This window comes from Miscanthus floridulus, chromosome 8 (genome assembly GCF_019320115.1).
Source record: "Miscanthus floridulus cultivar M001 chromosome 8, ASM1932011v1, whole genome shotgun sequence".
Lineage (NCBI taxonomy): Eukaryota > Viridiplantae > Streptophyta > Magnoliopsida > Poales > Poaceae > Miscanthus > Miscanthus floridulus.
Genome location: NC_089587.1, coordinates 2154444 through 2224259, shown reverse-complemented (window position 1 = coordinate 2224259; position 69816 = coordinate 2154444). Strand labels below are relative to the sequence as shown.

Sequence of the window (69816 nt, the reverse complement as noted above, 5' to 3'; positions counted from 1 at the left end):
CCTAGTATTGCAGTTTGACTTATGCGCCTCGCCTTACTTTCTCTATCCGTTCCCTGGTCCTTACCGAGCGGGCGTCCCCTGTTGGTTAGTCCCAATTGGCTCTAAATGCGCTAGTTAGAAAAGAGCAGTGAGTAGGGGTTTGGTGCATCCCCAGTTGGAGACATTGGTTGGAGTCGGAAGTAGTGCTTTGGCTAGGCCTTCCGATCAGAGAGGCCGTTTGGAGGCGGGCTAGAGACCGAAGCAGGCGCTCTGATCGGAGAGGTGGGCTAGAGTCGGAAAACGGGGGTCGTTCCTCCTCGGCCAGACCTTTCGGTCAATGATTGGATCGCCCTTCTAGCCTATCATTTAGGTAATTAGGCTGGCCCATGAGTTGCGTGTTTGTTTGCAACATTGCCTGCTGGGCTGAGCCTTTGTTGGGAAGCCGGTCTATGAGGGACCCCAGGTTTATGAACCCGATGGGAGCCCTCGAGCCCCTGGGCGATTCGGCTAGAATCATCTGGGGGATTTTTGTCTTGATGGCGGGTGCGCGCGAGCGCACCCGCGGGTGTAGCCCCCGAGCCCCTGGTCGATTCGGGCAGAATCATCTGGGGTTTTTTGTGTTGCCAGTGGGGAAATTTTGTTTCATTAGCGGGTGCATGTGAGCGCACCCATGGGTGTAGCCCCTGAGTCCCTGGGCAATTCGGGCTAAATTGTCTATGGAGTTTTTGTTAGCGGGCGTGCGTGCGTGTTTTTCAGTCGAGACGGAGTCATTTAACCAAGGCATCGGTGCGCGCCGTGGGATCAGACGAGTTTAGAGTCGTGGATCCTGGTGTCGGTGCACACCGTGGGATCGAGGCAGTTAGTTTAGGGATCGGGCGAGATAAAGCTCGCATATCCCGGCGTCCGTGCGCACCATGGGATCATGCGAGTCAGAGTCGGGGATCCTAGTCTCGGTGCAGCCTGCGTAGCTGAGGCAGTTAGTTTTAGGGATCTGACAAGATGGAGCTTGCGGATCCTGGCGTCGGTGCACACCGTGGGATCGAGTGAGTTAGAGTCGAGGATCCTGGTCTCAGTGTAGCCCGCGTAGCCGAGGTAGTTAGTTTTAGGGATCAGATGAGACGGAGCTCGTGGATCCTGGCGTCGGTGCGCGCCATGGGATTGTGCTAGTTGGAGTCATGGATCCTAGACTCGGTGCAGCCCGCATAGCTAAGGTAGTTAGTTTAGTTAGTTTAGTTATCTGACGAGACAGAGCTCATGGGTCCTGGTGTCGATGCGCGCCGTGTAATTGGGTGAGTTGGAGTCATGGATCCTGGCCTCGGTGTAGCCCATGCGGCCGAGGAATGGGAGAGTTCGGAGTCGTAGACCCGTGTTTTGGTGTGCAGGTGTAGCCGAGGAATGGGGCGAGTTCGGGGTTGTAGACTTGTGTGTTTTTTGGTGTCTTGAGCCCCCGAGCCCCGTTGGGCCTGGTAGGGGTCGGTTTTGAGTTTTGTGCGTTACACAATCCTCGATTTCTCACAACTGGAGGGGCTAAGTTTTATCGCTTGCCTCGATCGCTCGGGCTTGAGTGATGCACTCGGTGAGCTCACTAACGGGTGTGATCGAGTGGAATCTGGGTCCGTCGTTCATGATGGGGTTAGCATAGCTCTCTTGTGACATTCCATTGCTCCTTTACTTGCAACCCGATAGATGCCTGGGTTGTTCTAGAGACCGACCCAGGTGGCCTGCTGGCCTCCCCTCGATGGAGATTCTGTGGGTTTAGCGAGAGGTTTAGGATCGAATGAGAAGGTTGAGATGACCCTGTCTGCTTTTGGGTAGACTAGGCGAGGGCTGCACGGGGCTCATCTGCATTTTCTCCCCTGGCTCTGTTTGACGTGGGGCAGCCTCGAGCCCTTCATGGGCCAGCCTTCGAACCTCGGTCGGTCATTGCTCATGTTGAATGGGCAACTACCGCTTTGTGACGCAATTTCACTGCACGTGCGATGGCTTAGTTCCTGAGCCCCCGGGCAATTCAGGGCCCAAATCGTCTAGGGGGCATGGGCGTATGGAATGAATGCGCATAGGAATGTATGAATGATTATATAAAGAAATAGCTAGGGTCGGTAGTGTTACCTTGGTGACTCGAGTGACAGGGTTTGAAGATCTCCAATCAGAATTGTCCGACCAGGACCTGTCCTCGTCGTTCATGACGGAGTTGGTATGGCCAACATGGGGTGTCCCTTTGCTCCTTACCTGTCTATCGGTGTGTTTTACCTAGTCGTTCGATCGAATTAGGAAGCCCGATGGTCTCTCCTAGCGGAGATCCTGTTGTTTTGGTTTTTTCCAAGTCCCGCCTGGGGAGGTAGAGAGCCACCTACGTGTGGTGATGCTTTGGTTATCGCGCCTAACATGTAGTAGTGGTGGGCCATACCTAGGCCATGTCCTGTTTGATCAGGTGCCATTCCATTGGGCAGGGCGCGTCTCATCAGTCAGGGCGTGTCGCATCGTATCCCATCTGCATTAAATGGGGAAGGGAGAGGGTTTTTTGCTCTGTCATTTTGACTTTCCCGATCGGCGTGCCTTCCCCAACTGTTGCGCCCTTTTCCTTAAGTAGGAGAGGGGAGAAGGTTTTCACCCTGTTCCTTTGCCTATTGTTCATCTGCCGCCTCCTCTCATTTTCCTTCTTACCGAGAGTGTCTTTGAGAGCTGCAACGGTTCCTAGGAAAGAAAAGGGAGAGAAAAAACTCACAAATCCTTTTGTGAACCCAGAGCGAGATGTCGGGCTAGAGGTCATCCACTATGATTGAGTCAATGCTGAAGGCCTTCGTCATGAAGGGGTTTCTGTTGCCGAAGGAGGTGGCGCATAGAGGGCTCCTAGGAGGGAGGAGTTCCCACAACCTCGGCCCAATGAGATGGTTTCCTTTCTCACCTTCCATGAGCGCGAGTTAGGATACCCCACACACTGGTTCCTATGCGGGCTCCTCAATGAGTGGGGTCTCGAGCTGCAACACCTCAATCCAACGGGGGTGCTGCATATCACTGGCTTCATCAGCGTCTGCGAGGCCTTCCTCAGGATGGAGCCGCACGTGGATTTCTTCCAACGACTGTTCTCTGGGCGAGCTTTACCGGTGGGGAATCTGCCCGAGGGCGCGTTGGTGGGAGGCTTCGCCCTGCAAAGAAAACCGAGCATGGGGGGCTCGTATCCCGCGTACATCCCTATGACTCCAACCGGGGGTGGCACGGGGAGTGGTTTTATATCAGGAACCTAGAGGAGGCACCGTTCCCAGCGTTCACCAGCGGGAGGCCGGAGGGCAGGATAGTTGGTCATGGGGCCCTTCCCATCGGGAGAAGAAGAAGGTGGAGATCATCAAGGAGGAGCTCTAGAAGCTTGTGCGGCGTGACCTTGACAGGGTGCGGGTGTTCCATACCCTTTACTATCGCCGGGTTGCTCCATTAGCGGAGAGGGCGTGCCCGATGTGGAGGTATGGTGGCCTATCGGACCTCGAGCGCGCGTCGCCGAAGGAGCTGTTGGATGATGAGGTCTGGAGTCACCTTGACCAGGTGCTGCAGCTAAAGCCCAAAGAGAAGGTCGATGGAAAGCCCGAACCTCTCAACGCCTCGGTGGTGTCCAAACTGGTATGCTCCCTTCTCCTTACTTCATGTTCTTTTCCTCTTTGCTTTCCTACTTTTTTTGAGTCACCTATTTTGTAGGGACTTGATACTTATAAGTCCCGGACACACCTCCCGAAGGGGCCAAAGGGCGCGGCTCGGTAGGCCGCCCAGAAGGAGGCGGCGGATGCCAAGAAGAAGAAGAAAGCCGAGGTGGCTCGATGGAAGTATGAGAAGGAGAAGGAGATCGCCCAGTGTGTGAAGGCCGGGGAAAATAAGAGCAACATCGAGTCAGAGCTCGAGTCAGAGGATCCCACAGAGGTGGACGACATGATTTTCTCTGAGGAGGAGGAAAGCCGGGAGGTCGTTGTGACCTCGGCGGAGCATCGTGACCTTGTGGTGACGTCTACTGGCAATGAGCAGGAGGCGGAGAGGTGCGCCGTGGTTCTCGTGCCGAGGAAGCGTGCGCCGAGCAGGAGGCGAAGTGGACACGGTCACCGCGCCCTTCGGTGGCGTCGCCGGTTTCATCCCCACCTACCGCAGACATGGCCGAGCAAGCCAGGTTGTCCGAGGAGCAGGCTTGCACCCATGCGTTGCTGGGACTAGCGCCAGCGTGGGACTCACAACGGGAGGATGCCCCGCCTGCTGCTCCATTCAGCGTGTCCCGAGCCGAAGGTCGTGGTGACCCACAGGCCAGGCAGGAGGCGGTTGGGATGGTTTTGCCCCTAGCTGAAGGGGGGCATGGGTCATAGCCCGGGAGCGGTCCTCGCCCTACGGACCCATCGACGTCGGGTCTTGGTTTCAGAGTCGTGCCGCTTACCTCCTAATATGTCTTTTTTGTTTCTTTTTGATCTTATTGTTGAGTCTTTTTGGAGTATGACTGACCTATGCTTTTTCACAGCGATCGGACATTGATGGGGTTGAGCATCGCCCTAACTCCCATGTAGGAGGTTTGGAGGCCCACCCTGTAGTGTGCCATGGTGAGTGGCGGGGAGAGCAGGGTGGTGGCGGTGAACCCTTCCCTTCTGGGGGTGGTGCTCCTCGGGTTGGTTGCTAGTACGGCGGCAGCGGCGGCGGCAGCGTTGGCGACGATCCCGATGGTGACAGTAGAGGTCGCGTCGGAGGTAACCCTTGCAGCCCCTCCTCCACCGGCTACGGTGGAAGAGGAGAGGGATACTGGGTTCGCTGCCTCACTCGGCGAAGGGCTACATGGCTCACCCTCTCGGTCAGCGCCAAAGATGCTGGGAGACGTGGCCGGGTCAGAACCAAAACATCTACTAGTGGCCCGTGAAGACAAGGTGGTGGAGATCCCCTCTGACGACGAGGCGGATGAGGTGGTGGAGCTACCGGCGCCAACGTGGGAGCTGGCGGTGGTCCAATCAGAGGCTGGACCCTCTAGCGGGCCAAAGGAGACTGACCTGGTGTGGCCCTATTCCGAGGACTCGACGAAGGTCTAGTTCATTCTTCGGGATTCGTAGGAGTACCAGCTCTAGGACATCCTCGTGTGGAGAGGACTCGCCAGGGAGTCCAATCTTGCCAAGCTGTCGGTGAAGCTTGAGGACACCCAGGAGTAGGTTAAGTCTGTCTAGCAGTTGGTCAAGGTTGACCTGAACCGTGCCGTGGAGGTGAGTTTCCCGCGCTTGTCTTTGGTCTCTTGTTGGTTGCCTCAACATGCTTGCTTCTTGTTTTTTTTGCAGGGTCTGCATGAGATATCGTGCCGCAAGTCCCACTTCCTCTGGATGGAGACGCTCGAATGGCTAAGCTTGAGCGTCAGCTAGAGTCTGCCCAACCTTGTGTTAAATTTTCACAGCCATAGGACTTAGGGTTTTTGAGTTCTAGCTGTTACAAGTTTGCTGTCCAAAAGGTTTACTTTCTGGATAGATTTGATTGAATGATTTGTTTGCCCTACATAACTCTTGAATCACAGTGAGAATATTAAAAGAAAGTTGTAGATAATTTTATAAGCTTTTCAGAAAGTCCAAGATCACCACATTTAGATAAGTAGAACTTTAGTTATGAGTAAAACAAGTAGCTACTATTTTATGGTATAGTAAATGCATTGTTGAAGTAGTTGATTAAATAATCAAGAAGAGATATGCACATATTCAGTAAAATGTGATGCACTTGTTATTTCTTTAACACCATGCTGTTAAGAATGCTTGTAAGAATCCATTCATCATGTATCATCATACTATACTTATCAACATGAAGGCATTCGTAATATCTTATGTCATACTCATGCATCTAGGATCGACGGAGGAGATAACGTTGCTGGAGTTCAATGAAGGAGAGGAAGGGGACCAACAGGAGATTCCTCAAGCCGTAGCTCCCAAAGGCGAGAAGTAGACCCCAGAAGAGCTTTCGGAGTGCCCTGACCACCGCCCCACTTCCTTTCTGAAAGGCAAGCCCCGAAGCATTCTAAGTCTCCCAATATTTTACAAAATATTACTCAAGTCCTTATGATTGATGCATTAGGTTATAAGAGTTGATTGGAACCACTTGATGCATATGATTTCCTTGTCCAGAAATACTACCTTTAACCCTATATAGGTCCAAGATCAAATTTATGCTTAGCCATGCTTAGACTGGTAGAAGTCGGGTGATTTCCTATCACCTGTGAGATATAGGTGGATACCGTCTGTGCCGATTAAGGACCATACCGTTGTTGGCACTTCTGACAAGATTGAATGCATGCCTATCACTTAGCTGGTCGAATAACTCGTTCCGACCGTGAAGCCGAGTAGCTCAACTCAGGCTAGGCCCTGCTCTGTAAGAGTGCACACTCTGGATGGTAGTAAGGATGTGCGGGGAGCCAGACTAAGCCCAGGGGTAGGCTGGGCCTAAACGTCCTGGCATTTGGTTGTCCCTGATTGTGCGGCGCTGGGCGAACCCGCGAAATGTGTACTTGAGTTGTACCAAAGATGACCTAAGGTGACTGTTGATCTAATCTGTTTGGGTTTATGTTAGGAATAAATTCCCAACTAGTTGAAATCGATTCGAATAGCCGTCTCTCCTGGATAGTGAGAAACTTGGCTAGCCCCAACATCGTAGTAATTGTACTATGTAATATGATGGTTCGGATAAACATGGAATTACAATACCACTATGGTTACTATTGTATGCTGTTAAAATGATATACCACATGTTTGGCACAGGATAATTGCTAATTTAGAGATGAATAGTCATAATTAACTTGATAATAGAATTATAATTGTATAACTAAGTTAATCACTTTTTATGCAAAATGTTGTCAAGCTATATCCACTTATATAGCCTTGCATGATCCTTGGAGTCATTCTATTTCTGGTTTATGATGGGTAAGTCTAGCTGAGTACCTTCTCGTACTCAGGATTTATTTCCCATTGTTGCAGATGGCACTGTTTATCATGGTTATTGCAAAAGTTGCTTCTATCCCGCTGTGGATGAGGAGTAAACCTTGGGCAGGCTTCTTGTTTAATTCTTCTACATGCTTTTATGGATGATGATCATATGTTGGCACTGTATCAAACTATGTTGGCAAATGCTACTTTCAAACTTATTTTGCTTCCGCTTTTATCTATCAAACTTGGTTTGTAATAACTTTGTTTCATACTCTGATGATGGAAATATATCTGTGAACTTTATGTAATATGTGACATGTATGTTGAATCATGTACGATCTTGGTTGTTGTAAATCGTTTATCGAGACCCATCGTGGTACTCGATGGACTACCGGGTTTATATGGGTTCAAGTATGACAGTGCGACCGCTTGTGGGTTGCCATTGTACTTGTACTCTTATAAATTAGCTGGTTCTGCGATAGGCAGGGGTGATCGGCACAGAATCAATCTACACCGGCCTGAGGAGCTCTTTGACTCCGTCAGCGTTGATGATCCATGAGATCGATCCGACCGTGAAGATCTGGCCAGGCTACGGGAGGGACGAAGAGCCTATGGAAAAAGCTATCTTGTTCGATAAGGAAACAATATGCAAATCCTTATCTGGCGCGCCAACTGTCGATAGAATATCATCGGCAGTCCTCTGAGGGGTATCCCACGAAGGTAGATTGATCGGCAAAGAAGCGTGAGATCAAGAACAAGAAGGCAACAGAGACACACGAGTTAGACAGGTTCAGGCCGTTAGTATGACGTAATATCCTACTCCGGTGGTCTATTGGTTTGTATTAGCTATTGTATGATATTGAGTGTGTTTGGAGGGGGTCCTTGCCCGCCTTATATAGTCCGGGGAGCAGGGTTACAAGTCAGTTAGATCTGAGAGATAATTAGAAAGTAATAACTGATTACAGGAATCTTAGGATCACACGTATCCTAACAGATTTAGTAATATCTTCAAGATATCTTCTCGGTGTCTTGTGAGAGGCACCGAGCAGAGTCGTGCCCCGCAAGACTTCATCTTGTGGGCTAGGCCACCCCTAGGGGTGCAGCCTATGTGGTCTGCCATGGGTATTCAGGGTCGTACCCCCCACACAACCCCTGTGTGTCTGGTCACCCTTTGTCACCTGCGTCCGATCACGAAGCCACACACCTTCGCTACTGGAACAGCTGACTGGACGTGGTGCCCGCGTCAGATTGCAGCTTCTGGTCGCACAAAGGCCTTCTCGGGCAGGCTACGCCACATACTAAAAATGACCGGACGCGCCCAGGGTGAGTCCGGTCACCCCAGCGCCAGAGTCCGGTCGCGCACCTTCGCCTCTTTTCTTTTTCTAAGTCCACAACCACTTCACCTTTGCTTCCAAGTTGCTAACCACAAAGTGTAGAACTTATGTGCACGTGTGTTAGCATTTTTTCAAAGCATTTTACAAGGGTCAAAGTTAGCACACTAGGTTCCTAAATGCATATGCAAGAATCATGTCACCTAGTGGTACTCAATAACCACTTAGCCAAACATTTCCCCTCTTTATAGTATGGCTATCGATCCTAAATCACTCACACCCTCTATAGTGTCTTGAGTGCAAACCAAAAATAGCTCCTATCATTATACCTTTGCCTTGAGCCTATTTTTGTTTTTCTCTTTCTTCTTTTCCAAATGTGAAGCACTTGATCCTCTCATTTGTGGCCATCACCTTCACCATGACCATCATCTAGCTTCACCACTTGGATTGGACTACCTTATCTAAATCACACACTTAGATCAAAGGTTACTCCTAAGTTTTATCAATTATCCAAAACTAAACTAGGGCTTTCAAAGGTGCCGTGCTCCTCGAGGATATGTCTATTGTATTGATCATGCTTTATATGGTCTTAAACACAGGCTCCTCATGCATGGTTTTAGAAGTTTATCATTGTGATAAAGGCTGCTGGTTTTTTACCTAGTCCTCATGATCCAGCTTTGCCTATTCATCTTTCTCCACATGGACGTGCCTTGCTGCTTTTATATGTTGATGATATGTTGATTACCTTAAAGATAGATTTAGAAAGGCTATGCCTATTAAAATATATTACCCACATTTTGTTATGCCCTTACCCAAAATTTCTCCTCCTTTTCATGCCATAATTACTTCAAGTAGTAATAAGCTTCATGCATCTATGAATAATCATTTCTAATGTTCCATAGAATCCAATCATACTTCTAGTGTTCATTGGTTGTGATATGAAATTCACATATCTAGTATACTATTCAGTGTACAACAATAGATTCAGGGTAGAACATAAACTTCTAATTTTTGGACTGAAGTGAAGTATTAAATATTTAGTTTATGGATTATACTATTTCTTGGTTACATTGCTCCTTCTGAGATCAATTCATATGCTAGTATACTTCAATTATTCATGTGCTTTCAGGAAATTCAATTTCCCTTCTACCTATATAGTAGTAGTGCACAAAGAACTATATCCTTCATGGTTAATGGAGGCTTTTTTGTGGATAAAATTATTAAAAAACTTATTTAAATCGGTAAAAATAGGCAATTGTTTATATGTGAAACATATAAATCTTATTTATTCCATGCTAATTTAACACGTATTACTGTAAGTAAGAATTGCAACTATAAGAATATTAAATGCTTCATATTAGTCTTTAAGCTAATAAATTAACCATTAACTCTTCTATGAGTATATGACAACCACTTAATTCAACGGGAATCAAAACTTAATGCACCACTGCTACTACTAGTAATTATGAAGACAATATAAGTCTGTAAACACATGATTTAAGTCCTTCAAGAAAACTTTTAAATATTCTAATTCTTATCCAATCTTACATGTCTTAGCTTCTATACTTGGCATTTAGCAGCTTCATGCATGCTCTATTTCCTAGTTGTGATTTGTAATTATGATCCTTCCAAGAGTACAACATATGCAAGTCATATATCTTGATTCATAATGATGTCTAAAAATTCTAACTCAATTCTACTTGATATTGAGTAATTCTAGACGATAAATTTGAATACTTCTAGTACTCAATGCCCTCGGTCTTCTATTTCAAGAAATATTTCATCTGAAATTAGACAAAGTCTTATTTATCATCTAGTCTTCTATAGAGCATCCCATATGTTCATATAGCTTGAAAATTCAATTTTCAATATTTCTAATGCCATGCAATCACATATAGGATATCTTCTAGAATTTCTCATGCAGTGAGTCCCATAAGACCTTTAGGATTTAATTTGGTCACGTACTCATTCTTTAAGAGTAATATCAATCATTACAATGCGTAAGATCTACTCCACTTCGAATATTCTGCTAGGATTTAACAATGACCATGATATATAATTCTACCATTCAGATGACCATGATATGCCAAAGGTCCTCTAGCCTAACTGTTTAGATGGCTCCGGTGACACCTCTCAGGTTCTGAGTTTGATTCCCCGTGAGGACGAATTTCATGCTTGAGGGTAAAAAAATCACCTCGTCTGTCCCACACCAAAGTACAGGTCTGTGGCCGTCTCGTCTCACGGGGATACATGTGCCGCTGTAAATGGATGGGGCCAGGGTTCGGAGATTTTCTAGAGCTGCGTGAGAAGTTCTTCTTCTTAGTGAAACATCGTGGGGACGTCTCTCCCCCGTGGCTCTAGTTTTTTTTTCAACCATGGTATATAATTCTGCCATACAGGGCAAGTCCAGGACATTTCTTCTTCATAAAGGTATGTATTTATTATTATAAATGGAATCATCATGTGCATGCATATGGGTTTACTATACATGTAAACAAGTAGCAAGGTGCAAAAAAGGCGGTGGACGGTTATTCAAAATATTCCTAGAAGTATCCTAGCATTATTTTAGGATTTAATCATGGCACGTCCTAATTTTCAGAATTAATACCAACCATTCATTCATCCTAAAAATTCATTGTGCTAGGAAAACAAATATGAACCTGTTAAGGATGATAAGTCTACGGTCTATTGGATTTAGAGAGCACATATACCTTAGCTTTATTTCATGTTTTCTTCTAGTATAACCATTCAAGATTTTATTCTTGCAATTACATGGTATGTAATTCATAATGCGTGATAAATAAATGCATTCAAAAGAGAATAACACTATCAACAAATGGTAACTATACAGTAATAGACAATAAATACTGTAAATGTATCCAAACAACTGTTAAATTGACAACACACACAATTGTGCAGGAATTTCTATTTAAATACTTAGAACAAGCCATAGTATTCGATTTTCCCAAAGGGACTTTGTTCAAAAACACCCCAAATCTGGAATTTCCAAAAAAATATAGGACCTATTCTTCAAGAATACAAGACATACATAAAATCCGCAGGATTCAGAGGTCTAATGCAAAATTTTAAATTAATATAGACCTTTTTATTTCTTTTAGATGTTTCAGATTTTCTTTATAAAAAAACTCAATTCGACCGCTTCTCTCGGAGACCTATGATGGCCTGTTCAACCTGTTTCCGAGCGGCTGTGGCGTGCGGGCCGTGGAGGTGGGTGGCGGCTACGAGCCGTGTAGATACGAGCAAAGACATCTACAATCTCGGCAGTAGGTGTCCGACGATGCGGGTGGAGGCTATTCAGTAGCCGGCCATAGGGCAAACACGATCTTCTGGATGTAACTAACCTGCATTGTATCCACATATATATAGGGAGAGACTATTCAGTAGCTGGCTATAAAAATAAGTTATTTTATAGCCACCTCTATTTACGATAATTTTATATACTAATTTACGATAATATCAATACATATTTACGATAGTTGGGTTACTATAACACATGAGAATATTTACCATAATGTTATAGTAAACCACTTAGTAAGGACTTACTATAATCTCATAAATTAACATAGTAATTATCGTAACTCAAAGTAACTACAAAATAAGTTATTTTATAGTCAGCTACAGAATATATATATATATATATATATATATATATATATATATATATATATATATATATATATATATACACACACACGTGTGCAAGCATATGGGTGTACATGTTATCGCTCATACACGAGCATGCATACGTACTTCTTGTACATATATCTACTACTATGCGCCCGTGTAGAAAAAATTAGCCCAACTCCCTCAAAAAAAAAAGCCCGACTCAATAGTCATCTACAAGGCAAACACGATCTCCTGGATGCAATTCTATCATGCCTTGTAAAGTATATGTCGATCAATTTAATCTATCTCACGTACCACGTAGAACAGTGGTTAGTAGATATATACTGTTTAGGACGTTTAACATTATCGTACAACAGGCTACTTGACGGAAACGATATATGTCGATGCAATGCAGGTTAGTTGCATGTAGAGGTAGCATATCCGCTCCGCTAACAACGTCGGATAAAAGTAGAACATAGTAGATAAAGTAGAACACATAGACATAGAAGAGCTAAGGAGACTATTCTTTATTCCTTTTATTAATCTGGGTGATTACAACATAGAACTCCCACATATATATAGGGCATGTTTGGCATGGCTCCACTCCAGAACTCCAGCAAAAAATCCAGTCAAACACCTCAGCTCCAAAACTCCATAGAGCTGCCAACTCCATGGAGCTATAGTGCAAATGGGGGTGGAGTTTTGGAGCATCTCTTTTGCTGCTCCAGAACCCTCTCTTTTGAACCTCCTCGTGGAGTTGGTGGGTAATTACCCACCAATGCCACTGATTATAGAAAAACGGTTCGATTCTATTTTTCCGAGCCCCCCGCGCCGTGACTCCCTCCCCGTCCGACTGGATTCGCGAAGGTCTTCAAGCATCTCCGTCGCCCGCTCGCCTAGCTCCGGCCCCTGTTCCCGCCCAACTCCGGCCGCCGTGCCCGCCCAGATCCGCCCGCCGCGCCCGCTCCTAAACACCGTCGCGCATCCTGGCCTCGGGCGAGCGCTCCATGGGTGCCGCCGCGTGTTTCCCACGGCGCTTCTCCATGGTCTCCGCGAGTTCCCTACAAGATCCTCCGCTTCTCTATGGGCGCTTCTTCAGGGACGGGAAAGAGCTCTCCACGGGCACAAGCTCGGTAGAGGGCCGCCGCGGGCTGGAGCTCTGCCGCGGGCGCGAGGGCCTGGTCTGGCGACGCGAGATCTGAGCCGCCATTGATGGGTTTTCTTTCGAGCATTGGTTGCGAATGTTTTCATCGGCTCCTCGCCGCCGCCGTCAACAGCGCCCCACCCCCGTCAACAGCCGCTCGCCCGCCGCTCCTGTGGCACATCTTGTCGAGGGCGCGTGTGCCGTGCGGTCCAGGCTGCCCGCCAGGAGCAGCGCGATGGCGAGGCGTTGCTGTCCCTGAGAAAGAAAAGAGGAGAATAAGAGGATGACAGATGGGACCATGAGTTGGGGGCAAGAATGACAATTCACCTTCAAACTCCTCTTTTCTGGAGCTGGGGACATCCTTCCAGCCTAAGGATGGCAACGGGTATATACCCGTCGGGTATCGCCGGAACGTTCTCTTCCCCGCTATGGAGAATTCATTCCGTCCCCATCCCCATTAACTGTCTCGGGTATAGATTCTTGCCCATCCCCGTACCCGTCGGGTATCGGTCGGGTAACAGATACCCGACGGGTACTGCATACCCGATAAACAATGACACTTGGGGTCGCAGCTTTGCAATCGGAGACGTTTCTTCTTCACCCGGGTATAAGTGTCGGAGTCTCGGAGATGCCGAGGAGAAGGAGCGAGGTTGCGAGGAGGACGAGCAAAGGTGGCGGAGAGACCGAACTGAGGAAGCGAGGGGCACGAGCGCTCATGAGACAGGCGTGCTTGTGCTGCTGGCGGAGATGGTGAGGAAAAATTGAACGAGGGTTCCTAGAACACACAAATTATATATATGACTGTTCAGATTTGGACCAAAATATCTATGTTGAGCTTCTTTGGGCCTAATACTCGCATGACAGCTCAAATAGTCGGGTTCCCCAACGGCTAACGGGGACGGGTAAACAGGGAACGTTCCCGTACCCGCTATACCCGTCGGGTATGGATTCTTGTCCATTTAGATGCCCGCGGGTAAAGATATGATCTCATCCCCATTCCCTAATGGATCAAATACCCGTCGGGTATCGGGTATCGGGTCCCCGTTGCCATCCTTATAATCCAGTCAAACACCTCAATCAGACAGCTCCAACTCCACCTAGAGCTGGCTCCACCTGGAGTTCTGGAGTGGAGCAGCTCCACTCAGAGTTGGAGCCATGCCAAACAAGACCATAGTCTTGCCAAGGTCTAAGAGTTTAGTAAGATTTCATATATAAACATAATAGGATTATTAAGATTCCTCGTTCTCCTTTTCTTGTACGTTTGAACACCATGCACCCAGGCAAGACCGACTGCTTTCTCTAGATAGGACAAACAATCTGCTAGATGGAAATTCAAATCCTGTGGAAACAATAAACATTCGGCCAAACTCTTTTTGGTTTAATATTACGAGTAAGATAAGATTTTGCCTAATTTCGACTTAAACTTTTTTCTATTTGGGCTAGAATTCCTATTCAGTTTACTCAGGATTAAGAGATCTATTTGGATAGAATTAGAATTCCTTAGGAGAGTCGTAGAGGGACGAACAGAGACATTTTCTATTTCTATATATAAACAGAGAGAGTTTCACATTCAGGGAGGCCATACCCAAAAAAATGGGAGGAATTTTGGCTCTTTATATTATTATATATAAGTGTAAATATATAGATGTAGATATAGATATAAATATAAATATAGACGTAGATATAGATATAGATTTTTTTGAGGGAAATATAGATAGGTGTAGAATATAGATATATATATAGATATAGAAGTGGGATGATGTTTGGAGTCGGGTGGGCCTGAAAGTCCAAGAAGCAGAGAATCGGTCCGGCCCAGGGCCAATGATCCCAGCCCAGCCCAACCAAAGCATACCTGAGTTGTAGGCGGAGGGAGCAGAGAAACCCCTCAACCAAAGCAAACCCTCGCCGCGCCGCCGCCTTTCCCCTCGTCCACTGCCTCGACGATTCCGACTCCTGCCCGCTGCTGCTCCCAGCCTCCGACGACAGGGTAAGGGCTTCTTCCAGCCGCGTGCGAGCCCGACCATCCAGTTAGAGGATGAGCCGCAGCCTCGGGATCCCGGTGAAGCTGCTGCACGAGGCGGCGGGCCACGTCGTCACGGTCGAGCTCAAGACCGGCGAGGTCTACCGCGGCTCCATGGTCGAGTGCGAGGACAACTGGAACTGCCAGCTCGAAAACATCACCTTCACGGCAAAGGTTCGTTTCGTTTCGTTTGGTTTGCCTCGTCTCTCAATAAATCTCTGTTGAATAATGTTCAAGCAATGGATGGATTCCAGGACGGCAAGGTGTCGCAGCTGGAGCACGTCTTCATCAGAGGGAGCAGGGTCAGGTTCATGATCATACCCGACATGCTCAAGAACGCCCCAATGTTCAAGCGCCTCGAGGCCAGGATTAGGGTCATCACTCTTACACCTGCTCCTCCCTCTTTTGTTCATACCACCTTTATTTATGATGCCACTGTTGCAATTTCTTCCTCATCTTGGCATATACCACACTAAATAAATACTAGCACATGCTTAATTGCTAACCATCGCTCATCTTCCTGCAGGGTAAAGGCTCAGCTGTTGGTGTCGGCCGAGGCCGCGCGGTTGCCATGCGTGCTAGGGTAATCACATCGTGCTTTCTCTCCACAAGCATCACTTGTTAATCTGGAAGGATTTGATTCATTCAATAACTCCATAAATTTTGAATTTTACAAGATTCTTAGCTCCTGTGAATAAATCTTCAACTGCTGTCTAGATGTAGTTCATGATGCTGAACGCAGTCCAACACATGCAACATTATCCAAATAGCTATAAGCACAGAACATCATACAGCAGTCCTCCATATCTAGTAATCTAGACACGCCTTTGACAGCATTGCCCAATCCCCATTCTTTGCCATGCTGCAATTCTCACACGTCACTCTTTGCATGATCATTTGAACCAAGGCAAGCAGCTTGAGATATGTTTTAGCTAGACTAGCGTGGGAGAGGCAATGCAATTCTTACTATTGATCATGAGCCTCACCTGGCTTATTGCTCCTGCACATTAGAACGTCTTTCTCCTGTAGTTGCTCTCATGTTAAATCTAAGATGTTAGTCGCTGAATTCTCACTCTTGGTAGTAGGAGAATTCTTACTCTCATCGAGAGAGGATGACACTAGGAGTTGGGGCAATTTTCTTGTCTATTTCTCACACAAACTCACACAAATGCCATGCCAACCTGAGGGGTTGGGGTTACATATTTATAGGCTGCTAGCCAGTCAAGCATATGCCAAGATGCTAGTCTAAGATGCTAAGATGCTAGTCTAAGATGCTAAGGTGCTGTCCTCTAAGATGCTGTCCTCTAATATGCTGTCCTAGATGCTAACAGCCACTGTCCTAGATGCTAACAGCCAACAGCCCCACAAAGACTAGATGTTGTCCTTGTGCAACAGCCTCCAACAGCCCCACAATAGACCAGCCAGACTTATCCATCATTCTCCCCCTAAGTCTTGTGCGTCGTCTTGTGGGAAAGTTGAACCATCCCGGTCCTGGAGCAGAGCTCAAGGAACTTGATCCTCCCAAGGGGCTTGGTGAGCAGGTCCGCAAGCTGGTCCTTGGTGTTGATGTAGCTCGCCTTGATGCTCCCTTCCTCCAAACAGCCTCGGATGAAGTGGTACCTCACCCGGATGTGCTTGCTGCGTTCGTGGAACACGGGGTTCTTTGCCGCTAGAGCGGACTTGCTGTCCACCCTGAGCTCCACCGCTCTAGTGTCTCTGCCGAGGAGATCACCAAGCAGTCGAGCGAGCCAGAGCGCCTGAGTCGAAGCGGTGGAGGCCGCTATGTACTCGGCCTCGCAGCTGGACAGGGCCACCACCTGCTGCTTGACCGACTGCCAGCTAACGAGGCACTTGCCGAGGAAGAAGAGGATCCCGCTCATGCTCTTGCTGGTGTCGATGTCGCCGACGTGGTCGCTGTCGCTGTACCCGACGAAGTGTGCCGCCCCAGGGCACCTCGGGTAGTAGAGGCCGTGGTCGAGAGTCCCCGCAACGTAGCGGATGATCCTCTTCACAGCCTGCTGGTGCTCCGTCGTCGGTCGCTGCATGAACCGACTAACGTAGTCGACGGAGAACGCCAAGTCCGGCCGTGTGTGGGCGAGGTAGCGAAGGCTCCCCACAAGACGCCGGTACTACGTAGCGTCCACCTCCTCTGTCGTGCTGTCGCGGCTCAGCTTCAGCCTCTCCTCCATCGGAGTGAGAGCTGGGTTGCAGTCGGTGAGCCCAGCTTGCTCAACGACGCGCTTGGCGTAGGCGGTCTGTCGAAGCGTGATCCCAGAGTCATCTTGGTGCACCTCGATTCCCAGGTAGGAGAGAGGCCCCAGGTCACTCATCTGGAAGGTGGCCTTCATCTCTTCCTTGAATGCTGCCACCTCCGCATCCTTGGTGCCGGTGATCACCAAGTCGTTGACGTAGACACCCACCAGCAGGGCATTTCCTCCATTGCCCCGTCGGTAGATGGCCGCCTCGTGCGGGCTTTGCTCGAAGCCCATCCCCTTTAGCGTGGAATCCAACTTGGCATTCCACGCCCTCGGTGCCTGCCGCAAGCCATAGAGGGCCTTGCGCAGGCGGAGTACCTTGCCCTCCTTGCTGGGGATCGCAAATCCCGGCGGCTGGTGCACGTAGACCTCCTCCTTCAAGTCGCCGTTAAGGAACGCCGACTTGACGTCCATGTTATGAACACGCCAGCCCTCTAGGGCAGCTAGCGCAAGGAGGAGTCGCACGGACTCCATCCGTGCCACGGGAGCAAAGGCGTCGTCGAAGTCGACCTCCTCCTGCTGCACGAAACCTCGTGCCACCAAGCGAGCCTTGTGCTTGACGATGGCACCGGCTTCATCCCTCTTCAGCTTGTACACCCACTTAAGGGTGATCGCGCGATGACCACGAGGAAGGTCAGCAAGCTCCCAGGTGCGGTTCTTCTCAACCGCATCCATCTCCAACTGCATCGCGGCGCGCCATGCCGCGTGTCTCTCGGCCTCTGCAAACGACCGAGGCTCGCCGTCGTCACATGCAAGGTGCAACTGCGCCTCCAGGTCGTGAGGCACCGGTCCCGGCACCGGCTGGTCGCCGAGAAGGTTCTCCATCGTACGGTACCGCAACGGCTCGCCGTCGTGGTACGCGTCGACGCGCTCCTCGTCGTGAGAGAGCGGAGTAGCGAGCTCAACCGGGCCGTGCTCGACACGAGCTGGTGGTGGAGTAGACGTGCCCGGAGTGGTGCCTGTCGGTGCTGGAGTGCGTGGCGTTGCAGGCTGTGATGGAGCCGGCGAAGAACTCATCGCAGCCGAGGTCCTGGCTGGAGAGCGTGGTGCTGTCGGAGTAGCAGGCGCCGGGGTCGGTGGAGGCTCGGGGACTGGGGTAGACGCGCTCGCCGAAGAAGAGCCGCCTACTCCCCCAGCTCCCTCGAAGTGGACGTACTCGACAGAGAAGTCGTCGTACGTCGGAGCCGAGCCGTCGTCCACCGCCTTGTCCCATGCCCATCCTCGCCCTTCGTCGAACACAACGACGCGCGCCGTGCGCACACGCTGTGTCTTCGGGTCGAGGATGCGGTAGGCCTTCGAGCCCTCCGCGTAGCCGATGAACACTCCCGGAGTGTTCCTGTCGTCGAGCTTGCTGATGTGGCCAAGCTCCTTGGCGAACGCGAGGCAGCCGAAGACCCGCAAGTGGGAGACCGCCGGCTTGCGCCCATGCCAAGCCTCGTACGGCGTCCTGCCGTCGAGCGCCTTGGTAGGCGAGCGGTTGAGGATGTAGACGGCCGTCACCACCGCCTCTCCCCAGAAGATAGCCGGCATCCCCCTCTGCTTGAGGAGGGCCCAAGCCATCCCCACAACCGTCTGGTTGCGCCGCTCGACGACGCCGTTCTGCTGCGGGCTGTACGGCGCGGAGTAGTGGCGCTGAATGCCCTCGTCAGCGCAGTACGACGCGAATTCAGCCGCCGTGAATTCACCGCCGTTGTCGGTGCGCAGCACGCGCAGCTTGCGGCCGCACTCCGCCTCCGCAGCAGCCTGCGTGCGCCTGATGGCGTCCGCAGCCTCTCTCTTGCTGCCGAGGACCATCACCCACATGTAGCGAGAGAGGTCGTCGACGAGGAGCAGGAAGTAGCGTCGCCCTCCCGGTGTGGCTGGTGTCACCGGGCCACACAAGTCCCCGTGCACAAGCTCGAGCCTCTCCTTGGCTCGAAAGCTCGCCCGATGGGGAAAGGGGAGTTGCCTCTGCTTCGTCAACACGCAGACGTCGCAGAGCTGCTCCACATGGTCGAGGCACGGCAGGCCTCGCACCATCTCCGTGGCACTGAGCCGCTTCAGGGCCTCAAAGTGAAGGTGCCCGAAACGCTCGTGCCACTGCCACGCCTCGTCGTCCCGACGAGCAGCGAGACAGAGGAGTTGTGCCACCTGCACGTTAAGGACGTAGAGTCGATTTGCGCTTCTGGATACCTTGGCAAGAAGGCGACGACGACGATCCCAAATCCTCATGACTCCGTCCTCAACCACCACGCGCGAACCGTTCTCATCCAGCTGTCCCAAGCTGATGATGGAGTTCCTCAACGCGGGGATGTAGTAGACTCCGGTGAGCAGCCTGTGCTCACCAGACACGGTGGTGAAGATGACGGAGCCGACGCCCTTGATCTCCACGCCGGAGGCATCCCCAAACTTGACGGAGCCTCGGACGCTAGAGTCAAGCTCGGTGAAGAACTCCCGTCGACCGGTCATGTGATGGGTGGCGCCGGTGTCGAGGCACCACCCGTCAGTCTTGTCGTTGCCGGAGCTGTCGCCGAGGAGGGCGTGTGCTTTTGGCTCGTCGAGGTGGAGGAGAGCCGCTGCGGCCGGTGCCGTTGGAGGTAGCTCGATGCTGGCATGTGCCATGAACAGAGCCGGCTCCTCCTCCTCCGCCTGTGCGACGTGGGCCTGGCCGCGTCGTGGCTGTCGACAGTCCTTGGCCCAATGGCCAAGCTGGCCGCAGTTGCGGCAGGTGTCGTCTCGTGCCGGTTTGTGCCTGCCGGCGGCGCCGCCCTGGGCGCCTCCGCGGGCATCACCCTCGGCACGTCCTCGCGCCCCGGCCTGGGCGTCTCTGCGCGCCTTGCGCGGCTTGCCACGCTTGCGGCCGCCTGTCGCGGAAGAAGGCTCCCCCTTCCTCCGGTCACCCTGGCTGGCAAGCCACTGCTCCCGAGTGAGAAGGAGCTTCCCGCCAATGGTGATGGGCCCCGAGAGGGACTGTGGCTCATCACTGTCGACGACCTTGAGGCGACCTATCGCCTCCTCGATCGACATCGTGGAGAGATCCAGCAGCGACTCGATCGAGCGAGCCATCTGCTTGTACTTCTCGGGGACGCAGCGGAAGAGCTTTTCGACAGCTCTCTCCTCGCCGTAGGTGTCGTCGCCGAACTGCACCATCTTCTGCAACAGAGTGTTGAGACGGAGAGCAAAGTCATCAACGTCCTCACCTGGCTTGAAGGCCAGGTTCTCCCACTCCTTGCGAAGTGCCTGCAGTGTGGACTTGCGGGCGCGGTCGCTGCCGATGCGTGCCGCAGCGATGGCATCCCAAGCCTCCTTGGCAGTCCGCTTGCTGGTAAGCGAGAACTGCATCTCGGGCGGGACTGCAGCGATGAGAGCATCCAGCGCCCGTCGATCTAGGTCGTAGTCGACGTCGCCGTACCGGACTGCCTCCCACATGTGCCGCACCTAGAGCTTTACCCTCATCACCGCAGCCCACTCGACGTAGTTGGTCTTGGTGAGGGTGGGCCACCCACCGCCGGGACCGACGTCCCTGACAACAGCCTGGAGCCCGTGGTAACCACGGTACCGATCCGGGGAGAGAGAGCCACGCTGCCTGTGAAGGCCGCGCTCTCCATCGACCCGTCGGTACCGATCCGGGGAGAGAGAGCCACGCTGCCTGTGAAGGCCGCGCTCTCCATCGACCCGTTCGCCACCGTTACCGTGCGCGCCTCCTCCAGGAGCGCCGTCGCCGTGCGCGCCTCCTCCAGGAGCGCCACCGGCGCGTTTGCGCCTGTCTGGGCTGCCGCCGCGCTCGTGGGCGTGCGCGGCTGCCCCAGGAGCGCCACCGCCGTGCGCGCCTCCTCCAGAAGCGCCGCCAGCGCGTCCGCGCCTGTCTGGGCTGCCGCCACGCTCGTGGACGTGCGCGGCTGCCCACTGCGCCGCCCGCGCTCGCGCTGCCTCCCTCTCTAGCAGCTCGAGGTCTGCGTCGGTGGTGTTGTCAGCGGAAATGGAGCTGCCGATGCTGCCGCGCAGAGCCTCGACCTCCGCCGCCGCCGCACGCGCTGCATTCGCCGCCGCCGCTGCTTCCGCCTCCGCTCTGGCTGCTGCTAGCTCCGCCGCTGCTAGCCTCGACGCCCTTGCTGCCGCCGCAGCGGTCTCTGCCGCCGCTCGCTCGCGTTCCTCTGCCGCGGCAAGTTCGGCCTCCTGTCGACGCCGCGTGCTCGAGGCGACCGAGCGCTGAGACTGCCCTACGGACATGACGCGCTACCGCGGGGCTGCTTCGTGGGGAGAGGGCTGCTTCAGACGAGCTGGGAGAAGAGTGAACAGGAGCGGCCGGAGGAGCTGCTGCTGCCAACAGCTGGGACTGTTGTGGGGCTGGGAGAGAAGATGAGCAAGAGATGCTCAGGCTACAGGATAATACGGCTCCGATACCACTTGTTAGTCGCTGAATTCTCACTCTTGGTAGTAGGAGAATTCTTACTCTCATCGAGAGAGGATGACACTAGGAGTTGGGGCAATTTTCTTGTCTATTTCTCACACAAACTCACACAAATGCCATGCCAACCTGAGGGGTTGGGGTTACATATTTATAGGCTGCTAGCCAGCCAAGCATATGCCAAAATGCTAGTCTAAGATGCTTGTCTAAGATGCTAAGGTGCTGTCCTCTAAGATGCTGTCCTCTAATATGCTGTCCTAGATGCTAACAGCCACTGTCCTAGATGCTAACAGCCAACAGCCCCACAAAGACTAGATGCTGTCCTTGTGCAACAGCCTCCAACAGCCCCACAATAGACCAGCCAAACTTATCCATCATAAGACACGATGTTTCCATGTTTCATCTCAAGTTGCTATTGAATGTCCTTGCTAGTTGCACTATCACCTTCTCTTCAAGATGGGTAATAGTCTTGATTTTACTTTCTCCCGAGCCTGTGGATTTATACTAAGAAAAGAGTATTTTGTGTTTGAAGTCACCCTTTTCTTTTCAACCGTTTGATCTTGAAATCTTCCTACCCAGAACTAAAATGTGAGAGTACACCATGAAGTTTAGAACAAATGTATTTACACAATCTAGCTTAATTTGCGTAAGAAAGCATGAAGAATATGAACTGTTCTGACTTTGATCACAACAAGTCATGTATCACATTTCCTATGTTTTTGCCTACCAATCAGCAGTCAGCACCCACTTATAAGGGAATTTGAATTTTGAATTTGAAGCATCTTGGGAGTGTTCGCATGTGAACTTTAAAATGTGCAACCATCTGCATTGAAATCATCTTTGTATTTACACGACTTCCATGAATCTGATGGATAAGTCTCTGTGTAGGTCTTTGTGGGGCTGCAGCAGCATGGTGGTCTTGCTGCCCATCTAGGACATCATCTTAGACTAGCATCTTGGTATATGCTTGGCTGGCTAGCAGCCTATAAATATGTATCCCCAACCCCTCAGGTTGGCATGGCATTTGTGTGAGAAATGAACCAGAAAATTGCCCCAACTCCTAGTGTCATCATCTCTCGATGAGAGTAAGAATTCTGCTACTACCAAGAGTAAGAATTCTGCGATTAACAACTGGTATAAGAATCGTACTATCCTGTAGCCTGAGCATCTCCTGCTCATCTCCTTTCCCAGCCTCGCAACTGCCCCAGCCGGGAGCAGCAGCAGCTCCGGCCGCTCCTGCTCACTCCTCTCCCTCTACCTCGTCTGAAGCAGCCCTCTCTCCACGTAGCAGCCCCCGGTAGCGCGTCATGTCCGCAGGGCAGTCTCAGCGCTCGGTCGCCTCGAGCACGCGGCGTCGGCAGGAGGCCGAACTTACCGCGGCAGAGGAACGCGAGCGAGCGGCGGCAGAGACTGCTGCGGCGGCGGCAAGGGCGTTGAGGCTGGCAGCGGCGGAGCTGGCAACAGCCGGAGCGGAAGCGGCGGCGGCGGTGGATGCAGCGCGTGCGGCGGCAGCCGAGGTCGAGGCTCTGCGCGGCAGCATCAGCAGCTCCGTTTCTGCTGACGACAGCGCCGACGTGGACCTCAAGCTGCTGGAAAGAGAGGCAGCGCGAGCACGGGCGGCGCAGTGGGCAGCCGCACACGCCCACGAGCGCGACGGCAGCCCAGACAGGCGCGGACGCGCCGACGGCGCTCCTGGAGGAGGCGCGCACGGCAACGGTGGCAGACGGGTCGATGGAGAGCGCGGCTTTCACAGGCAGCGTGGCTCTCTCTCCCCGGATCGGTACCGTGGTTACCACGGGCTCTAGGCTGTTGTCAGGGACGTCGGCCCTGGTGGTGGGTGGCCTACCCTCACTAAGACCAACTACGTCGAGTGGGTTGCGGTGATGAGGGTAAAGCTCCAGGTGCGGCACATGTGGGAGGCAGTCCGGTACGGCGACGTCGATTACGACCAGGATCGACGGGCGCTGGATGCCCTCATCGCTGCAGTCCCGCCCGAGATGCAGTTCTCGCTTACCAACAAGCGGACTGGCAAGAAGGCTTGGGACGCCATCGCTGCGGCACGCATCGGCAGCGACCGCGTCCGCAAGTCCACACTGCAGGCACTTCGCAAGGAGTGGGAGAACCTGGCCTTCAAGCCAGGTGAGGACGTTGATGATTTTGCTCTCCGTCTCAACACTCTGTTGCAGAAGATGGTGTAGTTCGGCGATGACACCTACGGCGAGGAGAGAGCTGTTGAAAAGTTCTTCCGCTGCGTCCCCGAGAAGTACAAGCAGATGGCTCGCTCGATCGAGTCCCTGTTGGATCTCTCCACGATGTCGATCGAGGAGGCGATAGGTCGCCTCAAGGTCATCGACAGCGATGAGCCACGGTCACTCTCGGGGCCCATCACCACTGGCGGGAAGCTCATTCTCACTCGGGAGCAGTGGGCTGCCTGTCAAGGTGATCGGAAGAAGGGGGAGCCTTTTTCCACGACAGGCGACCGCAAGCGTGGCAAGCCGCGCAAGGCGCGTAGAGACGCCTAGGCCGGGGTGCGAGGACGTGCCGAGGGTGATGCCCGCGGAGGCGCCTAGGGCAGCGCCGCCGGCAAGCACAAGCCGGCACGAGACGACACCTGCCGCAACTGCGGCCAGCTTGGCCATTGGGCCAAGGATTGTCGACAGCCACGACGCGGCCAGGCCCACGTCGCACAGGCGGAGGAGGAGGAGCCGGTTCTGTTCATGGCACATGCAAGCATCGAGCTACCTCCAGCGGCATCGGCCGCAGCGGCTCTCCTCCACCTTGATGAGCCAAAAGCACACGTCCTCCTCGGCAATGGCTCCGGCAACGACAAGACTGACGGGTGGTGCCTCGACACCGGCGCCACCCATCACATGACCGGTCGATGGGAGTTCTTCACCGAGCTTGAATCTAGCGTCCGAGGCTCCGTCAAGTTTGGGGATGCCTCCGGCGTGGAGATCAAGGGCGCCGGCTCCGTCATCTTCACCGCTGTGTCTGGTGAGCACAGGCTGCTCACCGGAGTCTACTACATCCCCGCGTTGAGGAACTCCATCATCAGCTTGGGGCAGCTGGATGAGAACGACTCACGCGTGGTGGTTGAGGATGGAGTCATGAGGATTTGGGATCGCCGTCGCCGCCTTCTTGCCAAGGTATCCAGAAGCGCAAATTGACTCTACGTCCTTAACGTGCAGGTGGCACAACCCCTCTGTCTCGCTGCTCGTCGGGATGACGAGGCATGGTAGTGGCACGAGCGCTTCGGGCACCTTCACTTCGAGGCCCTGAAGCGGCTCAGTGCCACGGAGATGGTGCGAGGCCTGCCGTGCCTCGACCATGTGGAGCAGCTCTGCGACGTCTGCGTGTTGACGAAGCAGAGGCGACTCCCCTTTCCCCAGCGGGCGAGCTTTCGAGCCAAGGAGAGGCTCGAGCTTGTGCACGGGGACTTGTGTGGCCCGGTGACACCGGCCACACCGGGAGGACGACGCTACTTCCTGCTGCTCGTCGACGACTTCTCCCGCTACATGTGGGTGATGGTCCTCGGCAGCAAGGGAGAGGCTGCGGACGCCATCAGGCGCACGCAGGCTGCTGCGGAGGCGGAGTGCGGCCGCAAGCTGCGCGTGCTGCGCACCGACAACGGCGGTGAATTCACGGTGGCTGAATTCGCGTCGTACTGCGCTGATGAGGGCATTCAGCGCCACTACTCCGCGCCGTACAGCCCGCAGCAGAACGGTGTCGTCGAGCGGCGCAACCAGACGGTTGTGGGGATGGCTCGGGCCCTTCTCAAGCAGAGGGGGATGCCGGCTGTCTTCTGGGGAGAGGCGGTGGTGTCGGTCGTCTACATCCTCAACCGCTCGCCTACCAAGGCGCTCGACGGCAGGATGCCGTACGAGGCTTGGCATGGGCGCAAGCCGGCGGTCTCCCACTTGCGGGTCTTCGACTGCCTCGCGTTCGCCAAGGAGCTTGGCCACATCAGCAAGCTCGACGACAGGAGCACTCCGGGAGTGTTCATCGGCTACGCGGAGGGTTCGAAGGCCTACTGCATCCTCGACCCGAAGACAGCGTGTGTGCACGTCGTGCGACGTTGTGTTCAACGAAGGGCGAGGATGGGCGTGGGACAAGGCGGTGGACGACGGCTCGGCTCCGACGTACGACGACTTCACTGTTGAGTACGTCCACTTCAAGGGAGCTGGGGGAGTAGGCAGCTCTTCTTCAACGAGCGCGTCTACCCCAGTCCCCGAGCCTCCATCCACTTCAAGGGATGCAGTTGGAGATGGATGCGGTTGAGAAGAACCGCACCTGGGAGCTTGCTGACCTTCCTCGTGGTCACCGCGCGATCACCCTTAAGTGGGTGTACAAGCTGAAGAGGGATGAAGCCGGCACCATCGTCAAGCACAAGGCTCGCTTGGTGGCACGAGGTTTCGTGCAGCAGGAGGGGGTCGACTTCGACGACGCCTTTGCTCCCGTGGCACGGATGGAGTCCGTGCGACTCCTCTTTGCGCTAGCTGCCCAGGAGGGCTGGCGTGTTCATCACATGGACGTCAAGTCGGCGTTCCTTAACGACGACTTGAAGGAGGAGGTCTACGTGCACCAGCCGCCGGGATTTGCGATCCCCGGCAAGGAGGGCAAGGTGCTCCGCCTGCGCAAGGCCCTCTATGGCTTGCGGCAGGCACCGAGGGCGTGGAATGCCAAGTTGGATTCCACGCTAAAGGGGATGGGCTTCGAGCAAAGCCCGCACGAGGCAGCCATCTATCGACGGGACAGTGGAGGAAATGCTCTGCTGGTGAGTGTATACGTCGACGACTTGGTGATCACCGGCACTAAGGATGCGGAGGTGGCGGCATTCAAGGAAGAGATGAAGGCCACCTTACAGATGAGTGACATGGGGCCTCTCTCCATCTATCTAGGAATCGAGGTGCACTAGGATGACTCCGGGATCACGTTTCGACAGACCGCCTACGCCAAGCGCGTCGTTGAGCTAGCTGGGCTCACCGACTGCAACCCAGCTCTCACTCCGATGGAGGAGAGGCTGAAGCTGAGCCACGACAGCACGACGGAGGAGGTGGACGCTACGCAGTACCGGCGTCTTGTGGGGAGTCTTCGCTACCTCGCCCACACACGGCCGGACTTGGCATTCTCCGTCGGCTACGTTAGTCGGTTCATGCAGCGACCGACGACGGAGCACCAACAGGCTGTGAAGAGGATCATCCGCTACGTTGCGGGGACTCTCGACCACGGCCTCTATTACCCTAGGTGCCCTGGGGCGGCACACTTCGTCGGGTACAGCGACAGTGACCACGCCGGCGACATCGACACCAGCAAGAGCACGAGCTGGATCCTCTTCCTCCTCGGCAAGTGCCTCGTTAGCTGGCAGTCGGTCAAGCAGCAGGTGGTGGCCCTGTCCAGCTGCGAGGCCGAGTACATAGCGGCCTCCACCGCTTCGACTCAGGCGCTCTGGCTCGCTTGACTGCTCGGTGATCTCCTCGGTAGAGACACTAGAGCGGTGGAGCTCAGGATGGACAGCAAGTCCGCTCTGGCCTTGGCAAAGAACCCCGTTTTCCATGAACGGAGTAAGCACATCCGGGTGAGGTACCACTTCATCCGAGGCTGTTTGAAGGAAGGGAGCATCAAGGCGAGCTACATCAACACCAAGGACCAGCTTGCGGACCTGCTTACCAAGCCTCTTGGGAGGATCAAGTTCCTTGAGCTCTGCTCCAGGATGGGGATGGTTCAACTTTCCCACAAGACAACGCACAAGACTTAGGGGGAGAATGATGGATAAGTCTCTGTGTAGGTCTTTGTGGGGCTGCAGCAGCATGGTGGTCTTGCTGCCCATCAATGACAGTATCCTTGACTGGTTATGACAGCATCTTAGCATCTAGGACAGCATCTTGGCATATGCTTGGCTGGTTAGCAGCCTATAAATATGTATCCCCAATCCCTCAGGTTGGCATGGTATTTGTGTGAGAAATAAACCAGAAAATTACCCCAACTTCTAGTGTCATCCTCTCTCGATGAGAGTTAGAATTCTGCTATTACCGAGCGTAAGAATTCAGCGACTAACAGAATCTGATATATGCCTGCACACATTCAGATCCTTTTATTTGTGTGCATACTTTTGTGTTATACATATGTTCTAACCTTTTGCCTGCCACTTGATGTAGGCTGCTGCTGGTCGTGGCGGTGGTCCTGTTGGACGAGGTGGTGCACCCCCTGTGAGGAGGTAGATCTGTCTAAAGGATCGCGCACGCTTTTATCAGGCAAACCAAGCTTTTGCCCTAGTTGCTAAATCTTTGCTTGGGCAGCCATGCTTGTAAGGTAGCTTATCTGCAGTAGTTTGTGTTCACGGAATGGATGCAAAACTTATGTAACTTTGCCCCACAGTGTATTGCTCAAGTGTGGTGTTAGCTTTAAGCACGAGAAGAAAGTTTCAACGATGCTATGTTGCTATTGAGGGTGCGATTTGGTTATTGACTGCTGCTTGTACTGGTCAGAAAATGTGCTCTTTCTTCACGTTCCCTAGCTTTGCTGTTGAGGTAGCTTCATGATTATGGTGATAGTTGTGAGTACTGGTGCCCTTGGTACTTGTTGCTGCTTTAGGAGCGGCATAATTAGCTTTGCTAGTGAATTGCTAGTGAAGACCTTTGGGGGTACCCAGATCAAGCTCAGGTGTTTTAGAATGTAAGAGTGAATACCAATACATATGCATATCATCATGAATTAGTAAGTACTCCTGGAGGACAAGCCGGTCGATGCCGTGCATGAGAATTGCCCATGATAATCCGGCAAATGTCTTTCGAAGCAAGCATTTAACTGATCAGTGTCTTTCTGAACAGTTACAAATGTGCCTCTCCTTGCCTATACCCGACTCGTCTGCTAAGCTTTGTTATTTGGCCTGGGAACATTTGCTTCCCAAGCTCACTGAAGACCAATTTCCGTTTACCTCATCTTAGTCCACAAGCAGGTAAACGGAAATTTCAATCAGCTGTGTATCAAATTATTGATGAATTAACTGAGAATTACATGCACAAATAGTTTTGTCTTGGAAACAAATTCCTTGGAATTTCACAGGAATCCTGTAGGAAATCCACAGGAATTAGCTCCTCATAGGAAAAATGCATTTGGAAAAAAAAAAATCCCACATTCCAAAGGGGATCCAAATACAAAGGCAGTTCCACGACTCGGGTTCGACATGTCACTTATCGAGTAGTATGCTGCTGCTGCTTCACCAGCTTCGCCCTTCCACAGCAAAAGCAACCACAGCGCGCAAGGAACTTATCCAAGGATTACTGTGGCAGAATGAATGCTACATAGAATGTTTCCACTCAGATGTTAAAATCTGAACAACAAAATTACATGTTTGGTAACATACAACAATCATTCGAAGTAGCAGATTACAGGTAAAGTGCAATTACACCCAGCTGAGTACCCGTATGGTATCATCTAACATTCACTCATAGTAGATTAGAGGTACCATCCAACAATTATTCAAAGTCAAAGATGACAGCTCCATCATCCAGACATCAAGCAAATGTACTCAATGGTGATGCGCACACAACTCACCATATGACCTGACATAACTTCTCCATCTTTCTCAAACTGCATCATATCTCGGTGCACCTGCTGCTTTTGCTCTAGTTATCCGAGCTCAATGAAGTCTCGCCAGGCGAATCACTTTCGTCTTGCATGCGCTTCATCTCATATGCCCATTCTAACCCAGAGCAGTAATGGAGGGGGGGATTGAACCTATGGTCATTCATCTCAGGAGGAAGGAATGCTCCATTCTCAATCAGGAACCTCACAGCCTTCTTGTTCCTTTCTTTGGCAGCAATGTGTAGAGGAGTCCCTGTGTTCAACCAAGAAAAGGGCCAATCAGACTCCCAGGATAAAAGAACAGGTCTACTCATATCATTATTCTGTATAAACATGTTACAATAAATTTCCACACTATTGCTAGAGAAGTAGAAGCATATATGATTTAATCATGAAGTGGTTTCTTCCATACAAAATTGCCACATATGTCCTTACGCATGAACTGAAACCATGTTACATCATTCCGATACAACTTCGGTTTAAATGCAACCAAAAAAAAAAACTTCGGTTTAAACTGAATGAATTTGAGGCCCAGAATAACCAGGAAGGCATCACTACTGCATACTTATGCAAACACATGTAATATCCAGGTCTCAGAGGAGGGGGAGTGCAACTCTGCATAGTGGTTACATAGCAAGGCAGTCAACATAAGCTGGAAAGATATGTTCATGAAGCAGCATCAACTCCATCATGAAACATGATTAATGACACTGCAAATTGTGCATAGTCAACAACTTTACTCTCTAACAGTGCAGGCAAGAGGAAGTGTGAACTTACAGCCACAGGCCCCTTTGGTTCGAGCATCAATATTGGCACCACGCTCCAGTAGTTCATCCATGATTTTAACATGCCCACCCTGAGCAGCCAGATGGAGTGGGGTAGCACCAGGACATTTTGGTCCCCATGCAGGTGCATTGACGCCCATCCCATCATCCAGGAGACGTCGGACCTAGGCAGAAAGAGAACCATATTTTGTTATCTAATAAGATAGGTGAATAAACAAAAACATTTAGCACTAGGCACTGTCGCACCGACAGGCAACAAGAGAAATAAAAAGAGAACATTATTAATAAAGGTTAATATAGGATGAATATCATTCTGAAGGTAAAAACAGTGGTATTTCTTCCCAAATGTGTCTATAACAATTGCCAAATGAGTCAACGCAGTATATTTATTGCTAGTTGAAGCACATGAAAACAAGGAATAAGAAAAAGGGAAATAGTTATGTACAGCCAGTCACAGATGAAGATTGGCAAAATACTTGATGAGGAACTAAAATTGAGAATCAGATAATTCAGAACGAATTGAGAGAGTAGAATTTTGAACATGGTCATATGGGCTTAAGATGGGCACAGAATTTTGATATAATTATAAAGGTGATGGCCAACAAAACTAGTTTTACATCTAGAAGCAGTTGTTTGTTTGGATTCATCTATTGAGACTTGTTGTATTGCTCTGCTTAGCTTCAGGGTGGTGACAAAAAAGAATTACTGAAATACTGGTTACCTTGACCTGAGTGCACTTTTATACAAGGTTCGAAAAAACGCAATTACACGTGATTAATCTCGATTAAACGCTAAACAGAGGCCCAACGTTTCGTTTAGGGCCTAGGCGCCCAATTAAGCGCTGGTCGTGCCTAGACACTGCGTCTACGCGCTAGGCGGCACGGACGCGTGAAAAATCGGCGCTAGGCGTCGCTGGACGGGCGGGCGGCAGCCGCGCGCGTGCAGAAAGCACGAGCGGGAGAGTGCGCGCTCGCGCAGGAAAATGCACGGGCAAGCGCAGGCTGCGTGCGAAAACAGAGCGGGCGGGAGGGATTAGATAGATACGGCGAAATTACTCTGCTCCTTTTCTTTCCTCAGACACGCAAGGCCGTGACCTGCCGCCGCTCTTGCCGCTAGTTGCGAGCGGAGCCCCTGATCAAGAAATCACACAGCCTGGAGGGGATCGAGGGAGCTGCTCAAGAAATCGGCACATCCTGGAGGGGAATCACTGCAGGAGCAGCTGGTACAGGCCGCGGTGTTCTCCTGCAGTCCGGCCCCTTGCGTTGTCGCCGGCTATTGCAATTGCAAGTTTGATGTTTGCTAGTGCTAGTTGCCTAGTTGGTCAATGAATTGGATCAGTCTGCTAGCCTTTATGTGCGCTACCTCTTTAGTCCTTATGGGGTCGATGAATTGGATTGGGGTCTGCAGTCTGCTAGTCTTTATGCGTGCTACCTCTTTAGTCTTTATGGGGTCGATGAATTGGATTCAGTAGGCTAGCGCCTGCCTAGCGCCTAGCGTTTTCTTGAACCTTGCTTTTTATGTATTTGGTGTTTATTTGTGTGTGATGTGTGCACACAATTCATGCGAACCATCACGTGCTGCAATCTGTATATGGTATTCTGCCAATATGGATATAACATGTTACAGTCTATTTCCATTCTTTACTACACCTAATAAGTTGACATTTGCTGACCATTGGGAATAATTTATATACCATCAATCAAAATACAATAGCAGGCTCCTTTTCCCCTCTTCCAAAGTTTTGGTAATAGTATGGGTTCATTCACAGTCTAATCCAGTTTCGTATAGCCTGCAATGTATCACCAATCAATCAAGAGAAATAAAACGGGAGAGAGGGTATGTATGAATGATGGTTACCTCCTTGAGGTCTCCCTTGCGAGCAGCAACATGGAGCGGGTTCCAGCCACGGTCGTCAGCGTCGTGGCAGCTACGGGGGCGGCTCATGCTGAGCGACCTGCGCACCAGCACCATGGTATCCTTGGCGGCACCTCGGGCAGCAGGACGGGGGAGGATCTCCAGCTTCAGATCCAAAGCCACGGAGCAATGAAGCGAACGGGCAGAAAGTAGCGGGAATCGGTTCCGATGGAGGAAGCAGCCGGGGTGGTGGCGGAAGCACTCAGAGATTGGAATCGGAGAAGAGGGATCGGAGGAGACGACTAGCGGGAGTAGTTGCCCATGCCGAAGGGAGCAAAGGGATTCAAGCCGGGTCCGAGCGCGCGGAGGTTCTTGTGGAGCATCGGCGAGGAAGACGGCAGCATCGATGAGCGGCACGGGGCGTAAACCATAGTATGGAGGCGCGTGCTGTCTGGTGGAGATTTGTTCCCTTCTCGCTCCCTACTCCAATCGATCGGAATTCGACCGCCAAGCAGATCAGAGGAAGACGGAATTGGGGATCATAGCTAGCCTATCCCGCCGCCGATCCAGCGTCTGCGTCTGCGTCTGCCTGGTGGTGGTGGAGCTGGAGGGAGCGAGAGGGAAGAGGCGGATGAGCAAGCAAACCCTAGAAACAACAAATCGGAATCCAATTCCCGTCCGCTTCCTCCTCCTCTTTCTTGTTTTCTGAGACAAATTTTTCTTTGTCGATGGATGGACGGAATTGCCCCCCGAGCGGCCGAAACGGACACGACACGGCACGGCACGGCCAGGGTTGTGTCGGGTGCCCCCCGATGGGAAGGGCGCGACCAGGCGAGAGGTAGCCCATGGGCTAAATTTAGTATGTAAGTAAATGGAGGCCCATGAAGGGCCCGCCTAGATTTCTTTTTTTTTGGAACAGGCCCACCTAGATTTCATTCCGCTACGGTTGCGACGATTCCCCATTGAGGCTTTTACACGTATGCCATTAAAAAAGTTTGTAATTACACACAAGCCATTAAAAAAATTGACCGCACACGAGTGTCATCGTTCTGAACTTCTTTGCTCTCCAAGCCATTCCGTCGGAGTTCTGTTCGTTTTTCACCGTTTAAAGTCCTGACAAGTGGGTCCAGTCAGTCAAAACGTCCATAATACCCCACTCATCCCTATCCTCTCTCTCTCTCAATCTCTCTCTCTCTCTCTCATCCGCGTCTCCCACCTTCGACAACAAATCGCACAAAACCAAAAATTCGGCCGAAGCGAGCCAACTGATTCGAACAAACGAGCGCCGAGAAAACAGGAGGAGATAAGCAGAGGAGCGCCATGGCAACAGCAGCAGTCATCAGCGGTCGGTGGACGCGTGTCTGCACGCTCGGCCGCGGCGCGTCGGGCGCAGTGGTGTCGCTCGCCGCCGACGAAGCCTCGGGCACGCTCTTCGCGGTCAAGTCCGCACGCGCGGGGACGGCGGCGGCAGAGCACCTGCGGCGCGAGGGAGGCATCCTGTCCGCGCTCTGGTCCTTGCACGTCGTCCCCTGCCTGGGCATCTGCGCCGCGCCCCGACGGGGGCTGCCAGCTGCTCCTCGAGTTCGCGCCGGGGGGCTCGCTCGCGGACGTGGTGGCTCGGAGCAGCGGAGGCGGGCGCCTCGGCGACGACGAGCGCGCGGTGGCCGCGTACGCCGCGGACGTGGTGTGGGGCCTGGCGTACCTCCACGCGCGGTCACTCGTGCACAGGGACGTCAAGGCGCAGAACGTCGTGGTCGGCGCCGACGGCCGCGCCAAGCTCGCGGACTTCAGGTGCGCCAGGGCGGTGGGCAGCTCCGGCTCCGGGTCCGCCTCCGCGCGCCCCACCATCATCGGCGGCACGCCGACGTTCATGGCGCCTGAGGTGGCTCGCGGGGAGGAGCAGGGCCCCGCCTCAACATCTAGCGCTGGGCTGCACCGTCGTCGAGATGGCCACGGGCCGCGCGCCATGGAGCGACGTGGTGGACAGCCTCCCCGCAGCCGTGCACCGGATCGGGTACACCGACGCCGTGCCGGAGGTGCCCGTGTGGATGTCCGCCGAGGCTAAGGACTTACTGGCCTGCTGCTGCTTCGCGAGGAACCCGCGCGACCGGTGCACGGCGGCGCAGCTCTTGGAGCACCCGTTCCTGCTGGCGTCAGCAGCCGGCTGCGGCGGCGTCAAGGCGGAGGGGGCGGCTGCTGCGGCGGAATGGCGGGTGTCTCCCAAGAGCACGCTGGACGCCGCGGCCAAGAAGAACGAGAAGAGAGAGAGTTTGAGAGAGATGATATGGATGAGAGGGGTATTATTGACGTTTTGACTGAGCGGACCCACTTATCAGGACTTCAAACAGTGAAAAACGAATGGAACTCCGATGAAATGGTTTGGAGAGAAAAAAGTTCAGAACGATAGCACTCGTGTACGGTTAATTTTTTAATAGTTTACGTATAATTATAAATTTTTTTTAATGACATGCATAAAAGCCTCTTCCCCATTTTGCGTGCAGTGCAAAATCCCACGCGCTGGCAAAACCCTCTTCCCCTTCTCTCCGCCGCCGCCATGGCCGCCGCCGCCGCACGCTCCCGCGCCGCCGCGGCGTGGGCCCGCCTCCTCTCCCTGCGGCCGCATAGCCTCGCGGAATCCACCGCACTCCCCGGCCACCGACATCATCTAGGCTCGCGGATCACGCCGCCGCGCCGCCACCTGGCATTCTCCGCCTCCGCCGGGGGCGCCAGGCCCAACCAGAAGATCCAGAGCGAGCGGGTCGTGCACGAGCTGCTCGCTCAGGTCGAGCGCGAGCGCCAGCGGGAGCGACAGGACCGCCGCGCAAAGGACGGCAAGGACCAGGAGGAAGAGCCAGAGGAGGAGGAGGACTACATGGGCGTCAAGCCGCTCATAGAGAAGCTCGAGCGACGCAAGGCCAAGGAGGCGGCCGCAGACGAAGGCTTCTGGGAGCCCACCGACTCCGACAGCGACGAAGACGACGAGCGCTACACGCCCGACGCCATCAAGCGACGCGTCGACGAGTTCGAGCGCAAGTGCAAGCGCCATGGGGAGTACCTGCAATCATTCGCAGAGGCCGGTAATAAACCTAGCAGCCTCTCATCATCCCGTCCTCCATCCATTTCCACTACATTTAGTTACTTTTGTCCCCTTCAATTCAACAATTCTCTGTCCTCTGCCATCGACAAATGTGACAGACACCCTGGACGAGGCTCACAAATGGATGACCAAAATCAACAAGTTCGAGGAGCGCCATCTCAAACTGCCACTGGAGTACAGGGTCATTGGCGACATGATGAACCTTCTCAAGGATGCCACGGGGAAAGAGCGCTTCGTTCTCCTTCAGAAGCTCAACCGAGCCGTCAGGATCATGGAAATCAAGGAGGCCTACGACCCCAGTAACCCTGCAAACTTTGGGCTCATCCAGCACCAGCAGGTTGGTTCTCCAGAGGATGTCATGCTCAATGCTGGCTTTGATAAGGAGAAGCAGATGATCCAAGGGGCAGAACTTGAGGGTGATGAGGAGGAATTCAATGAGGCAAAGGAGAGGGATGATATGCTCATAGAGAAACTCAATGCTATTGAAAAGAAGATTGAGGAGAAGCTAGAACTGTTGGATCATACCTTCGGTAAGAAAGGCAGAGTTTTGGAGGAGGAAATCAAGGATTTGGTGGAGGAGCGTAATTCCCTGTCTGAGAAGAAGAGGAGACCTATGTACAGAAAAGTAAGTAGAATCATCAATTGAAAATGGTCCGATCGGCCTAGCAAACTTTTGCCTGGATCTATCTTCCATTGATGCCTTTCATGTTGCATTATGTGCTAACACGGATATCGCCATGACACACCTTACAGGGTTTTGATGTGAAAGTTATTGACGTTAACAGGACATGCAAAGTCACAAAGGTTAGTGTTCTTTGTTTGAGTGACTTCAACTGCTAATTATAGCCTTTTCACCAACTCTGTTGCCTAATTTTACATCGTGCTTATCAGGGAGGACAAATAGCAAAATTCACAGCGCTATTGGCCACTGGAAATTACAATGGTGTTGTTGGCTTCGCGAAAGCTAAAGGCCCAACAGCCAAGATTGCAATACAGAGGGTATGGATGATTTACCTTTCCAAACAAATTACTAAACTTGTTCCTGGTGCCAGTTAAGGCAGTAGCATTGAGTTGTGGACTCCTAATAATAGATAAGACAACTAAACCTTTGTGGGTTGGGATATTTACAGAAGTAGTATATATATAATAATAGAGAATCCTTGACCTCGAAAATATCTTATTAGTTACCTGGGAATCTCTATCGTATGCTTGATGGTTGAGCAACTGGTTTCATGCTTCATTTGGAATTAGCTGAGTCAACTGAGGCATCAAGGTCTTACAGGACGTGTCTTTTTTTTCCCCCCTTCTCTTCACCAGGCATATGAGAAATGCTTCCAGAATCTCCACTACATGGAGCGATACGAGGATCACACAATTGCTCATGCTATCCAGGCCAAATATGAGAAAACTAAGGTGAACACACGGAAATACGAAATCTCTCTTGTATATGTGAATCCTGCTGTGGTAACTCTGGTGGGTCTGATGGCTGCTTGTGTATCTTAAGATATACCTCTGGCCTGGACCAATGAGGAGTGGAATGTCTGCTGCTGGTAGGACTGTTGAGACTGTGCTGTACTTGGCCGGTTTCAGCAACGTCAAGACAAAGGTGTGATTCTAAAGTCCAAGCGATCACTATTAGTCCTTTTTGTATTTCAAAGTTGTGATATTCTTTTCTTGCCTTTTGTCTTGCAGATTATTGGATCAAGGAACCCACTTAATGTGATTAAAGCTCTCTTCATAGCTTTGAATGCTGTATGTGTGCCCATTTCTTTCTCAAAATCTACCCATTTCAATCTTCTCATTCTTGATACTTATTTATAGGTCATCTTGTCTAATTTGTCCATCAACTTGTTTGCAGATTGAAACTCCAAAGGATGTCCAACAGAAGTTTGGGCGTACTGTCGTCGAGTCATATTTATTGTAACCATCTGATTGTTTCGAGGACTCAGTCAGCGGAGCCTCTATAGGTTTTGCCATGACAAGACCAAGGAGGCAAATGGCAGGTCCAACCAACGAGAGCCTCTTTGTTTTGGTGGTGATGTCGACCCTTGATGAGAGGGTGCATGTTGAAGCAACAAAAATATCAGTGCCAACAGTAATCAGATAAATAGACGGTATTCCCCTGACCCTTTGTTTGTAGAACTTGAATGAACCTGGGGACACGCATTTGAGGGTTCTTGTATAAATCAAGATCGGAATCAAAATTGCCTCCTCCTTTTATGACGAGGTGCCTTGGTTTTTTTTTTTTTTTACCATAGCTTCTTCTCCCTGCATACTGTTGTTTGGATGATAAAATCAATTGAATATTAATTTTTTCATGAGTTAGTGTAGGGCAATAGGCCATCTTGCTCATTCATTGTGTATGTCATGTGATTGACTGAGTGCTGGTGGTGGTTGGGATCCAGCATTCCTCAACTGGTTGATTCTGTGAGAACTGTAGTAGGTGGGATTGTTCATCCGTGAATGTTAGGTGGCATTTACCATGTGTTTAGTTTATTGGCACCGCATACACGTACAGTTGTCGGATCATACAAGTAGAAGTAGACACAGTTTAGGGTTTATAGCAGCAAGTAGAAGGCAGTAGCTTTATTTTATTTTGCCTGCCAGCTGAGTAGAGTAGAGAGTAGATTGCATTGTAGAACGCTGATGGAGGCAGGGGCTTGAATTGCTTGCTTGCGGCACATGAGGCTTAGGGATCTGTCTGCTGCTGTGCGTGGCCGCCATTGAGGCTAGGCTTGGCTGCTTGGTGCTGGTGGCGGTGTTGGTGGACGTGGAGATGCATCATGTTCCATGTCGCCGGGGACGGGGAGTGGGTGGTGGACGGGGAAGCCATGGTGCACCCAGGCAAGGTAGCCACCTCCCATGTTCTTGACCTTCTTGAATCCCTGCAGGCATATGTTGTGTGCATCAGAGTAGGCAAGCTGTTGGTAGTAAAGTATATCTGTGACGATGTTGTGTACAGTTCTTACTGCTGCTTGGAGATCAATGCATGCTAGCTCTGATCTCTTGCCGCTTTGGCACCCCTGCAGATTGCAAATATATATGTTTTATTTAGCATGCATTATTACTAGGCATTATCGCAGGAATAGACTCCTCTAGTTGGTATGTATACTAATATAATATATGAAAGCTACGTAGTATATATGAGACGGTGACGTGGTACCACTAGGACGGGTTCCTCTTTGCTGGTCAAAAGCGACGCCACCTGCTCCACAAATTGGGCGTTCTTCACCCGGCTTCCTGCGCGCGAATGTGTCAATCAGATAATAATTTTTTTTTGCTCATATACCACCTTTATCTAATCTAATATATCAAAGCAGGAGATTTTGGCCGTCGTTCAGGGCATCCACGGTAGTGAAAAAGATTTCATCCGTCTGATTCTAATTTCACGGTTCAGATTTACTTCCAACGTTCTTTCTTGTTTGCTCAACGTGTTACCCTATCGGTGGTTGCTCTAAAAAATATTGGCTCTCCAGAAATTTCTCATCGCTTCCACATCCAGCCAACAGCCTCTTCCTCCCCTCCCCGAGCCGCCCTTGCCAGCGCCGCCGCCGCCGCTCTGCGCGCCCCAACCACGGGGACGCTCCCTCCCTCTGCTCTTCCTCTCTCTCTCTCTCTCTCTCTCTCTCTCTCTATCTCTATATATATATATATATATATATATATATATATATATATATATATATATATATACACCCACGCGGTGCCGCACGCCGGCCGGCTATCGTCGCGGGCGGGCCGACGCCCCTGGCTCGGTCGTTTGCGGTGGCCGCTCCTCGGCGCAGCGGCGCGGGCGCGGCCACCCCCTCCCCCCGCCATGGCCGGCTCCCCACTCTGGGTTCGGGTGGGGCGGCGGTGAGCCCCCGGCAGGTGCTGCGGCGGCGCGCCTAGCTGCGACGGTTATGGCCTTCGGTGCCTCCGCTACAGTCCCCTCTGCTCCGTTCGCTTGTTATCTCCCAGGTGAAGCAAGAACATCACTCTCCTCTATTAGTCCCATTACGGTCGCCTCTATTTCCCTCTTCTGATCTGTGCTAGACATTGACGGATTTGAGAAGGAAATGTAGTTGCTTTCCCTTAATCTCTGTCCCTTCTTCTGATGGGCTCTCTTTTGATCTATGATAGAGATTGACGGATTCAACAAGAAAACCTACATAGTTTGCTTAAATCTCCATCCCATCTCTCCATTTATTAAACACTGACGCACGTATCAATGGATCCATTCGTTTCCTTGAAATGGGAACACATCTCGACACATCTATGAATGGATAGCACCTCTGTAAATCCATGCTATGCTCTATTTCTTCCTCCCTGAACTTGCTTGGTCTTGGTATGGTAACCTAAAAAAATCCTCTTTATTTCCTTTGACACCTTATATCTCTCATATGATCCCTTAATTTCGTTTCCTGTATGTATGGATTTATTTTGCTTGTGCATAAGGTTCAAGGTTTCTGGCAGAAAAAATCTAAGCATGTCTCTATGCACTATGCTGCTGTTGTAATCTTTTCAGTATATATAACCCTGTGCCTATGGTGCTGCTTTATTTATTTTACCACCGACGCACGCGAGGACGCGCGTGATGGACTAGTTTATTTTATCCCTGTCAGGTTGGAAGCCAGCGTGTATTGTATATGGACGCTTTGATGGCCATATGCATGAACATAGGCATATATAGCGGCTAGGTACATGGACATGGCATTGGCATGGATTAGCAGCAGTAATCAATAGGGTGTTTAGGTTGAGACATCAAACAATTCTAGATAAGATGGTGCATCACGAGTCTATTCCTCAAATTTAGTGAAATAACTTCATTTCTCGTAATAGTAACTTATTTCTGAGGAACAAGGTGACGACAGATCAACCTATTTTATTTCACGAACCAAACCAAAAAAAAAAGGTCAAAGAGTAAAATGACGATGGACCAGCATATTCCCCAAACAAACATCATGTAAGTGAACTGTGAATATGAACGGAGGCTATATGTATACTCGTTCCATTCCTAATTACAAGGTTTTTTTTTTCCGTTGATACATACGTAGTAACAGTGCATATCTAAATATATAGAAAAAATTACGAAGCTAGAAAGACCAAGATATTTTAAGATATATATTTGCTTGAGCTAAAGCGGATGTTGTTATAGGGAGAGCTGCTGCGGATACACAGATTGCAGATGCAGCCACAGCCAGAGCCCGCAGCTAGAGCACCTCACCTTAGTACTACTGAACAAGCTCTTTTTACAACGGAGAGAATAGCTAGTGTAATTTACTAGCTAAACAGAGAGATTGATTTCTGCTTACCTTCCGGAGTGATGAACATGTAGGGGACGTTGAGGGAGTTTTGGGGCTCCACGAGATGGCCCAGCTTGGCGAGCTCCTCCTCCGTCCTCACGTCCAGGTAGCGGTGGCCGCCGGCAGAGGAGATAATAAGGTCCCTCGCCGCCGTCACGTCCACCGCCGGCGCTGCCTCCGACCTGCAAGCAGCTGCATCACTACCTGGGTTTCACATTTGTAGCGTAGTACGGAGTAAGTAACAAGTACCCGCAGTTGTCCGGCTCGTGAGGAGGAGGCGCCATGGATCTCGCGCTCGTGGCTGCTACAGTGGCTTCGTTCGATCTCTGCCCTGCCCTCCTGGAATTTGGTAAAGCTACCTGCTTCTGCGATTCTGGTAACCACGCTACTAGTGGTAGTAGTGTCGTGCACTAACCAGCCAGAGCCAGTCACCAACAACAAATCCGATCCGGTCAGTGTCGGCCCATCAATCCATCAGAGTATGTGTGCTCTCTCCACTTGGCTTTCCGATCATTGCGATGGAGATGCACAAACTAACACGCCTAACCTCATCGATGTCCTTCCTCCGTCCCTTTCTAACGGCTCACTTCTCAGAGGAATCAAACGTACTTTCTCTGTCCTAAATTACATGTCAATTTGATTTTTTTTTGGTTCATTCATGTTGCTACATATCTAGACATATTATATTCAGATGCATAGCAAAATGAATGTATCAAAAAGCTAAAGCGACCTATAATTGGGAATGGAGGGAGTACTTAATTTCGACTAAATATATATATACAAGAGAATATTAATATTTATGGTGCATAATTAGTATAATTAGATAGATCGTTAAATCTATTTTAATAATACACTTGTTTAAAGATACAAATGATGCTAATATTTTATACAAATCTAGTTAAACTGAAAGAAAGTTTGCCTAGCATAAGGACACTTAAAAAAGAGATAGATTAAGTACCCTTTTATTTCTTCCTGCACACCGATCTCAGCTGCTCAAGCCTAAGGGCTCTCAAGGATTCCCGAGTAGGTATTAGATTGAATTTAGGAGGAGCTCCGCTAAACAATTTCTTTTATGGAGAATTGGTTCCCTAAAATGAACTAGGATGAGGCTAGGAGCTTGTTCTCTCCACGCATTGAACCACTCTTACGTAAGCTAAAGTTTAGCCCACAAAGTCCTTATATAGACTTACCTCCCATGAAAAAAGGGTCCGAAGGAGCTCTAGTTAATAGTACAAGACAACTCTTCCACCCTTGAACGAGTGGTTTATTGTCAGATAACTGGAAAACTTTCATTTGTTTTTATTGCAAAAACTAAGGATCAAGCATGCAATTACCACTAAATTCCAAGAGTTTATACCCCTGAGAAGAAGACGCAAACATGAGTTGAGTACAACAGTAACACCCAGTTATGTTACAAAATCAGCATCCAGTTACATGTTGTATAGCCATTCTTCATGACCACACACAAACAAAACGAGCTGACAACCAGTAATAATTACGTGTTACATGCTGTAGACGTTGTTCATTAAATTAGCACACACAGAGGCAACTAGAAGATAGATATTATATACATCTGCCTTTCTTGGTAACTTTTGAAAGTCGGATGCTGCTGCATGCTGTTGCTCCATGCATACAGGAGAAGATACATTTTTTTATAGGAGTAGAGGACGGATGTTCAACGAGGAGAGGGTCATCAGAAAGAAAGAAAAAAAAGGCAGAGGGAGGTGAGTCAGCTTACCACCAATTGCCGGTCCCCTGTTTACAGCATAGCAGAGAGCCAGAGCAGGACCGCCAATTATTCGGCCAGGGCCTGTTTGCTGCATCAGCATCCGAAAAATGTATTTTTTTTCTCTTTCTTTACACTCTAAAATGACGATTCATCTCGACGAGAGCAACGTAACGGTGAAATCCATTATGTCCTTTGATAATTTTTCCCTGCATTCAATCGATATAAATGAGGCTTAAATGGTGTGCTAAATAAAATTTGTGATGGTATATACTAACAAAACAGTAATAATGATAGGAATCTCTAATACACGACCATCACGCTCTGAGCGGACGGCGCGACCCTCTCCCTCTCCTCTCCCACGCACCCGCGCCCCCTCTCCCTCTCCCACGCGCCCGAGCCCGCGCTCGCGAGGACGCTCGAGCTCATCCTCCTCCCTCTCTCCCCTCCGGCAGTGGTGGCGCTGGCAAGGTAGGCCTCCTCCTCCTCCTCCTGGATCTGTTCGCGCCGGAGACGAAGAAGGTGGCGGTGCTAGGGTTCTAGCGGACGCGCCCCACCCTTCTTCCCCAGATCCGGTGGGCTATAGAAGGGCCGGCCGGGGGAGGCAGGCCGGTCAGGCGGTGGGGAAGGAGGATGGACGGTTTAGAGGGCCTGGCGGTGGTCGGGCCAGGTCGGGACGGGGGCGCCATGGCTGGAGCTCGGAGCTCCGCACGAGAGGGGGGGAGGGGAAGAAGGCGGCCGCCACCGGCGCTCGGGTTCCGGCGAACCCTAGCACCCGCGGCAGGGCGGTGGCCGGTGGTGAGGGCGAGGAGGAGGAGGATGGACGGGGTGCTCGACGGCGATGGACGGGGCGGCGGAGGGGCGTGGGTGCTCGACGGCCATGGACGGGGCATCGGAGGAGGGTCGCGTCGTGGGGAGGAAGAAGGGTCGCCATCACGGGTTAACTTCATCCAATAATGATATAACAAGCTAAAACGAGAACAAGAATGCTTGAAAACGTTGCAACACTACGTATGATTAAAGGGACCTGATGGATCCAACAATACAACGGCACGCGTCGGTCTATTATATTATGTCTACTACACAACCATGTGTTTTATGTAATTTCAATACATGATTTTTTTGTACCATAGGATTAAGATCCAACAGCTTTCATCTTTCTTTTACCTCCAGTCTTTTTCTACCTCCAGATAATCACAAATCACAAGATCATATATCCACAGATCACAAGAAATAATTTTTTCTATGGAAAGACAAATCATAGATCACAGAGGATGATGAGGAGGAGAGGCCTACCTGGAGCCGGATCCGCCGCCGCCACTGCCATGGCCGGCGCGGGCCCTAGATGACAAATATGGCCATGCGCAGCGTGCGCCCGCGGCCGAGGCGTTTCATCCGGCGAGCACGGGCGGGGCGCCCCATGCGCGCTTGATCTAGAGCAGCGGCTGCGCCTCGTCCGCCGCCGGCTGGGAGGACTGCGGGGCCGCGCGGGGCAGCAGGGAAGCAGCGCGAGCAGCAGGCCGGGGAGGCACGGGCGTGGTGTCTCCATGCACGCCGGTTATGACATGTGGATCCTAGACGTCATAGATACAAAAAAAAAAATTCATGTGTTTTTTTTGCTAAAATACATGTGTGTTGTATATTATTTCTGTATTATTAACCAACGGAAATACACGCGTACAAGTACATACATAATAATAGCTTGAAAATAATCACGCTATTGATAATTTGTCGTGGCGGATTATTCAGGTGTGAATGTGAAACCCGGCCGGCCACTAGGACTGGCCGGCCTGCAGGCAATCAATGCACGGTGGTGGTGGTTCCATTGGCGGGTTTGGCGCCATTGCTGTACGCCATTGCTGCTGCTGCTGCTGCGCCGGAATCATCCTGCTCTGCTCCTCCAGCCGCCGCTGCTGGGGAAGAAACCACCGTCGTCTTTGCTTGGTCTTGATGGGGTGTAGTTACAATGAAACGATCGAGCGTCCCCTTGACCTCCTTGGACGATCCCCGGCCTCCGTGATCCGGCATGACGCCTCCCGCCTTGGGATGCGGCAGCAGCGCCCCGGACACGTCCCCCCAGTAGTCAGGGTTGGCCACGTACCACTCCATGGTCTTCCGGAGCCCCTCCTCCCAGTGCGTGCGCTCGCGCCACCCCAAGCTCTTGAGCTTCTCGTCGTCCAGAAAATACCTCTGGTCGTTGAACGGCCGGTTGTCGACGAACTCGATGGCCTCGTCGGCGTTGAGGCCGAAGAGGCCGCAGATGTCCCTGGCCACGTCCATCACCGTGCGCTCCTTCTTTGTGCCGATGTTGTAGACGTGGCCGACCTCGCCGCGGTGAAGCACCACCTCGAACGCCTCGGCCACGTCCTCGCAGTAGAGGTAGCTGCGGACGTTGGTGCCGTCGCCGTGGATGGGCAGGCGCTGTCCCCTCATGGCCAGCAGCAAGAACTTGGGGATCAGCTTCTCCGGGAACTGGTGCGGACCGTACACGTTGTTCCCGCGCGTGGTGATCACGGGGAGGCCGTAGCTCCGCCCGTACGCCATCACCAGCATCTCCGCCCCTGCCTTGGTGGCCGCGTACGGGTTCGTCGGCAGCAGCTGCGACGCCTCGTGGTTGCCCACCACCGCGTCGCCGTCCGTCTCGCCGTACACCTCGTCGGTGCTGACGTGGATGAAGCGCCGGATCTGCCCCGCGTCGGCCATCCGGCAGGACTCGAGCAGGACGTGGGTGCCGTAGATGTTGTTCTTGGTGAACTCGAAGGAGTTGCCGAAGGAGTTGTCCACGTGGGTCTGGGCGGCGAAGTGCATCACGGTGTCGATGCCCTCGGTGGCCAGGATGAAGCTCACGAGGTCGGCGCTGGCGATGTCGCCCTTGACGAACTTGAAGTTGGGGTAGCTGCTCACGGGGAGCAGGTTCTTGAGGTTGGAGCAGTAGTCCAGCTTGTCCAGCACCACCACCTTGTACTCCGGGTACTTCTGCACGATGCGGATCGCCACGTGGGACGCGATGAACCCCGCCGCGCCCGTGATTAGGATCCTCTTCGGCTTGTAGGGTGATGTCGGCGCCGCCATTTTTCCTTTTTTTTTTATGTATGTATCCGCTTCAAATGCTGCTGCTGCAACCAACGAAACGGTGATATATGCAAATGACGATGGGAGTCAACGGAATTGTATTAATTAGCTAGTACATCTTCATTCTAATAACATGGTTGATTAATTTCCAAAAAGAATAAAATAAAATTAAAATGAAAATGTGTTTCTATATAATATGAGAAGCTGGCTAGCTGCAATAAAATTAAACATATATCACATACTTCCTCCGTCTACGAAAGAATGCAATTATGGTATCCGTGCCCGTTAAAAGAATTCAAGTTTGACCAAGTTTTATTCACATTTACGTCTCTAAATCGGTTTACTATGAAAGTGTACATTTCATGATTAATCTAATGATATTTATTTTGTAACATAAGTGTTACTAATTTTTTCCATAAATTTGGTCAAACTTGAAAGTATTTGGTTTCTTGAAATGCGATATTTACATTATTTTGTGGACGGAGGGGGTATATAAGAGTATACAAAAACTCGAGAAATATACACATATGCTACAACACTAAAAGGTACTATGTAAGAGCATCTCCAAGAGCCTTTCTAAATCTCACTCTCTAAATCATCATTTGAAGAGCCGTTTGCATAAAAATCGCTTTCTATATTTTTTTCACTCTTCAACGGTTCTTCTTTATCTCATGCGCACTCTAGAGAGCCATTCTCGTCTTCTATTTTTGGCTAGCGAAAAATCCGAAAAAAAGATGGCTATATTTAGATGACCATATAGAGAAGCTGTTGGAGGGTAGTTTTTCACCAAAATCTCTGTTCCTAGCATTTAGAAATGATATAAAGAGTCACGCTCTAAGCTTCCTTAATTTCCTTCTTCCCATTAGTTAATTAGGATAATGAGAACAATAATTTGACATGCATGCATGTTTTAAGTGTACGTATAAAAATTAAACGACCGAGGAGGATCGGAGGAAGTCGATTGCACCGTACCTTGTTCTTATATCGACGAGCTGATGAGCGGATCTGAGAGGAGCGAGATGAATGGATGGGATATGGAGGTATATAACTAGGATGAAGAGGATCTGATGAATGGATGGGATGGGAGTTAGGTATCTCATGTGGCTCATGCGCATCTGGGTAGTTACGCGCGATCCACACGACAACGTTCTCCTCGTCGTAGTTATAGATAGATGGAGACATGCAACTACACTGCCCATATATCCACGAACCCTACCTACTGCACTGCTCTCTGCAAGATCGGTCCCGTCCGGTACGGTCCTTAATTACCACTAGTAGGAGGGCGCGCGTGTGCAGTGGTACGTAAAATTTTAAGTGCTGTGACTAATAAGGTACAAAAGGCAATCAGAGCACATTCAGTTTCCTACATAGTATCAGTCTAGGGAATACGTCTGCCACTACTGGAAACAGGGACTACGCCTAAAAACACTCGGCAAAGGCTTTGTCGAGCGCTGCACTTGGCATAGGCCACTCGGAGAGAAAAAAGTCGGCAAAGCCTTCTTTGCCGAGTGTCATTTGTCGGGCACTCGGCTAAGCCTTTGCCGAGTGTCGACCGGACACTCGGCAAAGAAAAGTAGCCGTTAACGGTGCGCTATCATGACGATTGCTTTGCCAAGTGTCTCAAGTACGACACTCGGCAAAGAATTTATATAATTTTTTTCCCGAAATTGTTTGCCGAGTGTTGGCTCTCGGCAAATTTTTTTTTTTAAAAAAAAGTCTCTTTGCCGAGTGTCTGCAGTGACACTCGGCAAAGCCGTCCCCTTTGCCGAGTGCCGTGGCCTGACACTCGGCAAAGAGCCTAGCTTTGCCGAGTGTCCTTGCCATTACCTCGGCAAAGCTGGGAAATCTGGTGTTTTCATGCAGTTTTTGCCAGCTTTGCCGAGTGCAGTGGGCGTTGCACTCGGCAAAGAGGCCTTTGCTTTGCCGAGTGTGACACTCGGCAAAGCGTCTATAATTGCCTATTTTTTTCTTGTTTTTACATTCCAACACTTCCATCACACATTCAAACAGAAAATTTCACAGATATTCATCACATTCTTCAAATCCATGACATTCATCACACATCCATCCCATTATCACACATTCATCACTTACATATCACAAACACCATTTAGAAGTCACAAACATAAGTGTCTGAATATATCACATCGAAATTCACAAGTTCAAAAGTTGTTCATCATCTAACATCCAGTTTATTACCACAATTCCATGAACATGGACAAGTTCAAACTCATTACCAAATACGCCTTTGATCGGGCGGTGACTGATACGGATCCTGACGATTAGGCGGATTATTGGAACCCGCCGACTGAGGCTGCACAAAGGAGTATATATTCTATGTGTTAGACATGTACTTGGCTAGCTAATTAGAAATTACTTGCATGTAAGAGACTGCAATTAACTTTCATACTCACAGGTGTAGGTCCATCCCTAGGGTGAGGCTGCAGGTGGAGGTGGTGGAGCGAGCAGCTCAGGTGGCACAGCAAGACCCGTATGTTGCCCAAGGCTTTGAAGAAAGCCCGTGATGCTCGACAACCGAGTCTCATAGGTCTCCGTGATGCCCGTCAACCTACTCTCATAGGTCTGACGCTGGGACATCAGCTGCGCCTGTAGCTCTTGACGCTGCCGAGCTTCTTCTTCGAGCCGGGCCTGCAACATTTCACTCTAATGTTTCAGTAATGCATAGCTAATTACGGTGTGTAAAAGTCAATATACGACGAGTCAAACTGAAATTACCTCGAGGACGTCGACCCGCTGCTGTGCAACGGTCGGCCGTGTGCGTATGGCCGGGCTCTCGCTCGTGCTCCGGGCTCGGATCGTGGAGAGGTCAGGGGACAAGCGGTCGAGTCGATTGTGCCATCGGCAATCCACATGCGGCCGTGCTTCTTCCCTCCTCCCAACCTCATGACGAGCTCCGTATCAATCTCCTGCGTGCACGGGTCGAAGTCTGGCCCATGGACTGACCTTGCCGCCGACGTGTACTCGCTGATGCGGGTGTGGACGCTCGGGTTCGTGTACTCCTGGGGCCCGTCCTCCAGGCTGAAGGAGACGTCGGACGTCGCCTTTCCCTTATGGGACATGCACCATGCCTGGAAGTCCGAGCACTCCTGGCCTTGATGTGCCGCCCTCTACGAGAAAGACATCAAGAAGATTAGAAATCAGTCATAATTGAGCATCAGAATAGATAAATGAATTCGTGTACCCATGCGTCTCTGTATCCGGCGAGGTTGCGGCTGCCTTGATGGTGTGCTGGTCCTTGCATCTCCAAACGCCGTTCCCTTGCAGCGTTGTGCGTCGAGGCATACCCCTCCGTAAACCAGTTGTCCACGATCTTCTCCCACGCCTCGGGATACGATCCGCACCACCAGGGAATCATCTGCATGTCATCCGGTAATTGACATATAAGATGATCGAATTAAACCTACTTATTCTCAAAACGAATCAATCTGGATGTTCTCATGTACCTCAATGTACTGCTCCCTAGGTCAGGTCCATGGTTCTGGCGTCGGCCTTTTTGACCCTCTGTCCAAGCTTCGACCCAGTAGTAGGTGACAACGGCCTGGATCTTCGCCTCGTGAATCATGTCGACGACGAGCTTTTTGCAGGCTTTGGTCGCCACCTGATCCTTCCTGCCCTCAAATCCCTCCTCGCATTTGAAATAAGCCTACGGACAAACACGATATTTGTATGGATATTTTTTAAAGAAAAAGTTCAATGAAAGAAGCAATGCTATGCGAGGAGACTTACCCAGAACTCCCCAATGACCCGTGCTGCCTTGTTGGGGTACGGCTCCGTATCAGCGGCGATGGCGTAGTGGTCAAACGAACAGGCCGCCAACGTGTTGTTATTGTACGTGACTGACGCCGGGGTAGTGTTGCCTGCACAGAAGACCCAGGATGCCATTGGGGGTGCGTGCACCAGCACCGGACACAACCACCCAGTTCCTGCACATGTGATTAAGAAAAATTAGCAGTTCATCTTTGTTTGAACTTATCATATGAAGTAGGGGCAAATAAAATGTCAAGTTTACTTACTTTTGCCCTTCAGGGCGAATCACTGGGCAGCGGTGAGGAAGCGGAAAAGCAGGGAGGCTCGCGGGACCTCGCAGGTACACCCTCGGAGCAGAGGAAGAGGAACCCGTGCCTCCCGCCAACGCCTCCTGCTCGTCGAAGGGCGCCTCCTCCTCTCCTCCTCGTGCACCCTCTCCACGGGCGTCACTGGTTCCGCCTCCTCCGACACCTGGAGACGTGCCAGGGGCCTCCTGCTCCTCGGGTTCCTCCTCCTCCTCACGTTCGACCCCTCGGCATCCTCCCCCGCTTGGTAAAGCGACCTGACTGGGCCTGTGACGCCCACCCGCCATCTTTATTGAATCACCTGAAAAAAAGAAAAGTATTACATGTATTAGAAATAATATTCATGCTTACAAAACACTTAATTAGAAATAGATGCAAAATGATAATCAACTTTAGTATTACATTTATTAGAAATAATCGTCATTATTTGGATTAGCTGGATCATAGGTCTCATCATCGCTATCAACATTGTCCAAATCATCAACACTAATTGAAGGAGGAATGTTGTCTTCATTGTCATTGCCTAAACGTAATCGCTCAAGCATTTGTAGGTCATCCACATTTTGGACCTCATCTCCAGCATCCTCATCATCAACCCTTTCATTGTCTACTTCCATTTCTATCGCTTCGGTTAAGTCTATCACAAAGCTTCCTTGTAGCCCCTCTTCTTGAAAGAACTCTCCCTCATATGTGCTTGGATTGAAGTTGTAATCTTCATCGTTTGGGGCAGGTAGTTTACCATGTGGTGATACCTTGTGCACAATAGCCCAACCCTTAAGCTCTTCGTCTTGGCACGCGTATGGCATATAATACACCTGGTAGGCCTGTTGAGCCACAATATAGACATCTTTTCCTGGGTAGACGGAATCTGGTTGAATCTCCACTAGCCCAAGATTAGGGGTCCGTCTCGTTGCTCCAGGATCAAACCAGTGGCATTTGAATATGACAGGATTAAGAGCTTTGGAACCATGAAATGAAAGTTCATAGATTTCCTCAATTCTTCCATAATATTGGACCTCATCAGTGCCTGGTGTTAAAACTCCGCTATTTGTGGTCTTTCGATTGGGCCGACTCTGCTCGTAGCATGTTGTTTGAAAGCGATATCCATTCACGTCGTAGCCGTTAAATGACTTGACCCTAATGGCACAGCCGTTTGCAACCTGTCTTAACTCGTCACTTATAGTAACATCAGTTTGGGCCTTCCGTTTGAACCAAGAAATGAAATCGGGCCTCCCTGGTCCCGCACCCTTTGAAAGAAGGGTATCAGTTTCCTGCGGGGTTGGATCCCTTCGTCCTTGCCAGGTTTGACGAGTGAATTCCCTGTACCAAAGAGAAATAAGGGGGGATGCGAAATAGTGTGACGGCGTATCGAAACAAGGGGGTTGAGAACTTACCCAATGAACGGCTGCACCTCGACAAGGTTGGTCAACACATACAGCATGATACTGCGCCACTCTTCATTTTTCAATTGCTTAGTGGTCGATGCACTTGCGCTTCCGAGCTGCCCTTGGAAAAGGCTGAGCTTCGATTCATTTTCGCCAGCATTGTAACGAGGGGGTGGATTATGCACGCTAGGAAGGAGGTTCGGTTTGTAGTATTTCTGTGTGAAGGTTCCCACCTCCTCCCTAATGGTTTCCTCTGCAATGGAAGCCTCAATTTTGGCCTTATTTCTACATTTTGTTCGAACAGTCTTCAGACATCTCTCGATTGGATAGCACCACCGGGCCTGCACGGGCCCCCCCATACGTGCCTCATAGGGGAGGTGCACAATCAAATGCTGCATCGGCAAGAAGAAGCCGGGTGGAAAGATCTTCTCCAACTTACAGACCAACACAGGTGCCGCTTTTTCCAAGTCACGAACGACGGACCGGTCAAGCTCCTTTGCACAAAGCTGGCGAAAGAAATAGCTCAACTCTGCAAGCACTTGCCATATATGATCAGGGACATAGCCTCGAACCATCGCTGGAAGAAGCCGCTCAATCCAGATGTGGAAGTCATGACTCTTCATCCCGTTGACTCGCAGAGTGCCTAAGTTGACTCCCCTCCTCAGATTCGCTGCATACCCATCAGGGAACATTAGCGTTTGGATCCATTGAAGTACTTCCCTCCTCTGATCCCTGGTCAAGACGAAATCGACCTTAGGCCGCCTCCATGTCTTGTTGCCTCTAGGAGGCTGCATCTCTTGCTTTGGTCTATCACATAACGTTGCTAGGTCCACTCTAGCCTTAGTGTTGTCCTTAGACTTTTCAGTGTCCATGAGTGTTCCCCAAAGTGCCTCGGCGACATTCTTCTCGGTGTGCATTACATCGATGTTATGTGGCAGAAGAAGGTCATCGAAATAGGGGAGCCTCGTCAAGCCTGACTTATGTGTCCACATATGTTGCTCACCATATCCCACAAACCCACCATCTGGAGCGGACACGAGAGCATCTATCTGCGCATGAACCTCGGCACCAGTCATCATCCGCGGTGGAGGGTCTGTCACTACGACACCTTTCGTAAAGTTCTTGATGTCTTGTCTGAATGGATGCTCAGAAGGGAGGAATTGCCGATGTGCGTCGAACGACGAATACTTGCCACCCTTCCGTAACCAGATGAACCTCAAAGCTTCCTTGCATACTGGGCATGGGAACTTCCCGTGAACACACCAACCGCTGAATAACCCATACGCCAGGAAGTCATGCATGGAGTACTGGTACCAAACGTGCATTTTGAAGCTTGTCTTTGTAGCTCTGTCGTATGTCCATACCCCTACCTCCCAAGCATGGATCAATTCATCAATCACCGGCTCCATGAACACACCCATATTACTCCCGGGTGTCCAGGAATTATCAACGACAAGAATATGTTATGTCGTTCAAAGGAGACACCGGGGGGGGAGATTGAGGGGGATAACGAACACTGGGCCAACATGTGTATGGGGCAGCCATCATTCCATAAGGATTGAACCCGTCTGTTGCCAACGCAACACGTACATTACGAGCCTCTCCAGCTTTTTCACGATATATGTCATCGAAGTGTTTCCATGCTTCACCATCGGCTGGATGCACCATCTTCTCCGGACTGTACCGTTTTCCATTTTTGTGCCATGTCATCTGTTTCGCGGATTCCTCGTTCATGAATAGCCGTTGGATCCTCGATAGGAACGGAAGGCGCCGTACGATCTTCACTAGGACTGTCGTCTGACTCTTCTGACCATCACCAGAGTCTGTCTCCAGGTACCTAGACGATTCACACTTTGGACAGTACTTTGCGTCCACATGTTCTTTCCAGAATAGGACTGCACCCCTTCGGACAAGCATGTATCTGCTCATACGGCATCTTAAGTGCCCGAAGGAGCTTCTGTGAATCGTACATGCTCTTTGGCAGAATGTGGCCCTCCGGAAGCAGGGTGCCAATCACGATCAACATCTTATCGAAGCCGTCTCGACTGATGTTTAACTCGGACTTCAACGCCATCAAGCGTCCAATGGCATCAAGTTCAGACACCGAGGACCGATCGTAAAGGGGCTTCTGAGCAGAGTTCATCATCTCGTAGAAAGCCTTTGTGGCTGCCTCCATCTCCTCCTTCTCGCGTTCGTCAACGCCGAGTGCTTGGTGAACATCATCTAACAAGTCTGGTACACTGGCATCATCATCAAAAGCTTCGACGCGTGGTCTCACCACCTCCTCTCTCGTACGATGGGCTTCACCATGGTAGATCCACCGGGTGTAGCCCGGCATATATCCATTCTTCACAAGATGTTTACCCATGTCGACCCTGTTTATCCTTCTCCTGTTTGCACATTTGGAGCAGGGACACGGCTCTAGCAGATGTGATGACGAAGCCTTGCCAAATGCCTTGTTCAAAAAAGCCTCGGTCTTGCGAAACCATTCATCTGTGTACTCCATGTGACTTTTCCAGCCCAGTGTACATCCACTGACGGTCATCCATCCTCTAAAATGCCAGCGAGTAATGCAACCATCAACTACATCTACACGACTTTCATACTGTCTAATAGGTGAGGATAGGTCCTAATCCCACCCGCGGATGCGTAGATGAGGTTAGTTACCATGGTCTGCTCCTATCCCAGACATAATTTCGGCAGCACCTCCCCGCTGTTCTCCCGATACATGTCCTGGCAGGGAGAGTGTGTATCCGGAGAACAACGGGGAGGTAATGCCGAAACCCTGTCTCGGATCGGAGCGGACCATGGAAACTAAACTCATCTACGCATCCGCGGGCTGTCCAAATAACGTGGACAATCTGAAAAAGATACGGCCGTAGATATGCAAAGATATGCATACCACCAACCGTATCTCTTTCGGACGGGAGACGCCTAACTTGGTTACGCGATCTACGACCAAGGTACGCAAAAGAGGGGTTATACCTAGGGTGTTCGGTGGAGTCAGGCTAGCGGGGCGGTGGTGAGTCGGTGCAGTGGCGAGGCGACGCGGTGCAGACAGACCCGCAACGCCGAGGAGATGATCGGTGTAGCCAAGGTGCTCCGGCTCCGCTCAGACAGTTCCTTCACCTGCATGAAAAACAAATAGATTTGGGTCAATTCTAAATTTTGGCAGCACCTCCCTGCACGGGGAGGTTTCCAAAACCTACAAAAAACAACGGCACGAAGGCCGACAATCACAACGGCTCGAAGGCGACAATCACAATGGCTCGAAGGCCGACAATCACAATGGCTCAAAGGCCGACAATCACAATGGGCACATCATTATACCTTGGCGGCAGAGGCGTCGACGAGACTGGGAACACAGGGGAAGATGGCGCCGGGAACGGAAAGGGAAGGCAACCTCCTCTTTCCTCTCCTCCCGGCCTCCTCCTCCTTCTACTCTTCTTCCTCCTTCTTCTCCCTCTCCTTCCTCTTCTTCCTCCTTCCTCCTTCCTCTCCCCCTTCTTCCTCCTTCTGCACCGGTCGTTCGGTGGGGCGTGGCGGGGCGGGGAGCGGTGGGGCAGCGGCCGGCAGGGCCGGGTGCGCGCTCTTCGCCGGTCGCGGCGGCGGGAAGCGGGGCCGGACGCGGCGCGCATAAATTGGCGGCAAGGAGGGTCGGGGCGGGGCTTGATGCCGACGTCGGGGCAGCGCGCGCGTGCCGCGGCGGCGCGGGGGCGGGGCACCGGGGCAGCGCGCGCGGGCGCGCCGGTGGCGCGGGCAGTATTGTGAGAGAAAAATATCACATGTGGAGATGTCCTGGTTTCTAAGCATCGTACGGGACAACGTGCGCGAAACTTTTTCAAATTTTTACCATAGGCTTCCACATGCTATATAACGATGCATCCACAAGTTTCGTGATTTTCTGAATTCATTTGAATTTTATACAATTTAAAAACACTTTGGCCGCAACTTTGTCCTCATGTTTCGTTAACAAGATGTGAAAAATATCCCGCAAGTTCCTGGATACTGGCCTCAAAACACACTCACTAGCATGACAATCATTTTTCGAATGATTAGATTTCATTATTCGATGCACCTGCAGTTCAAACTTGCTTTTTGCGAAATAAATCAACAAAACAAAAATAATTCTAAAAATATAGTAAAAAGTCACAAAATTCAACCAAATTTTAACATGTACTTTAAAGCACTGTAGAAACCCTAAAGAAAAAATCTGGGAGCAAAAATAAAAAAAAATTATTTGTCGAGTGCCAGACCTGGCACTCGGCAAAGGGGGTCTTTGCCGAGTGCCAGAGACAGGGCACTCGGCAAAGAAAATAAACAAAAAAATAAAAAAATTAAAAAATTCTTTGCCGAGTGTCTGACGGCGACCACTCGGCAAAGCCTAACGGTGGGTGGCCGCCGTCACCTCGGTTAGCCTTTGCCGAGTGTTTAGCTTTGCCGAGAGCCCGACACTCGGCAAAGGGAGGCTTTGCCGAGTGCTATCCTTTGCCGAGTGCCTGGCACTCGGCAAAGATGGATATGCCGAGTGTTTGGCTTTGCCGAGTGCGGCACTCGGCAAAGTCTATCTTTGCCGAGTGCCCGACATTTGGCACTCGGCAAAGTAGGAAACACTCGGCAAAGCCCCTGTTTCCCGTAGTGTGCAGTTTTCCGACGTCGAACAAAGACAGGCGAGTTTTTGGGTGGATTATACACCTATAGTTAACTAATTGTAATTGAGGTTACAATAGCGTGGCTAATATGTAGACCACAGGCTGAGGAGCATGTGTTCTTTTTTTCACAGGACGACCTATTGTTGGGGTGGCTAAGGAAATAAAATAGCATGCTAAGGAAACGCTGGATGTCTTGCATGTGCGAAATTCAATCCTGTGCATGCCACAAAATGGAAGTCGACATCTTGTTGGGTGGCGTTACCTGGTGTATAGTGAATCAATAAATAATGGTGGAGCTGAAATAGATGAACTATAGTTCCTTTTTTTTTCGTTGGAAAAGAACAGTGTTGCAGGTGACGCACCCAAAAAAGCAATATATAGGAATTAGGAGGGTGTGTAACCAAGGTTTGTGTAATAGTAGTTTTGACTGATGGATGTAACTCTAACTTAGATGGTATAATTGTTTTCCCCTAGAGGCGGTGTATACTTTACTGTAAGGGCTTTTGGCAGATATGACCTATCAGTTGGCTACAACATTTGGGGAATAAATAGGTAGTCCTGTGGTTGTTGCCCTTTCCCTGCTGCGTAAGCTCTTTGCTTCTTCATCTGCAAATTATATATGGAAGTGTTATACGAAAGGGAATCAATTTTGTTTAGGACCCTGTCAGGCAAATGAAATAGCTAACTGATTATGTAAATGATACTTTATGGGCTGTAGCCATGACAACTGATATTGGCACATCAGTAGGCGAGCTTATTGACACAGCAACAGACAATTTTGTTCAGAATAGATTTAAAACTGCCTTTTTTGATATAGGTGTATTTTTGAGATCAGATGGTGTGGTCACTGTTCACACTCCATTTTTCAACATCAAACAAACACTATGCAGTACACACATGGAGCACCGAAGAAAAAGTCAGTTGATGAGAACCTAACGCAGGGTTTACTTAAATTAGTTCACTCTGTGGAGACATAAAAAAGGAAATATGTGCCAGGACTGAAAATATTTCAGCAGCTTAGTGTTGAACATTCCATAGTACTATTTAAAACCTACTCATGTACCTATTCCTGGAAGGCCAAAATACCATCACCGTTGTACGGTGTATGAGCTAGCCGCTGCTGTTACTTTTAAAGTAGCACTATAGTATCTATATTTGCAACCTGAGATGCAAGGACTACTGAGACCTGCAGCAAATGACTAAAGTGAAACTTTTTAAAAATTACTACTTACAATTCTGTGCACAATGGTATCTGACTTAGTCCCTGTTTAGTTTCTACAGGGGCTCCTAAAATTCCTGTCATATTGAATGTTTAGACACATGCATGGAGTATTAAGTATAGATTAATTACGAAACTAATTACATAACTTGTGACTAATTTGCGAGATGAATCTTTTAAGCCTAATTAGTCCACGATTTGACAACGCGGTGCTACAGTAAACATGTGCTAATGACAGATTAATTAGGCTTAAAAAATCATCTCGTAAATTAGCCTCCATCTATATAATTGGTTTTGTAATTAATCTATATTTAATGCTCTTTATTAGTATCTAAACATTCGATGTGACATGAATTTTAGGAGCAACTAAAGAACCAAACACCCCCTTATTGGAGCTTTGGGGGGTTCAGTTGAGCTTCTCAGTTAATCTTGTCACTGCACCATGCACCAAAAGTGCTTTCATGAAAGCTATGATGTAAGCTGACTGAAATGATCTCAAACCAGGTAGATTACCCATACATACAAACATAAAGAAGAATTAAGGAACCTGCCGAAAATGCTTAGCAAACATTTTTGAAGACTCACAGAACCTCCCATCATTGTCTGCTTTCTCCAAGTTAATTTAAACACTCATTTGTAGAACTGACATATATATATGTGGGCATACACCACACAGGATGAGAAGGGGCCATTGTAGAAACATGTTCTGTGAACAGTAGAAAAATAATAAAAGGGCAAAATATGTGACATGTTATCCTAACTGCTTTGAACAAGAACAGTTGACATCATATATCAAATGTACAAAATCATGAGGCATATATACGAAGGAAATGTGGTGAGAAGTGAGAACAAAATTCAACAAAAGATGATAAAAGGAAAAAAAAGAGAGAAGAACACATAGAACAGTCTTTCCACTTAAATGTTTCTATAATTTTCTGTTAGCCCCTGGATCTTCAATACGGAGTTAGCCGACCACTCACTAGTGTTGTCGAGCACACACTAGCGATGCCGACCATACACTATGGCAAGAGGTAGAAGAAGGGAGAGAGAACAGAGCACACACACACACAGCACAAGCACCAGCGTTGGCCGGAGCTTTGCAGAGGAGATGGCAAAACTGAACTCGCGCTCTTTACTGAGTTGCAGTGGCAAACTATATATACACCTCTATCCATCTAATCCTAGTACATAGACATGTCAGGCTACCATGCAACTACAATGACTAGATGTGACAGCAGGGCTAACTTTGGCGCCTGCCCCTGTTATGGCTACAGTGCGATAGGAGAGCCGTTCGGTGCCTGCCCCTGCAGCGGCTATAATGTCACAGCAGGGAGCCTTTTCGGCGGCGCCTGCCCCTACTGTGCGTTCACACAAGGGAGCAGTAGATTACTTAACAATTCTTCTCCTAATCCTATTGCTAACCCTAGAACCCCTCTATGTCGATCATCTTCTTCAGCTCCATGAGTCAAAGACGGCCGAGCGGCTTGGTGAGGACATCCACGAGTTGTCGACCAATTTTGATGAACTCGATGACGATCTACCCTCCATCGATACAGTCCCTGAGGAAGTGGAACTTGACGTCGATGTGCTTGCTCTGGTTGTGGAGAACCGAATTCTTCGTGAGGGTAATGGCGATGATCACCAACTTCAAATTGCAAGGGCCTTCTTCTCTTGTCCGCATAAGTTTTTTGACGACTTTGAGCTACCTTCAAATGGCTCTGAATAACACTGACTTGCTCTCTAGCTTCTTTGATAAAATTAGGCCCAAAATATCCACGGTCACCTACTTCAACCCAGTTAAGTGGTGTCCTACATTTCCTTCCGTACAGAGCTTCAAAGGGTGCCATATGAATGTTTTCTTGATAGCTATTGTTGTAAGAAAACTAAGCTAAGTTCAAACATTCATTCCACTTCTCAAGAAAAGAAATGGCACAAGCTCTCAACATATCCTCAAGTACCTGATTTATCCTTTCTGTTTGGTCGTTAGTTTGTGGATGGTATGCTAAACTTCAGAGGAGACTAGTACCAAGACATTGCTGAAGTTGCTCCCAAAAATGAGAGACAAAGACTGACCCTCTATTAGAGACGATAGTAAGAGAAACTCCATGCAGGGTCATAATTCGGTCAAAATACAACTTGGCATACTTCTTGGCTGAATACCTTGTATCCATCAGAAGAAAATGAGTGGACTTGGTAAGGCAATCCATAATGACCCAAATAGAGTCATACCCCTTTGCTGTGCGGGGCAAACCCACAACAAACTCCATGAAAATATCCTCCCATTTCTAAACAGGGATAGGCAAGGGCTGCAAAAGTCCCAGTGTACGCATATGGTTTGCCTTAACTCTTCCATAAGTGTCGCATTCCGTGACGTACTTGGTGATATCTTGCTTCATATTTGACCACAATACAAGTGGCGCAAATCATGGTATATCTTGTTACTTTGCTAGATGGATGGACAACTTAGAATGATGAGCTTCATCCAAAATCTTTCTTCTAAGCTCCTCTCTTGACGGAACAACCAATCTATTCTAGAACCTCACTACACCTTGATCATCAACACTAAAATGTGGACATGCCCTTTGGCAATTAACTCCTTGATATGTGGCATTTCTGAAACATCTTGTCTTTGCTCTATAATAATTTGCTCGAGTAAATCTAAGACTAGAGCAATATGGGCTAGCACCTCAGCATGGTTGAGAGACAAGGGTGCTTCTTCAACTTGATACGACTTCTGACTCAAAGCATCAGCTACCACATTAGCTTTTCTAGGATGATAATAAACCTCCAAATTATAAATCTTTATTAGCTCCAACCATCTTCGTTGCCCCATGTTCAACTTGGACTGAGTGAAAATATATTTGAGGCTCTTGTGATCCATAAAAATGTGTAATTTATTTCCCAACAAATAATGTCTCCAAATTTTTAGAGCGTGCACCACAGCAGCTAGCTCTATATCATGGGTGGGATAATTCTCCTCATGCTTTTTTAGCTGGCATGAAGCATAAGCTATCACACGTCTATTCTGCATAAGCACGCATCTCAGTCCAATCCTTGAGGCATCACAATACACATCAAATGGCCTATCAATATCTGGTTGGGTAAGAACAGGAGTAGAGGTAAGAAATTCCTTCAGGGCTTGGAAAGCTTCTTCACAAGCTAGACTCCATACAAACTTGACATCTTTCTAGAGTAACTTGGTCATTGGTTGAGCTATTTTGGAGAAGTCAGGAATGAAGCATCGATAATAACCAGCAAGACCAAGGAACTGACGGATCTGATGCACTAACTTCGAAGACTTCCAATTTAACACATCTTGCACCTTGCTTGGGTCTACAGAGATACCTTCAGGTGTCAGAACATGTCCCAAGAACTATACTCGATCTAACCAAAACTCACACTTGATAAATTTGGCATATAGCTTGTGTTCCCTTAATCGAGTCAGTACTATCCAAAGATATTGTGCATGCTCTTCATTGTTCTTGGAGTATATCAAAGTATCATCAATAAACACCACTATAAACTTATCTAGCTCCGGCATGAAGACTGAATTCATGAGATACATGAAGAATGTAGGAGCATTGGTGAGACCAAAAGACATGACTAGGTATTCGTACAACCCATACCTAGTAGAAAAAGTTGTCTTTGGTATATCTTGTGGCCGGATCTTAATTTGATAATACCTAAAACGAGGATCAATCTTTGAAAACACATTGGCATCAGCCAACTGATCGAACAAAGTATCAATACGAGGTAAAGAATACTTGTTCTTAATGGTTACCGCATTGAGAGGGCGGTAATCCACACACATCCATAGAAGTACCGTCCTTCTTCTTCATAAAAATAGCTGGACAACCCCATGGTGAAGAACTAGGACGGATAAATCCCTTCTCCAATAATTCTTCTAACTTCTTCTTCATTTTAGCTAGTTCTTGAGGAGCCATGTGGTAGGGACGTCGGGAAATAGGAGCAGTGCTAGGTTCTAACTCAATGAAAAACTCCACATCTCTATCCGGTGGCAACCTAGGTAGATCCTCGGGAAAGACATCTAGGAATTCACATACCACGGGAATAGAGACAAGATCAGGAGAAGCTTCAACATGAGCAACAACTGGTAAGGCTAGATCTAAGGGCACAAGAAGAGATATTCTATGCTCGAAAGAAGGAAGCCGTAATTCAACAACTCTCTGCTTAAGATCCAAGACTACCCCATAAACTCGCAACCAGTTCATGCCCAGAATTGCATCTATGCCTTGCCCAGGCAGCACCATGAACTAGAGGCGGTAAGTATGAGTGGCAGCACTAACCCGACTGTGTTCGTCCGAGTATTAATGCACAACTGTGCACCTAGAGTACTGATTCTATAGGCAATAGGAATATCCATAAGAGATATATTGTGCCTCTATGCAAACTCTATGCTCATGAATGAATGTGATGCATCAGAATCAAACAACACATATATTGGGTGGGAATTAGTGGTAAACATACCAGCCATCACCGGTTCATTCTGTAAGATTTCCTCAGCCTCAGTGAAGTTAACTTGCCCACAACGGCTTATGGATACCTTCTTCTTGATAATCGTCCGCTTGACCAGACGAGAGTTGGCTAAAGGCTGGGAAGACTGCATAGGCTGATTCTATGGACACTCTCGAGCATAGTGGCCTTCCTTGCCACACTTGAAACAAGCACCAGGCTTGTTCCCCTACCCCTGATGAGGTGGAACCTGCTGTCCCTAGGGTTGTTGTTGTTGCACCTACTGAGTAGGTGCATGGTATTGAGTGGGAGGTGCCTGGTAGGTCTGCTGAGGCTGACGGAACGGCTGCCCACCGAAGACTGATAGGGCACCCACCTGACAACCTATACCTTCTGAGCTTGGGGTGACTAGAAGACCCAATAATCACCTACTTGTGTTTCCACTCAACATGAGAATCATGCTGAAGTTCCTCCATGGCAATAGCAGCATTCATCATAGCACTAAAAGTCTGGTAGTTCCCTATGTACAGCTCCTTCTGCAGATTGCAAGAGAGGCCACGATAGAAATGGTCCCTCTTCTTCTCATCAGTATCGACGTGGGTCCCAGCATACTGTGATAGATGATTGAACTTGTTCACGTAATCCATCACAAACATGCTCCCTTGCTTCAGGTCTAGGAACTCCGTCAACTTTAGGTTCAACACACCAGCAGGAATGTAGTACTCTCTGAAAGCAGTGGTAAACTACTGCCAAGTCGCACGGTGGTCCACCGGTTGCATGGCATTGAACATGTCCCACCATGCACTGGCAGAACCCAATAGTTGTTGCGCTACAAAGCATATCTTCTGCTCCCCAGTTACAGTGAGTAGTAGAAACTTCTGCTCCAGAATACGAAGCCAATGCTCCACATCTAGAGGCTCAGCAGTCAGCGTGAACGTGGATGGGTGTGTCTTCAAGAAATCCTGGTAAGAACAGGGTCTCTTGGGACCACGGGCACCACCCCCGTTCTCGCCATTACCTCAGTGGTGCCCATGGGCAAAGCCACCAATCGCCTAAGCTAGCATCTCCAAGGCATGGGCTGACTCACACTGAGCAGCCAGCATCTCCACCATCATCTCTGCATGGGTCATCGAAGGTGGTGGTGGCAGAGGAGGAGGAGCTAGAAGTGGGGCCTCGTGGCTCTCCTCGTTGCCGTTCTCATTGCCACGACCACTTTCTCCTTGGCCTTCGCCAAGTCCATCGCCTGTCCTAGCACTGGTACTCCCACGACCAGACCTTAGGTTCATCTATAAACATATATGAACCAACCATTAGGGACAACCCTCTAGATTAGGAACAAGAGACTTAGAGAAATGATAAGACTTTTATTAAAGCATTCTTTTAGGTTATCCTATCAATTCACTAATCTAAATTATACGTGTGGGGGGGGAGTTTAGTTTAAGCAAGATTCTCTTTTCATGATGCATACATCATCCTACCCATTCACTCAAGCCAGAATATAGTGGCATTCACAAAAAATTTTGACACATCGCACACTTTCTTTTTGTACGCTAAACGATTCTTACGCAGCGTAAGTTAGTGTACCTACAGAAATTTGATTAGATAAAACCAGTGTCGCTATCCAAGATAGACCGTATTACTAGGGCTTATACTTATTTACATAATTTCATCGCATCCTACTTTTCGCAAAACTTTTATTGGTCAAATTTTAGGTTTGGAAAAGAGTTATAAAACTCATAGACTCATTATTGGCTCCAATACCACCTGTAGCAGAACCGCCCGAAATAACACACCTTCGGAGGCGCTCATCATCCACCAGACACTAAGCACCCCGAAAGCAAGCTACATCGGATGGATTCTATCGAGCATACCCCAAGAGAGAACTCGAATAATCCACGACCGGGCGACGCATGCGCATTGCCAACTTTGCAAAAATGCCCCCACGCTAAGACCGAATCAATCCGCAGTCCATAGCACTATTTCCTAAGAGAGAGAGAGAGACTATGCGGATAGGACCCTGCAATCTATTTCCTTTACCACGGCCAGGTCCCTGGCCACCCCTGCACGCGCCAACACGGTAGACATGGCACTAGACGGCCACGTCGGCCAACCGAGACCCACCCCGACCTAGATAGCAGGCCGATCTGCATCTACAGCCCTAGCGCCTACACTAGCCGAAGCTACGGTAGCAGTGGAGCTTACGGGAGTGACGGCCATGGTTAGCGACCGTATGCGACGGTGGCATGACCGTACCGGCCACCCTAGACCACCGCAAAGCTACTGGCTATCATGAGAGCATCACTAGCTTACCTCGGTCATGGCTGCAGTGATGGTTTGGGGTGGGGACAGTTGGCACACGAACGCCAAGATGGAGACATGAGCACATGAGATTTCAGGCAAGCTCCTGAGCTCTGGCTCACCGGGGTCACGACATGACCAGGGAGGGTGCAGCGGTGGAAATAGCGACGAGCAGTGAAGCGGCTGGCACACTTTGGTGGGACATGGGCATCGCAACTAAGGTACATAGGCTAGGCGCAAGTGATGAGTGCAAGCGGACATGGCTGGCTCTGGCCCACGCGCCACAGTGCCATTAATGGCGAACCGATGGTGCCACAAGGCGGCATCCCACGTGCATGGTAGCAAGGCAGCAATGACGCGGTGCAGGAGCACATGGTGGTATAGTGGCAGTGAGGCATGGCGTAGTGAGCAGGCGTGCAGCACGGTGATGGGACGGAGGCAATAGCATCACAGTGCGGCGGGTAGCTAGGCGCAGGGAGCAGGCCACGGTGGCTCGCGTTGACGGCTAGCTGGCGCACCCGAGCGGGTAGCCTACGGCAACAGTGGCTAGCCAGCACATGGCCACACACGTGCGTGCACGCGCCGACGCCGTGACGTTGGGGCAGCGGGCCCGATGACCGTGCACAGACCAGGAAGTCGGACGAGAACGCGCTGTGCACGGTTTTTAAAGCGTTCAAAACCTCTAACCAGTTGCTCCCATCCCCAAACCCACTTCGCTATACCTTAGGGTGTCCATTAGGCTACTAAAACAAGCCATAAAACTTCACTATTCCTTAACCCAATCTCTCGCGATAAATTGCTAAACATAACAGTGTCTAACAGTCAGCAGACTTGAAAATTTCTAAGTGTTTGAGCTGAAATTAACTTCCATTTGCGATTTTAGGCTAATGAAAATATTAGCTAGTAATATCATTTTTTGACAGCAAGTATTTCATTGTCATCTACAAAGTTTGTACTTCAAACTTTGTTTAAGTATCACATACATGTTTCAAAGCATTTTTGCTTCATAAAAATTGGTTTTCAACCTTAAGTGATATAATATGACTATTGAATTAACTTTTGTTTCGCATTCGAGTTGATCATTTTGAGTTACAGAAATTGATCTACACACTTTATTACATGCATTAACACATAAACATAATGCCCATGACATGTTTTAGTAAATGATTTACAGTGTAACACCGAGGGTGTTACAACATGAAAGGCATAAAAGTAAATAGAGAAGATAACTATATTAAAGCATAAGTCTTACAAAGGTAAGATACAAAGATATACCAGACCACTAAAGATTTCTCCAGAACCTGAGCATGGCTCAACTCTCCCTAACCCTCAACTTAACTATTCTACTTCTACATCTTGAGAGCTTTGTCGAGATTTCTCTTTTGTGGTGTATCTTGATCTGAATGAGAGATATGAATTAGGGTTTTCCAAGATGCCTCTAGGGAGAGGGGTAGGGCTGCTATATTTAGGCCGAGGTGGAGTAGGGGGCAAGGAATCGCCACATCATCGATCCGCGTCAACTCCCTCATTCACCGTTGGATGAACCGACCTAAAACCGCCTTAAAATCAAGGGTCCAAATCTTAGGAAGGCGTACGAGGTGGCAGAGGGCGAGGGGCCTCCGTAATGGGCCGGTCGGCCTCACCACTAGGCCGGTCGGCCTGCTACTATGGCAGGTGGGCCTCCCCTTCGGGTGGTGGATCCTGGGCTCCGTCTTGAGTCGTCTTTCATAGGTTTCACGGGTTTAATCACTTGTTGGTGTCGGTTTGCCTATTTAGAGTGTATGACGGTGATCCCGGGAGCTGTTTTCTAGATAAATCCTCTTGCATTCACACATTCACCAAAGCTCATGGAATTCATTAGTTTAAACCTTATACCTATGTTTGGTGATGGAATTAGGTGTATATGTAGGATATATTAACGGTTTATGATTGACATTAACAATCATCAACATCCTCTCTAGCCCGCCATCTCGACCCTACACCTACGCCCGCGCACCTGCTGGCTACCAGGGTGGTGGCTGGCCGAGGCCAGCCCGCCTACTCCCTTCTGTGGTCGGTGTTGATGGTCACTAACACCCATTTTGACCATCAACATTCCACCCAAAACCAAGGTAAAACAACATCATAAGTGTCATTTCATGTTTATAATTCACCTAGTTCCACTTGTACTTGAAAAAAATATTTGTATGCAGGAATTTCGTCAAAAATATACAAAGGAGGTGCATAGAAGGCAAGTGGACGTGGCAGGGGGCCGTGAGCCCATAGGGCCACATTGGCCGACGCCACATGGTGTCGTCCAACGCCGTCTGGCCCCTGCCACGTCACTGATCCATGGGAGAGCCTCCACACTATGTCTCCAGCGTTGATCCAACATCGGTTTGATTCAAAGGTGGAGATAGAACTGCCTTGGATCACTAGGTCCACCATCATACACTTAAGGAGCTCCAACTGACCTTCGCCTTACCTGCCAAAGTAACCGTCATAGGGACATGCAATCGACATCTAGAGGCCATCCATCACTGTTGGATGGTGAGGCAGTGCAAGGGACGGTCGACGGACGCACCTAGGTGTCGCACAACTCCCAAGGCACCCCCACCGCCTCACTTGCTGCCTACAAGTACCCCCCTACCCTCTACACACTATAAAAGGGGCAGTGGTGCTCAGTGAAGATCATCCCTCAAGCATTCCAACCTCTCCAAGCTTCTAGCAAGCTCTCAAGAGCAGTAGCTCTAGAAGTAGCTAGCTAGTAGTGATAGAGTTAGAGCGGATCGAAGCTTGCCTCGGAGTCCGAAAGAGTCTTCTAGTCTAGTAAAGCTCCTTTGTAATCTTTCATTTAGCATTTACTTTATTCAGTACTTTACTTTGTTCGGTATTTTATTTAGTAATATAGCTTTGCTTAGTTCTAGTCATGTCTTACTCTTCTTCATCATTAGTGAGCGTAGGTGCTTGTTCTTTGGCATTAGCATCATAGTTATCTTAGTGGTTAGTCCGTTCATCATTAGTACTTGTTCTACCATCTGGTTAGGGTGATTCAATCTCATTTCACCGGAGCTCGGATTGAAGCAGTAAGTTTATAGATTAAGCGTTGTGCTTAGGCTATATCTTGCCTATAGGTACGGCTAGATCCTAGATAGATTGTGATAGTTGGCAGGTGGTGACAGCCCTGTTCTTCCTCTGTATTCCACCACATTGGGTCTAGTTATTAAAACATAGGGCTCATTGTGCTTTGTGCCTGATTGAATTTAGGGAAGGTATGCCCCTCGTACTAAGGACGTTCTTACTATGATTAATTTATCTTTGTTGCTTAAGATTAGTTGCTCTACTCTTCCACTCAGCTATACTACACTTCTAGCTACCTCTGCTTGTCGTGATATCCCCTTATCTTTTTCCGAACATCATCCACACTACCTTCATCAACCCCGTGTTGCTAAACACACCTACCTAGCCCACCTAACCACAATTCACAAACACGCCTACCTGCCTTCCTTTGGAAAAATATAAATTCGACACTTGGTTCTCACCAAGTGAAGTGCTACATGATAGTTCTGTGTGCTTGTGAAATCCCCCTTCCTATATACACACACACGAACCGTCAAGAGTCGACGGTGGCTGGGCGCGCCGATCGAAAGACTCCCATTTTCATCCTTTGTGCAAGAGGTGCGTTGTTTTCCCTCTTAAGAGCTAATAAAACTTGTTTGATTACTATTGTCTAGAGGCCCTTTACCCAAATTTTGTAGCTCATGTATATCATTGTTTAACCCCTTGCTGATGGAAGAAGTTAATTTTAGGTTTCCACTGCTAGCAACTTTTGAAAATGGGGCAGCCAATGGCTTCTCATCCTCTAAGTTTTCAGAGACATTACGCCCACTTTTTGGACTGACATTATGGGCTAATTGTCTAGCTTGTTTGACTAATCTATTATCATCTTTTTTCCTAGCAGTATGAAGGAAAATATATGTCATGATTCGGTCGTGCCAATGTGTTTATCTTAAGCATCTGAGCATTATCTGCACTTAAAAATTTCTATTTTCAAAAACTTGCATATCGATTTATGCATTTTCTTGGCTTTGTCCTCATCCATTGGACGGTTCGGTGGCACTCACCAGACAGTCCAATAATAAGAGTTCCCCGTTCGCTGGTCTGAAACTTGGCTGAAACTGGCTAAAAAACACTGTTCCGACTGAATTGTTGTGAGAGAAAAACGCTGTTCTGGCTAAAAAAAAGAAGCCGAACAAGCCGAATATGGGGTAAGTCGAACAGTCTGCATCAGTTGGCACCTACACTTCACTCACCGGATAGTCCGACATAGCGCGTGGACACCTATAGCATGCAGTATGTGAGGTGTGACACACACGTCCACCCCGCCCCACATGTCAGCCCTCCCCTCACACATACACAACACCCATGCACCACCCCCCTCTCCACTCTCTCATCTCCCTCATTCTTTAGAACAAGAACAAAGAAAGAAGAGGGAAAGAGAAGAAGTACAGGAAGAGAAGGGAGGAGGAGGAGCGCCCACCCTTGTTGGAGGTCGTTGTCCGTGAGCTCCACACCTTGGCAGAGTTGGAGGAGAAAGGCCAATAGGCCACCCCAAGCATCATCTTCTTCCTCGAGCTCCCATGGAGGCCCCAAGCCAGTCTCCCTCCTCGAGCAAGCCTGGGTCAAGCTACTGCAGGCAGAGGTCCCCCACGACATGGTGCAAGCCCCAACCCTTCTCCCCTTTCTTCCCCATCCCAAGCAAGCTTCCGTCTCCTCGACATGGTGCATGGTGGTGGATCGAGAAGTCAAGGTGAAAGAGAGAAGAGCGGAGAGAGTACCTACAGTGGTGGATGAACACTTTAGCTTAGGGTGGCCTTGAAGTGGCCATCAAGGGAGGGAGGCCTTACCAGTATCGCTATAGAGCTTGGTGACGGGGAAGCAGGCCTGAAGCCACTGACCTAGAGGCCACCACACTCTTCCAAGTCTACGACCCCATCGCCATCTTATACTCTTATAAAGCAAAACCTCACTAAAATTTTTCCTCAATCCACAGCGCTCCACGTCATCATCGCCCACGCATCCGCCTCGATTGTCGATCTGTGTTTCCTTTTGTACATTCGATCTTTGTTCGTAGACCGAAACACCAACAGGCAAACCAAGCCCAACAGACTCACGTAAAGGCTAGCAGGAGCCAGGAGGCCAACAGCCAGCCTCCTCTGTTCCTTGGCAATCATGTCCTGTCCACTAAATGTTGCACGCGCCCCTACATCTTCCCTGCCATCACTGCTCATCTCTCAACTGGCCCGAGGAGGCAAGGACGAGTCTTCTCCGAACTCACCATTCTTCTGCCCAATACACTTCAGATTTTGGCAGCTTCAATTAGTTCTCTCATGTGGCATCCGCAATCATCCCCGCGCTGGCGTCCTCCGGATCTGCTCGGCTCCTCACACGCCGTGGCCAGTGCTGGTGAGGAGCTCGCCCCGCACGGCTCATCCACCTCCCTGCGGCGACACCCGCGCGCACAGCGCCGCGGCCCATCCTTCCTGATCAGAGATGACTACGACGGAGGCAAGGCGGGGTGCTCCAACTCAGAGATGTGCTTCGTGCTCCACTCGGTGTCTGCCTGTAACCTCCCGCGCCGGCCGATCCTGCAGGCCACCACCGCCGCCCTTCTCGCCTGCATCCCGCTCATCTCCTGCTGCATCCTTGCGTGAGGATAAGGTTTTTATTTCTTTTTTAATACGCTTGGGAGGATAAGGATGCTTGATGGCAGAGCCGTGGATTTCATGATACACATCCAAATCTACAATTGCAATGGATTTCGTGTTTTCATGGATACATATCCAATCTTTTTGTGCTGTGTATTAACTCACAAAATATAATCTCCTCCACAGGTGTGTTCGTTGATGAGGTTGAAGATTAGAGTGGTGCCTTTTATTTTGTTCATTCACGGTGGACTACTGATGCAACTCTTTTAATGTATAATTTTCATGAAGCATATTTAAATCAATTAGTAATTATGGTACAAATATCACTACTACACAAAGCATTTTTAGGGGCGGCTGGTAACCCTTTATAGGGGCGGTTTAGCCAGCCACCTCTACCGAACTGTCTCTACAAATCATGCATTTGTAGGGACGGTTCTCAGGCCGCCCCTACAAATCTATTTGTAGGAGCAGTTGGTGATTGAGCCGCCCCTACAAATCGATTTATAGGGGCGGCTGGCATTATGAACCGCCCCTACAAATCTATTTGTAGGGGCGGCTCAATCACCAACCGCCTCTACAAATCTATTTGTAGGGGCGGCTGTAGTGACAGCCGCCTCTATAATACCTGTTTGTAGGGGCGGTTCAATCTAGAACCGCCCCTACAGTACGTTTTCCCGCAAAAAAATTTCAAATTTACAATTCAAATTCGACCAGAACTGTTTGTTTCCGCGTATTCCATCCAGCGTTCGCGTTGCCGAACGCTCCGCGACTAATGTTCTGAACCGCGTTCGCGTTGCCGAACGCCCCGCGACCAATGTTCCGAACGCGACTACCAGCACAATAGTATTATATAAACTACAATTACAAGTCCAATTCGTAAGGATATATACACTTCATCATTTAATATACAAATTCCATAAACATTGTTATCAACATCCTAGAGCTAGCCTTTCAGTCTCACGAAGGTGTTGGTACTGA

The 69816-nt window shown here is 49.8% G+C and overlaps 5 protein-coding genes and 1 pseudogene across 6 annotated transcripts; 3 read left to right on the top strand and 3 right to left on the bottom strand.

Annotated features, from left to right (window-relative positions):
• The first annotated feature begins 14852 nt into the window (after positions 1-14852).
• LOC136475501 (small nuclear ribonucleoprotein SmD3b-like) lies at positions 14853-28109 on the top strand. Its single transcript, XM_066472978.1, has 4 exons — positions 14853-15180; positions 15261-15380; positions 15533-15589; positions 27804-28109. Exons 1-4 carry the CDS (start codon positions 15022-15024, stop codon positions 27864-27866), a joined length of 399 nt encoding a protein of 132 aa, XP_066329075.1. The 5' UTR covers positions 14853-15021; the 3' UTR covers positions 27867-28109.
• A 797-nt stretch (positions 28110-28906) lies between these two features.
• On the bottom strand, positions 28907-32599 carry LOC136475500 (phytochrome-interacting ankyrin-repeat protein 2-like). Its single transcript, XM_066472977.1, has 3 exons — positions 31875-32599; positions 30010-30181; positions 28907-29485 (listed from the first exon to the last, which is right to left on the bottom strand). Exons 1-3 carry the CDS (start codon positions 31986-31988, stop codon positions 29274-29276), a joined length of 498 nt encoding a protein of 165 aa, XP_066329074.1. The 5' UTR covers positions 31989-32599; the 3' UTR covers positions 28907-29273.
• A 486-nt stretch (positions 32600-33085) lies between these two features.
• On the top strand, positions 33086-34186 carry LOC136477781 (mitogen-activated protein kinase kinase kinase 17-like; annotated as a pseudogene).
• Positions 34187-34355: 169 nt separating this feature from the next.
• Positions 34356-37256, top strand: LOC136475496 (uncharacterized). The gene is made up of 8 exons (XM_066472973.1): positions 34356-34948; positions 35067-35593; positions 35722-35772; positions 35860-35967; positions 36286-36381; positions 36473-36574; positions 36661-36720; positions 36827-37256. Exons 1-8 carry the CDS (start codon positions 34426-34428, stop codon positions 36890-36892), a joined length of 1533 nt encoding a protein of 510 aa, XP_066329070.1. The 5' UTR covers positions 34356-34425; the 3' UTR covers positions 36893-37256.
• A 168-nt stretch (positions 37257-37424) lies between these two features.
• LOC136475499 (thiosulfate sulfurtransferase 18-like) lies at positions 37425-40715 on the bottom strand. The gene is made up of 5 exons (XM_066472976.1): positions 40503-40715; positions 40263-40435; positions 38132-38208; positions 37938-37991; positions 37425-37853 (listed from the first exon to the last, which is right to left on the bottom strand). The coding sequence occupies exons 1-5, from the start codon at positions 40535-40537 to the stop codon at positions 37698-37700; spliced, it is 495 nt and encodes a 164-aa protein (XP_066329073.1). The 5' UTR covers positions 40538-40715; the 3' UTR covers positions 37425-37697.
• A 2897-nt stretch (positions 40716-43612) lies between these two features.
• LOC136475497 (trifunctional UDP-glucose 4,6-dehydratase/UDP-4-keto-6-deoxy-D-glucose 3,5-epimerase/UDP-4-keto-L-rhamnose-reductase RHM1-like) lies at positions 43613-46182 on the bottom strand. 2 transcript variants are annotated; one of them, XM_066472974.1, is made up of 2 exons: positions 46024-46182; positions 43613-45095 (listed from the first exon to the last, which is right to left on the bottom strand). In XM_066472974.1, exon 2 carries the CDS (start codon positions 45049-45051, stop codon positions 43780-43782), a length of 1272 nt encoding a protein of 423 aa, XP_066329071.1. In that variant the 5' UTR covers positions 45052-45095; positions 46024-46182; the 3' UTR covers positions 43613-43779. The 2 variants fall into 2 exon arrangements, with proteins under 2 accessions (XP_066329071.1, XP_066329072.1); XM_066472975.1 differs by having other exon boundaries at positions 43613-45092; positions 46024-46159.
• Between the last annotated feature and the right edge of the window lie 23634 nt (positions 46183-69816).

Coding starts and splice junctions, on each gene's coding strand:
- LOC136475501 (XM_066472978.1), top strand. CDS start 15,022: ATGAGCCGCAGCCTCGGGATCCCGGTGAAGCTGCTGCACGAGGCGGCG. Junction 15,381..15,532: donor GCCTCGAGGCCAGGATTAGG/GTCATCACTCTT, acceptor ATCTTCCTGCAG/GGTAAAGGCTCAGCTGTTGG. Junction 15,590..27,803: donor CGGTTGCCATGCGTGCTAGG/GTAATCACATCG, acceptor CACTTGATGTAG/GCTGCTGCTGGTCGTGGCGG.
- LOC136475500 (XM_066472977.1), bottom strand. CDS start 31,988: ATGGTGCTGGTGCGCAGGTCGCTCAGCATGAGCCGCCCCCGTAGCTGC. Junction 30,182..31,874: donor GCAAGGGAGACCTCAAGGAG/GTAACCATCATT, acceptor CTTTCTGCCTAG/GTCCGACGTCTCCTGGATGA. Junction 29,486..30,009: donor AACCAAAGGGGCCTGTGGCT/GTAAGTTCACAC, acceptor GGTTGAACACAG/GGACTCCTCTACACATTGCT.
- LOC136475496 (XM_066472973.1), top strand. CDS start 34,426: ATGGCCGCCGCCGCCGCACGCTCCCGCGCCGCCGCGGCGTGGGCCCGC. Junction 35,594..35,721: donor GGAGACCTATGTACAGAAAA/GTAAGTAGAATC, acceptor CACACCTTACAG/GGTTTTGATGTGAAAGTTAT. Junction 36,382..36,472: donor CCAAATATGAGAAAACTAAG/GTGAACACACGG, acceptor GTGTATCTTAAG/ATATACCTCTGGCCTGGACC.
- LOC136475499 (XM_066472976.1), bottom strand. CDS start 40,537: ATGGCGCCTCCTCCTCACGAGCCGGACAACTGCGG. Junction 40,436..40,502: donor CACGAGCCGGACAACTGCGG/GTACTTGTTACT, acceptor AGCTGCTTGCAG/GTCGGAGGCAGCGCCGGCGG. Junction 37,992..38,131: donor AAGAGGAACCCGTCCTAGTG/GTACCACGTCAC, acceptor TGCAATCTGCAG/GGGTGCCAAAGCGGCAAGAG.
- LOC136475497 (XM_066472974.1), bottom strand. CDS start 45,051: ATGGCGGCGCCGACATCACCCTACAAGCCGAAGAGGATCCTAATCACG.